The 72,089-nt window shown below is 40.7% G+C and overlaps 2 long non-coding RNA genes across 2 annotated transcripts; one reads left to right on the forward strand and one right to left on the reverse strand.

The window, feature by feature from the left end:
- Window positions 1-14,670: 14,670 nt before the first annotated feature.
- On the reverse strand, window positions 14,671-24,835 carry LOC130146884 (uncharacterized). Its single transcript, XR_008821041.1, has 3 exons — window positions 24,704-24,835; window positions 22,960-23,154; window positions 14,671-15,766 (listed from the first exon to the last, which is right to left on the reverse strand). It is a non-coding gene; the product is annotated as an uncharacterized LOC130146884 (long non-coding RNA).
- On the forward strand, window positions 24,609-28,109 carry LOC130146883 (uncharacterized). The gene is made up of 2 exons (XR_008821040.1): window positions 24,609-24,922; window positions 27,590-28,109. It is a non-coding gene; the product is annotated as an uncharacterized LOC130146883 (long non-coding RNA).
- The last annotated feature ends 43,980 nt before the right edge of the window (window positions 28,110-72,089 follow it).

The raw sequence follows: 72,089 nt of genomic DNA on the forward strand, positions 1-72,089 counted from the left end.
AAAAGTATGATTTCAAAATCTGCACCCTTATTCTCTGAAATAAATAAAATGCAGCAGAGAAACTCTAGTAGAAAAGAAAAAGTGAAAGCAAGATGAGCAACAGAATAAGTAATGGAGTGCAGAACTCCTTTCAGATGAATTTGGAAAAGAGGAGAGAACTGTAGTCATTCAGACATCCCAGAAGAGTCAAGCTCCACACCCAGGACTGGAAGTGTCTGTCACCTACAGATCATGCATGAGTGCACGTATCAGTAGAGATTAATAAGCATTAAGGAGGAGAATTTTGTTTGATTTTTAAAGTTAAAAAATCATATGGAGTTCATGATCAGATTAATGTCTTATGGGGAGAGATTTAGTTTATCAGTCACTATGGTTTACCCTTAATTTCTCCATCACAATGCTCCATTAAAAATCATGTGCTATGCTCACAGTAGGACTATAAATCACAATGCTCAGTTTCACCTTTCATATATAAATGCATATGTAGTTTCCTGGACAATTTGCTGAATTCAGGACACTGTTAGTCAAAATACATGGGGTGCCCAGGTAAATGCTCAGGGCAGTGGAGTTCAAAAAGTGGCAAGAATTTACTCTGCCAGGTCCTTGACCAGTCTCACCAAGAGGCTAACGGTGTTAACCAGCTTCAGCTGCCTCCACCATCTCACTGATCACAGTGCTCCTGCAGAGCAGACCTGCTGGGGGGGAACGCATGTCTGAGCTTTAGCTTCCCCAGTTTACACATCTGTGTACTTTTGCAATGACGATTAACATCCACATAGGTTTACTGAGATGGTATTTGAACATAGAAAAGAGTAGCTTGTGAGAAGGAGGTCCAGAATTGATCCCACCATGACCTAATTCTGAAATTACCCCAAGCAGAATAACAGTTTGACATCCAAGGTCCTGATGTAATAGCTAAGTTACCACTGCAGGTACAAACAATTGCCTCACAGTGTACTTCTAACAGTTTAGCATCCACGAATTTCACACACACAGTTAAGAGCGCTGAAAGGTGCTGGCCTCTCTCCACCTTTTGAAAAATGGTTACCGAGCACCTGACCCTTACTTAGAGTATTAAGGCATGAAGGAAGAAAGAGAAACATGGATAAAACTAGGTGAGGCTTTAGTTCTGCAGTTGGAAATTAATTCTTTTTCAGTGTTCAGGGACCCTTGACAGCACCCTGTGAGCACACACCTATTTAAGAGAAAGACATCCTTTAGAATGGAAAAATAGATGCATTAACAAGTTCTCATCACATCTGCCTGAGAGACCTGCCCAGGATCTCTGAAAATTGCCTGTGTCCAGTGACCATGGCTGACATTGGCAGTGGCCAGTAAGGGGGGAGGAGAAGGCAAGAGCCATTACTCCCAGCTTTTCACACAGCCAGAGTCCCAGCACACTGTGACTGCAGAACGGGGCCACTGGGGGACCCAGGAAGGACAAGTCACCCATGGAGACATGGCCAGCACCAACTAGCCAAGCCCAGCAGAGGCACCAGCTGCAGGCAGCCCGGAATGTCTCTGTGAGATGATGGCTCCAGAGCTAACAAAATACCTACCCTCTTGTCCCATTCAACGCCTGCCTTCGCTGCCTCTTCCTCACTCTCATCAGTCATGGTGAAACCCCAGACACAAGCTGTGATAGCTGCAGAGTCAGGGAGAGCTGAAACGAATGGGGCAAAGTTTCCCTGGGCAGCACAGAGAGTGCTGGCACCGAGCAGTGGGCTGCCAGGGCAAAAGAAAAAAAACAAATGTTTTGCTCATTTTATCTCCAGACCCATGGGAACTGCCCTGGGCTCCTGCCTCCTTCCTCCTTCCTCCCCCACCACCCTGGCAGCCCCCTCTGTGCTGTCAGGCACAAGCAAACCCTCCATTAGTCAGAGGAAAAACATTCAGAACTACTTGTTATGGATTTATTCAGTATAACTTGTAACCATATTTTGAAATGCGAGATCAATGCCACTGTATATCTACCATTATTTTTTATATGGAACAGATTCATTTTCACACTTGGCATGCAATTAAACACCAGAGTCATGAAGAAGCACAATTTCTAAAGGCCAGCACATTCCATGCTGGGACAGCACTATATAGCTACCCCTTAATTACATGCAATACAGACCACAGCAAGGCACATACAGCATGTGATAGTTTGATTAAAGTGAACACCGTGGCCAATAAACCAAATGCCTAAAACTGTAAATATTACCTAAGCTAAACATATTAAAAAAAAAAAAAAAAGGAATGCAGAAAACAGATCTGACAAGTCCTTGAACAATGTTTCAGCTTCTCATGGCTTGAAATCATTTTCTCATGTTGGGACTGTTATTTGCTCTAAAGTGATTCTTATGTGAGGGCAAATTCACTGTAACCTTTCCCACACGCCTGCTCTGCCGCATGTACATGGCTTAAAGAGAAACTTCCATGCTCTGGAAAGCTCACCAGCACACCAGCATTAACTGCAAATTTCCTTCACCACCATCATGCTTCTCTTCATTAGTCTGCTAGAGGTGCCAATTACCTGCACTAGCTGTGTCCAAAACCAAGCTGCTTTCTCTTGCAAGCCCATTTTCTCTCCTCAGTTGAGTCTTCACAGACAACTGCAGGAACAGGGGCTGCATTTCACCCATGAGGGTACATTTACATAGTGATGCAGACCCTTGCTTCTCTGCTTTTACTCCACTGAGCTAGGCATGAGCTGGTTGCATCCTAAAAGTCGTATGGCTCTGTAAGCCCAGGATTATGCCAGGATGAGTCTCCCATGTGGCCACTACCACACCTGACCAGCCCAGGGCACAGCAAATCAGGCTTACATCTCTTATGCCTAACACACAGCCGGAGCAGAAGCAGAAGGGATTTCTCAAGGTCCCTACCTACAAGGGGCGCTTCAGCTGCATGCTCTGCTGACATGAAGTCCATTCCTCCAGGAGTGCTGCCTGACCCCTGCACTGAAGCCCAGGAGGGATTGGTCATGTCCTATTCACCCCCCCATTCCTATAGGCTCTGGGACAACTTCCCACCACGGGGGTACACAGAAGATGTATTAACCTCTGTAAGCCCACAATGCTGTTTTCTTTCACTTTTGCATAAAGTGTGCAAGGTGATGGGGAAATGCTTTGTTTGCTCTCACCCTAAGGACCCACATATCGGGCTGTGACAATCTGGCAGCATGGCCTGGATGCTCCAGGGCTTATGAAAATTCTTCGAAATCTCTTTCCTTTATTCTGAATTTATTCTTCCCAACATAATCAGAGTCTTTCTATCCCCTCCTCATCCCCCTTCTCCTGCACCTAAAGTGGCTCCTTACTTCTGGCTTCCAAGAACTCCCCTCTCTAAGCTATATTTTATCAGGGAAGTCAGAGTTTTGGCACACTTTCTTCTGGGCTCAGCTGGCTGATGTCTTCCCATCCCATGCATTCCTTAGGTCAAAGGTATACCCCAAAATGTACTCACTCCCTCTAACCCAAGGGAAGCATTGGAAATTGTCAGATTTGAGGACAGCAGCTGGATGAGCAAAGACGGCCAAGACTGTAGAGTCCACATGATTAATTTCAGGGAGGTATTTACTGAAATCATGTTAGCTTTAAAACAAAAATAAAAGGGGGAGGGGGAGGGGGGAGAGTTGAAAATTTGGGCTGAGGTTCATGGCAGTTGCTATTTTTATTGAAGTAGTTTACCCATCCCTGGTGGATTTGTGTTATCACAATCATTTCTATGCTGGCAGCAGCCTGCAATGTCAGAAGCACAGAAGTATGATTTCACTGCAGCACTAAGCCAGGGAAGAATCTGGATCATAAAGGAGAAAGTTCTGACCAGAACACAAATAGTTTAAGAAGTCACAAATACAGTTTTGGTGAAGTAATTTCTTTTCCTGAAATGCTCCTTCTCCCCACTTCCAGTCCACTTTCACTACTACATCTCAGGGTCACCTCTTTTGTGCCTTTAGGCACCAGCCTTGGGAAGAGAGGTCTGAGGGTGAATTGCTCTGGGGACAGCAAAACAGGTAGCAGAAAGGAAATAACTTTTACTCTCGGTCTTCAGACAACTGCACTATAATCTTTCCATCTTAATGAGCAAAAGAATGTCATAAAATGCAACCCTCTATATATCTGAGATTCCCGCTGCAGAACCTCACCTACGATAGTCTTTTATCACTTGAGAAGTAGATAACAAACCTTCCATAAATGAATGTGCGTTTAAGGAGCATAGATGAAAGCAGTACAAGCAGCAGAAAACTTATGGAAAATGTATGTCTCCTGTAATCAGTTTTCCATGAAGGAGGATCTCTTGAGGCAGCAGAAGCAAAATGGAAAGGCTTGGGTATTGCTGGAAATAGGGATTTTATTTCGGCATTCAAGAAATTGGTTTGTGCTAAAAGAAACAAAACTCCTATGTAACCTGATGATGATGATGATGAATAAATTATCTGTGCCCTACAGACCATTTAAAAAACAAAACCTGACTTTTTTTGGTTGATTTCACTTTTTCTGGTGCTGCAAACACAAGTGTCAACTTACATGAAGCGGAAAAGGTGTTTAGTGGTCAGGAAACATGTTCTTTCTAGTGCACAGGGAATGCAACTCTCAGGCAGAAATAGCCCACAAAAAAAAAAAAAAAAACCAAAAAAAAAAAACCCAAACCACTTCATGATTTATTATTCAGATTTACAAGCATGACAACTGTTACCTCTTGTAAAAAGCATCACTTTTACATCACTGCCGAAACCTATAAACACCAAAGAACAAAAAGCAAGATTTTGCTACCTTGCAACAGCAAAGTAAATTAAAGTGTGGGTTGGAAAAAAAAATATATATACCCATTTCTGTTTCTGATAAGCTGTAGGAAGGTGCTGTGCTCACATTATTCCTGAGTGACCTTCTTAGCATGGCCAACCTAAGCTCAGTTCCTCTAGAACTGACACTGCTGTGTGTCATGACACAAACTAACAGGTCCTGCCACTAAAATACAAGCCACCTCAAAGAATTTTATTCAACACGGTGCTTAAAACAGCAATGGCAGACAGCGGCTTACTGCAGTTGCAGTATAGTTGAGCTGCAGCTCACGGGAGTGCACCAGCTTTTGCACAAGGGCCTTCATCAGCAGAGTGCAGCTTAATTTAAAAGGTAGCAGAGATGTCTCTAAACTAATGCAAAGTGCAAAATTCAGGAAATCCTACTGTGAGGAACCAAACAGCTCGAGGACTTCCACAGGCGTCTGTCAGAAATACTCAAGATGAGAAGCCTTGGGTGAGAGGGCAGATTAATTCCCTCCTGGGTCTGTTTTTCTACCATTCTTCTTCACTAGGACACAGGAAAATTCTTGACCAACACTAAACAGTCATGTTCATACTGCAGAGTGGCTATTTTTTTAATAAATATTGCAAGAAACCTTGTGTTAACATCTTTAGGATTATGAAATAGTAATATACAAGACAAATGTATACTTTAAAAGTCATATATGCTGTCAGTACCCTAGGGTACTGAACAATTTTATCATGAAATCATGAAAAATGAACATATATGACTATAAAAAAAAACAGCTTTGATTTCTTGACAGTTACCATCCACCATCTAAAAGTATGTAACACAATTGTGAACCAAACAGTAAAACAGAGACTATGCGCCACAAGTTTTTTCTTCATTGTTTTCCAAAAAGTTCACAGATTTCTTCTAAGCTAACAGCAAATATAACTTGAGAGAGTCATATGCTTCCAACATTCTGCAAAAAGCAAAGCACTTTTGTAGATGAAGTAGAAATAGAGAAGGTGAGGTAACCTGGCAGATATTTGGGGGTCATAATGTGAAACTTCAGGCCCAGAATGCAGTCACTTCACTTTATTGAGATATATTCCTTTTATTGCCTTAGTGTAAAAGCTATTGAAGCAGCTGCTGAGTACAAAACTGAGCTGATGTACCAGACAAGCCTTAGTGTCAGAGTCGGCTGGAAGAAACTTTCTTTTAATATGGGTCACGTTTGCATTACATCAACAGTAGTCACTCATGAAATCCCAGCTAATATGATTTGGGAACATGTCAGAGCTACTATAATACAAACATTTAGGCTGCATTGGGAATACACTAAACACACAATAAACTATACAGAGTACAAAAACAATGTGGGCAGTTTTCTGGCTGAATCAAAACTAACAAGAAAATAAGGAATTGAACCAAAAGAAAAAAAAAAAAAAAAGGGCAACAAGTCTGGTTTAACAGCTGCACAGCAAATACATTAATAATGTAAAATCCTTGGGTACATCAGCCCATTCACTCCTTTCTTAATGTCTTCCCGCCACATAATGGTTAATTCTCACAAAAGTACTAGTCATCTACAAAACTCTGTTACAAAGCCATTCCCACTGAAGAGAACAAATACAGCCAGACTTGCAAACAGCAAGGGAAGCTAATAATAGGGTACTAGAGAAAGTGCAAAAAGCTCTCATCTCTTATGAGTTGCTTTTTATTCAAATTATATTTCATATATATGTGGCAGGAAGAACGTAGGTGGTTTCTTTGACCCTGACTGATCTGAGGACCCAGGTGTTTCTGATAACAGCAGAATCCTTTTGTCCTCATAACATTTCATGTCTCTTGCTTCAATATCTGGTTTCTTGCTAAACATTTGCCTTGAAACCTGTCCCAGCGGTGCAGAGCAGTATGATCCTTCACCACATCAGCTATAAGGTAGCATGCTGGAGGTTAGCTCTATTACCACAGGGTACAACTTCCCCAAACTCGGCTATCCTCCATCCTCTTAAAGAAAAGTCAAAGCCTACTGGTTTCTCAAGTGGCTCTCCATTAGCCTTCCTTGCTGCATTATGCCACAGGGAGGTAAAAACAAGTTTCTCACTGCAGTGACAACAGGAATCAGAACAGCAGTGCTCTCTTTGGGGACACAGCTTGTTTATAACACAAAATTATCTCAAAGACTTTTAAAAGGTGAAGAGAGAGAACAAAGATTGGACTGCTTTACTACACTGGTTCCCAAGATGAAGCTACTAGTAGTTGTAATATTAGAACAGAAAGGAGAGAAGAAAAAGGTTGGTTATATTTTTAAAAAAGGAAATGTGATAAAAGGCACACCCACAAAAGGCTGAAAAACAAAAAACCTGCAAGTACTCAGTTCTTTCAGTGAACAAACACTTAGTCAAAGATAACCATGGTCCTTGGACTGACTCTTCCCTGCACACTGCCTTTGTTATCTCCTCTTGGTTTTGCAAAAGTTTTTCTCTTCCTTTTCTCAGCAGCTGTTGCTACAGGCAAAATCAGTGTCTTCTTCACCATTCGCAGGAAATTACGGTGCTAGACATCACTCCATTCACAAATCGTGGCTCCACAATGAGTACAATGATGTGAAGCCTGAGTAGCCCAACTGGTTTTAATTTACATCAGGTAACTGGATTTGCAGCTGTGCCAATGGGAACAGTACCTGGCCCAGAGAGCCAAGCCATAAACAGGTGGGAAGAAGTTTGGAGAGAGTTCATCACCAGGGATATGAGAAATGTGCGCGTGAAAACAGTTTAGTCAGCAATCAGTCACCTCTAATTTTATTATTTTTTTTAACCACAATGGGTTTATCCAAGAGCTCTGTAGACTTTAATCTGGGTACATTATGCAACCCTGTCTACTACAGCATTAAAAGGCAGGTGTATTCAGAGACATGCATGCAGAGATCATTCGCCATCTCTGAATCACAGAGATGTTTCTGCTGGCTTTTTGTTCTGCCACCTGTACACTCATCATTAAGTCAGAGAACAGACCCGCTGGCTGATCGTACAAGTTCAGAAAATCAAAGCCAGGCAGACGATGGCGTGGGAGGCTGAGCATGAATTGTTGCAGGGCTCTGACTAACACTCCAGCAGGGAAGCACGCAGGAAGCTGTGCAGAGCCAGGAAGGACACTGCCCCGGTGCTTCCTTTCTGCCACTTCAAAAATATCGACTAACAGACCTCTTTAAAAAAAAAAAAAGTGCTTTGGACAGATCCTGACGTTAGCTCTTGGCCTTTGCCTCATATTATCTTACCAAAAAATAGAAGGAAAGTACTGCAAGTAGTTAATAGCTTCTCTTAAACAGGATGCTGAGGATAGTGATTACAAGGCACTCTGTAGAAAAGACTTTGAAACATGCAAGCTGTGTATTCAGTCTGGGCATGAACGCAGTTTGTACAAGTCCTTGTTACTGTTTTGTGAATAAAGAACACCGTGCTTTCTTTTACTTGCACCCTTCCTAGTCCCTCTCCATGTACTCTTTCTCCACGTATTGTTTTAAAAAAGACCGTCAAACAACAAAAAATAGCCTTTATACTGGTTATACTGTACGCAGTCATTTGTGTTGTCTTTAGTTTTGGAGTTCACAGAGGCTGTGTTATCCCAAAGTCAGAGCCACATTGAAATCTCGGTTTGAGATAAAGCCACTGAACCAGTCTCTGACCTTGAGCAAGGTACTTGATCTCCCTGTGCTTGGATTAGTCATGTTATAAAACTGGGTAAAAAGCAGCACCCCAATGAAATGCAGATGCTTCATCAGAGATGAAGCTATCTTCCGTAAATAACACACAGAGGCACACACACAAGAGGGTCTCATTCTTTCTTGCCTCATTTTGGTAGCTGCTTTGCTAAAATTCTGCACAGCTCCACATCTGTCCTCGTAGTATCAGCATATTGAACTTATGTACAAAGGCATATCTGATTCACAGCTGAAAAGTAGCCCTGATAAAACTCAGCTTTATGCAACGTGCCATCATAAGCCTTACTGAGCACTTAGTGTAAGCCATTGCAAGCAGGACTTAAAGTAGCAGGAAGCTTGAACTTAAGAAATGGCAGCTCTGTAATTGTTCCTTGTTTTAAAATTGATAGGTTTGACCTTTTACATTTATCTTCTGTGGTCATTAATTAGTTCTGAGGTGAAAGCTGAAGTTGCAACATGGTAATCCCTTTCACTATACATTTTTAGTTAAAATTCTAATCTTGCACTTTGTTTAATATTCCTCACAGGGAGTGGGGTGAAATGGTCCCCAGGAGCTTGACAATCCATGCATAGCAAACCAAGGGCCAGGCATTCACTGTTAAATTAATTAACAGAAGTGCACACCAAATTATACTCTTTTAAGGCTGTAAAGGGATTTCACTCCTACCTACCAGCTACCTCCAGAAAAAGCTTTAGGATTTAAAAGCACTATTCCAGCTACTGTATTCCCTGCAAAATTTCAGACAGAAAACCTCCAAATCCTTCTTCATAAATTCGTGAATCACAGACTCTTCCATCAACATCAACTGTACCATTCAAGGATTTTTGTAAATCCTGAGTGCCTTGGGAAATGCAATGTACATGTAGCAAAAAGGCTACCTAATGGCCATATGGAATGTAGGTTATTCTTGCCCACTTGCAAGTAACATAGAAATGCCTGTATGAAATGTCTCTGGGGGCCTGGCGTGAGACAGATGAAAATTCAGGAAATGGGTAGAGAGGGGAACGGAGTAGTAGCTTTGAATGTTGAACTACCATTCACATCAGCAGGACTTTGAGTCAAAAATGAGGACAGAAATGGATTATCACCTTTTATAAAGAGCAAAGTCTACGACATGATTTAAAGCTTGCATCATAGGTATAATCAGACTTCAATGTATGCATGCTACACTATGCAGGGCTGCACACAGAGAAGATCTAAGCAGACTTTAGGAACCCGAGTAATCTACAAAGCTTCAATGCATGACCTTCATATATTTTTTTTCAACCAAAAGCTATCTAAAAGAATGAGCGTTAAAAAAGTTTGATGTTGATTAACCGGGTCTGACTGTAATTAAGTTTATGAATAGAGAGAAAAATGCAAAATTTTATTAACTGTGGAAGGAATGTTGGGTCCTTAACTGCCCAGCAAGTTTGTGAAGACAAAGAAGATCAGTTTACAAGGGTTAAGTAAACATAATATTTTATATTACAGTTCAAATGAATCCAATTTCAACAAGACTGTGTAAGAGTCTAAAAATTGGTTTACCAGATTGAACATTTTTATGAACATTAAACCCCATTACATTGCTCTGAAGTACAGCTACTGAACAGCCAGAGCCACATAAAGAAACCATTTGTTTCTTAGCCCTATGGCTGAATTGCTTCTAGCCTCCTTGCTATTCATGTCTGGTGGGTTCCCTGTATTTATTTTTACACGCCTACATGTTGTGCATTTTGTATTCCTTTCAGTTTCTGAGGCCATGTCAAAACAAAATGCATTCCTGAGTGGGTCAGCATAGGAATAGCCACACCAGACATTAACGTAATAACTTGATGCTTACTGCAAATCTGAGAAAAGTAACCAGCTGTTGTGAAACACAGATTTCTGGTAAGGGAAGGAGGTAGTACATGAACACAGTGCTCTGAAATTGCTGGTTAAGCAGTAATTGACCTTAAGGTCCTTTATTTACCTATAGAATAGATATACATTTGTAGCCTCCTCATTCTGTTTAGCTAATCACTGGCTCTGATGAGACTGAAAACAAAGCTGTTAATTAGCACTAATTATGATAGCAATATTTCATTCAGATTGATGAGTCTGAACCACTGAACTCCCTTGGAGAGGAAAACTCCTTTTAAGCACTTTTCAGAAGATTTCCAGCACCCCAAAGAACTGGACCACAGATACTGTAAGCGTGTATCCAACACTGATAGCTCACCATTTGAGGGAAAATAAGCATTAGATAATGGAGATACTGTTATACAGCATGACGCAAACAGCATGGATCCTGTGTGCCTCCTGTAGCATGCAGAACGGTTCCCCCATCAAACCACAACTACCTCTGCATAACACACAGCCCGTTAGGAGCCGTAAAATTCAAACAGTCTGCATCCTGCAGCTGATCATTCCTTTTCTGCACAGCTGCTGGTATTACAAGCATTATCAGTTGTCTTGCTTTACTGGGGCCATGCCTGTGTCATGGCCAGCACAAAATAGCTGAGGCGAGCCACTCCGCTGAGAGCCAATGGGCCAAAGGCTGCCCTGACACACGCACCAGAGGCAAGTCTGTTGAAGCCTATGTCAAGGAAAAAAACTGACCTTGAGCATTCTGAGCTATAGTTTTTCACAGTCAAATTACAGGGCAGATAAGCCTTTAATGTACCTCGTGAGCAAAGTGCACTAGTCCAGGACTAAGGTTGATGGATGAAGAAAATGAAAGAAATGAAAAGGTGTAGGTTGTACTGCAGGCTTAGCCACAGCGGTTCAGGTCCCAGTGCCCCAGCAGCAGCTCTCCATGTGGCCGTCCAGGGCTACACCTGGTCCAGCACAGGGATCTGTTTGGAAGCACTCTAAGAGAAAATCAATGTCACCCCCAGCAGCTGCTCACGTCAGGAAGCAGCCATGTTTTACTGCACCTGAAACACAACACTTGGCTTCTCAGGACGTGTAAGTAACAGATTTGTCAGGTGAGCCAAAAGGGATCCTCCCCTTAGGCAGGCCAGCAGAAATGAGTATCAGGCTTGTCTCGTCCAGGACTGACTCTTGCTGCCATTACACTGAAAGGACACATTGTGAGAAGTGAATTAATACACTGACATCTGTATTAGCAACGTTAAAACCACCCAGAGCATGGACAGGATTGCCCATACCATGTATACAGTAAGGGGAAATGCATGGTTTTGTTTCATGATGAGCTGTGGCTCTTCCTTACTCTCCTCAAGGCTCCACAGGAGCAGGTTGGTGATGGGCAGACTGCCTACCTGCATGGCAGGAGCAGGGCTGGGAAAGGGTCCAAAATCCAAAGTGGAGCTAGGGAGTAACCCAGTGACTGAAGGTCTGGTTTGACCAGGAAAAGTTCAGCCTTCCCAGTAAAGAAGATGATGAGTTGCAATACGAGTGGGTGGGTAGGGTGGGGCGAGAGAAAGCTTGAGAGAACTGAGCCCAGATGACTCCCACACTCCAGAGAGCTGGAGACTGGGAGACATCCTTTCTGGAAAGCAGTGTGCTGGGGTGTGCGAGTAGCAGAGAAAGACATTACTTCTAGTAGAGATGGGTGGGAGCTGCAATATTTGGACTCCAGTTTTCAATACCACCAAGTACAGAACGTGTATGGGTCTGAGCGTGTGGACCTAACAGACCCATCTTAATTTCCTAAGAGTTGTAAAGGCAAAGTTTTAGCAACACAAAACATAAAATATAAAACGCAGGAAAACCTGCATTGCTGGGGGAGGCAAAGAGGCATGCCTTAGCTTTCAGGGGAAAAAAGCTGTTTTGGCAAGGGCAATAATTAATGAGCCAGCGTCATTTAAAGGGGGCATAAATATTTGCATCCCAGAAACATTTGCCACCTTCTCCACGCTCCCCTTCCCTCTGTTTTTTCCCTTCTCTGCAGTCTCCTCTCTCACGCGCTCTTTTGCTCTCCCCTCCCCTCCCTGCCTGCCTATCATCTTGCTCTAATTGTTTCCAGATTTGTGTGGGAGGTCAGGGCCCGGGAGTGCTGCTTCATGCCAAGTTTATAAACAGAGCAGTGTTTCCAGATGGCCACTGGCTCCAGCCTGGCTAGCAGGTTGATTGGGACCAGAATAACAACAGGTGGAGAACAGACAATGAATTCCTTGACACTTATTTTACTCCCTCTGCTTTTTCCCCCATTCCCTCCTCCCTGCATCCACCACAGCTACCACCAGCAGACCTTCAAGCTCTTGAATCAGGGCAGGGAGTCAGGACACGAGGGAGGGAGAAAGGAGGAGAAATAATGAAAGAAAGTGCAAGTGACTTCCCTGACTGAAGAAATGGCAGGGCAGGAAAGGAGACACGCTGCTACTTCCCTGCCAGCCATTACCGCTGCTGTTAATGAAAGTGTCCTTCAAGCCCTCATGGAAGAGACCCTCAGAGATTAAATAATAATGGAGAATAAACAAGATAACTTGGACAAATAGAGAAAATTATAAGATTGATTTAACAATGCTCCTTAGGCAATTGTGTGCTCTCAGTTATTGGCAAGGCAGTCTGGGCCACCAAGCCCACTGGCAGCGATGACACATCTGCAGCCACAGGGAGCTCTGTACTCTATTTTTCCAGACAGAGCTAGTCCCCCCCCCGGCTCCGGTTTGCTACCCCCGCTCCCAGTCTCCTGCCTTTCCCAGTCTCCCTCGCCTCCGAGCTGATGTTTTCTTCCCACTCTCCACACCAAATTCCCACTTTCCTCATCAAAAGTTGTTTATAGAAATGATGGGGCCAAGGAAAAGAGGTTCTGCAAGGCAGTAGCAGAGGTGCTTTTCTTTCTGTTTCCTTGCTCATCCCAGTGAATTTGTGGGCGTTGTTTGGCACAACTGCATTGCTCCAGTGACTTGGATTAGAGCAGATCAAAAGATGGCCACAGATGACCCAAAACTGCAGTAGGTTCAGGTTCGGGAGAAGCCTCACTCCAGCTGAAGGAAAGAGAGGCATAAATTAAAGCAGACAATGGCCTTGATTTTGGGCCTACAGTAACATGAATGCACACTTTATGTGCATACACGGAGTATGGTCAACCCCTGCTACAATATCACTCCTGGAAATCCCAAAAGAAGGCAGATCCTGGGAGCAAATGGGAGAGAAAGAGACAAGGTAAAGAAACAGACAAGGTCAGAGGAGTAAAGCTAAACTTTCAGAGCCCAGGCTGCTTCAATCTGTGGCAAAACTTTTAGGAACCCATCAGGATGAATTTGCAACAACATGTTTTGGTTCTGGTGGCTGTGATTGCCACCTCCTCTGTCCCCCAAGAGACCACCAGGATGCATGAGCTGGATGCAGTTCCAGCTGTACACTGGAATGCTGGGACTCCAGCTCCTCCCCCTCACTGAATGTCCCAGGGATCCATATGACTGGGAGTTCAACTTCAGGAGATGGTGAAAAGGGAGTGAAAGAGGTACTAGTGAGGGGAAATAAGGAGAAACAGTCTTCCAGGTTAATTCATTTTATATTCCCAAACTGCAAATGTTCCTATTTCCCTGCTGGCCCAGTTCTGCAGTCCTTAGTGTAAGATAGCAGAACCATTAAGTAGCAAAATTGTGAATTATCAAAAAACATTATAATCTCAACTGAGTTAATTAGTAATGAGACTAAATTATCAAAACTGCTGGATAGGCTCAACAAATTTGTTATACACAAGAGAAAGAAAAAAGGGTAAAAATTTCTGTCCATTTCCCACTTGTGCTTGCATTCTCCAGATGATTAAATTTACACTAGAATGAATATCCTAGAAATAAACCCATAGAGAAGTTTTAGGATTGCAAAATTCAAAGTTGCTGACTTAAAAATATTATTCCTTAAAAATTCAATGGCTGCCTTAAACTGAATGTTATCCAAAGTTTGTAATTAAACCAAGACTCCAAAATGAATTGTTTATTTTCTATTTGCTGCACTCCTTACACGTAGAGAAATTGAAAAGGCAGTGAAATGGCATACACAGTCTCCTCTGTTCAAATAAAGTGATTAGTAAACTGACTGAATTACTCACATGGGTGAAGCAGACAGGACTTACCCTGTTCAATATTAATAGTCTATTTTCTTATTTGTAACCTTATATTCAGATCCTTAATGGTTGACGTACTCTTGGGTTGTCTGTAAAATACCCCCAAAAAACATTTTTGGCATAAGTGTCAGCGTGAAGGTGAACTGAAATTTAATAAGACTACAGTTTGCTGCTACTCGGAAAGCTTTTATACAAATGGTGTGTGAAAAGCAAGCGTGATTTAAAAAGCATTTGCTAATATTTGCAATGCAAAAGACTTCAAATTCTTGCATATGAATACCTGGAAGCAGATTTGGAAGCATTTAGGGGTTTTCATGAATGTCAGCAAATTGTTAACAGGTTTTTATTTTCCTGGAGAAATTTCATGACTAGTCTTAACTGTCAAATTTTATGCTGTGTAAGTTCTACATCTACAAATAAACACAAAAACATATTAAGCCAGTTAAAAAATCTTTGCAGTTTCAAAGCCTCTTATATCTCAGGATCTCAAAATACTTTAAACAAACACTGTGCCTAATCCTAAAGATTGGTTTAAATGAGGTCACTCAGCACCTCTTAAGTAGATGTTTAGGATATTTTGCCAGATGAGCTTTTAAGATAGATCATTTTATGGCAATAGGGTAAGCTACAACAGTGTGGAGATTCTCCCGGTTTCGGACTGTAAATTCTTTGGGGCAGAGAATGGCTTTGACCATGTGCTTAGGCATTAGAGTCTTGATTTTACTGACAATTCTGGACATAACAGATGCAAGTAGAATAACAAAGAAAAAGAATAGGAAGTACTGAAGACAAAATGCTCACCAAGGCAGGATTTGGTTCTGATAAAAAATTGTAATTCTTATGTTCATACGACTTCCAAAATTCTACTTGTGCACAAAGTTTCCAATTATTCGTGGAGTATTATTGGGACTGTAGACTGATCATTTTTCATGTGCCACTAACACCACTGTTTTTGGCACAGCATTATGTTTTGTATAACTCAGAAACCCCAGGCCATGCCTTTCCTGTCGTTGCTCCTGTGTTCTACAGAAATCTGTGTACTAAGTTTTTCAAAAAGCAGTGCAGTTCAATGTTTGGTTCATGGAGGTTTTGTAATATCTGCGTTTCTGCTGAATGGAATTATCCAACTCTGACATACCAAATCCAGGATAAGGAAACTTGAGATTTGACTGTGTACCAAACTCTACATTTCTATAGTGAAGGTATTGATCTGATGCTAAACTATGGATACTTATCTGCAATCCTGGTTTCTCTTTCAGCAGCTCAGCATTGACTGTGACGACCAGAGTCACTTGTGGACACCTCTGTGGAAACAAGGCAAATGACATTTGCATTTTAAACCAACAAAGAACAACTTTCAATAGGTGGAAAGCTGAAGATAGGCAGAATTACTAGCATAAAGTGATTCTTTTAAGGAGAAGAGTTTGTCTGCATAATGCTAATTTGCAGTGTTGATGTCCACATGAGCACAGTATGATAAGCAGGTGTTTTTGTTCTGGATGTGACTGCTTGCTCCTTTTCACACCCAGGCAGCACAGTGGGAAATGCCAGGGAGTCTAGCTTCAGTCACTGGCTCAGATATCAAGTTAAGATTGAAAGGTCAGGTTCTGGGAATCCACACTGCAGAAGCTTTATATGTAAATGTAAGCAGAACGATTCGTCTCACCTAACTGCTTAAGTCTAAAACATCTACTGAAAGATGCTTAGATTACAGATGCTGCTTCTATAACCAGCAGAGACAGACATCTCCACAGGCATCTTCAGTGGAAGGATCTCTCACTTGCACACAGTTGACTTGTTGTGGTTTAACCACAACAGATGTTAAGGACAGAAGGACTTCAGAAAACTGAGATAGCTAGATACATAAGTTCTTTTAGATGCTAAAATAAATTCCGCTCCAAGCATGGCAACAGCTTTTTGGACTTTGCCAATGATTAATCTTTTCACACAGACATAGCTATTGAGACATGCTGGTGCAACAGCATTTTCAAATGTTGAATGTCTCTGAAAATTCCTGCTATGGAAAGATTACATAAATGCTTCCTGAAATATAGCTTATTTAGAAATGAGGTGCATACCTGACCTAATGTTCCTGAAAAAAAACCAGCTAAGCTTCTCCTCACACAAGTTTTGAAACACCTCAAACCAGAATGAAGTTATTTTTCCCTTCAAGAAGCTGGCAGGGTAGTGAAAAGTCTTGTGTGGAGGAGGTGAGAAATACCGTTTCTAAATGCTGAGAAAACCAACTGTCCACAATGACAACCCATATACAGTGACTAGATTATTTATTATGCTAGTTTGAACTGCTACTCTAAACCAATGATATAGGAAAAACTGTGACTGAAGGCAGGAGAACATGCAGATATTGTTCATAAATTTTCCTCTAAATTTTTAAATTAAATTGGAACTCATGTTTGTGCATTCAGAGTCCACTCACAAATATTCAAGTAGTTGGGTGCACTCTCCAGAGCGTTCAGAGACTGCAAAGTATGGCCCTGTAAGAGGACCACTGTAAAGCCTCTGAACAGTTCAACATATACAGAGCTCTCATAAAAGCTTTTTTCAGGAAGCACCTTACAAATTCAAATAAACACACAGAGGATGAGATAACTGGGCCAAGTGAGTAAGTTAGCTTCATGTGACAGTGCCCATTCGCTGTTACTCTGAAGAGCAGGCTTCAACTTTGGGCCCTAAACTACTGGATTTCTGGACCTCTGTCAGCCAGAGTCCAGATTCTCTGGGCAGAGAGGCACAACATTGTCTCAGTGGGACACCACAGTCCATCCCAGGTGGTCTGAGAGTTACTCAGTATGTGCAGCAGGTCCTGGACATAACTATGGCACCTATCCCAGTTTGTGTGTTTTGAAAGGTGCATAAATGCTACCAGCAATTTCATTGCGAGGAGTCCTGCTAACAAATATAGGATTAATTAATAACAGACATTCTTCTGGTATGTTTTCTATGTAGGAGCTAATCAAGCCAACTCAGGCTGGTTTTGTGTTCTGTTGATTGTCACCCTAAAGACAGGAGAGCAAATACATCAAATATGCTTGACCAAAACAGAGAGCATCTTAAATGAAAAGCATGTAATGGTAGGGGCTGCTCCATCTCAGCAAAAAAGCAGATTAAAGAAATACAGGGAGAAAGATTATAACTATGATCACTGAACATCAGACGTAGCAAGTACACTTAGTAAAAAAGGTGACAGTGAACTGTGGATTGCAGGGAACCTAACTGGTGAAATTGCTCCAGCGAAATTTATTGATCATGAGGTCTAAGCAAAAGGAATTGCCTGGGAGATTTTTCCTGCATGTTTAATGAGATATTAACTGCAAAGCTTAGTTAAAAGTATGTGAAGAAAAGAAAAAATGGTGCTTTGTTCACTCTAGATTGTAATACCTATATAAATATTAACGTGATAGAATAATCTGCTCCAACATTTTCATCTGTATCAGCGTAATTGTTGCATCGGAATGCTCGTTTGCTTAAGAACGCCATAGTACATCTATTTGCATATCTCCTACTGCTATACCTTATAGTGACACAAGACTCCAGCTCAAGGAATAAGTTTGTGGCAACATTCTGCAGTATACAGTTTCATAAAGGTATATTGATATGAATGCAATTTTTAAAAAAAATATTACAATGAACCTCAAATGTTAGTCGTAATCCCCTACTTGTTTTCTGATTTAACTGCGAGTATAGTGGTCTGGAAACTACTGACAACTATTGACTGTATATTAACTAACACTATGCTGTTCTTGTACCTTTTGCATAGAACAAATTGACACTAGCGGACTTCTACCTAAGAGCTGCTGTGATATCAGGGACTGCACAGTGAAGCCCTAAGGTGAGCCACTAATGTCTGTAAACCATTATAATAATAATACTTTGCCTAATTGATAGAGACTAAAAGGTCTAATAGATCAACACATTCATCTGTCTGCCAGAGGGCTGCCCATGTTCTGAAACTTCACAACAATCCAAAGGAGAGCAAATAATTGTAATTAAGAAGAAAAGAACAATGTAGTTGTTGCACTGGAGTTGATCTCTGAAACAAAGCAGAATTTAGCAGCTAAATGAAGTGGAAGCTATTAACTGCATCTTTATTACTATGCAAAGGCAAGTAGCAACTGTGTAATTTAAATAGGTCCATTATGTAACTTTTTTTCTAATTCATTCCTGATCTGCTAAACTAATCTCTATTTTTTAGGGGGTTTGAAAATGAATTAAATGGAAGAAAAATGCAGCTGAAAGCCAGGATTATTTAAGGAATGAAGAACAATAGGAAAGCATGACAAGGAAAGATCAGCCATTTGACAATGAAGCAACATCCTGAGCCTGAAGCACATTATTATTGAGTAAGCATCTGAGAAAATGTTTTATTTCTTCACCCAGGATGCATTTTCTTTCCTCTTTCTCCTCCCCTCGTAGCAGTGGAGTTTGACTTGGTGTTAACCTAGAGAAGTTTAACTTGGGGTTTCCTAGATGGGACTAAGAACTCCATTTGTGATGTAGCTCTGTAATTCCATGTCCTATATTTATAGCGTATACTGCAAGTCACATTTTTGTCAAATATGGGCACTGAATGGAGGCAGCTACCTGTGGGCTGTAGGACCCCTAAATGCCCTTTACAAGTCAATGGAGAGAAAGAGAGACACTCCAACAGCTGACAATTCAAAGAACCAAAATATGGCTGACCTTCTGGAGATCTCTCTTCCTCGTTGATTGTAAAGGAAACCTGAAATAGGTACACTTCTAACACAGGTGGCAAAAGTTAGGCGGGATGATTCCCATCCAACTTTGCATGTTCTCATGCTTTTACAACTCCTCCTTCACACCAGAAGTAAAGGTTCAAAAGGTTTTTCTCTCCACAATGTTTTTTATGTGGGTTTCAAAAGCTATTCCTACCACAATTTTGCAGGCAGCATGAGCAAGGATATTTATCTGGTTACAATGCTAGGTTCCTCCAAATAATGTCTTGTCATGTAATTATTAGAAAAGAAATGTTTGTCTATTGAATAATCATGCTGCAATCATGCAGGCCCTAAGATAAAAAGACAACCCTAAGACACCATGGTGCTTATCAGGATATAAGGACTTTTCACAGTATTTTTTGATCATGTGCACTAAGCCTTTGCAAGAGTGGTGCAGCACTGTCAGTTAATTTAGTGCAGCATTTCAATAATGGAAGTCAGGGACTTTTGAAGATTTGGAAAATATATTGAAAGGCTATATATTTAAAACTAACACCTTTTCATTTAGGCATGTAAAACTAGTGTTACCCTTTTATCTAATTTCCTGCCCCTTTTACTAGCGATTCTGTTACAGCTCTTTTCTGTTAGGAACTGGTGGTTCAGTAGTTCAGTGCACCAGAAAGTAATGTAATATTTTGCAAGTTTTGTTGGAAAAGTAATATGGTAGTGCTATTACTAATGAGGAACATACTCATACTACAACTGGACTTTACTTAAAAAAAATAATGAAAAATAACAAGTACAGCTCTGCCCACTGTTAGACTTGTATATTCCTTTGCAATTAACCTAAAGATACAACTGAGTCCTGTGGCTGCACTGAACCTACTAAAAAGCACCAAGTTTGAACAAACTCACTTACAGAAATAATTTAGACTCACACATTTCATTCATGCCCTGCATAAGAAATCCATCATATTTTCTTAGTTGGTGGACAACAGTATTAGAGATTGGTCTAGCTTGCAGCCCCAGCCAAAATGCATTTTATAGAGGTCCAAAACACAAACCTGATCCCAAACTAATTAGATTCTCCCTCACAAAAACACAGTTTCCAATACTTATTTCTTCCTCCAGAAAATCTGAGCAGGGGATAATTCTTTAGAAAATTGCAATTCTTATTTGTATAACTCAATTTAAAATTCATAGAGAAAAAAGTCTGGCTTGACGCAATTATTAAATCATCGTTTGATGATCACTGAAATTTGTTGGAATCTTTCTTTAATCTTGGACATTTAAAAGCCCTTGAGTTTTATGTGTTGTGCTTCAGGACACCTGAATTGACTGCAATGACTGTGATTGGAATTTCATCTGCCTGATAATAATAAATTGTACTTTTGCAACAATTTTGTGGATAGGTTCCTTTCCCTCTCCCTTAACTTCATCTTTAAGCTCTTTTTTCACATTGACTATATTACTTAATGTCTGAATTTTTATTCTTGTTGCTTTATTTCTACTTTTTTCCTCTTTTTCCCTCTACTTCATTTTTTTTCTGTTCTTCGTTTTTGCTTAGTCTAACATTTATTGTGGTTTATTTTTTAGGATACATATATATGTGGTGTGGAATTATAATCTGGACATTTATATACTGAATATATGTTTTTGTTGGAGAAATACATAATTGATGATTGTTCTTATTCTTCTGAGAAATGCCAATTCAAACGGTAGGCCCCAGTTCAATGGATCCTCTACTGCTTTAACAGAACAAAACACCAAAAGCAGGCAAAGGAAGTACAACAGTTTATCTTGGGGTAAGAAATACTGCAAATGTTGGTGCTTGACTGTTTTGCATCTGTCATAATCTCATGCTGAAATACCATTCAAGTGTTAATAATATATTTTGTAAAAAACATGGAACAGATATACCGTAAATAATCACATTGAGAGGAAATAACACACTTGAAACTGGAAATTCCTTTTCTACTTCTAGGCAGATTTCTCAGTTTATTTAGATGTTAAAGAGATCTATTGCCCTTTAAAGTACAGTATTAATAGCTAGGTTAGTTTAACTGCCCTTTTCCCACACATGTTTTTGCAGACTAACACCTACTGATACAGTTTTCAAACAGTGAAATCTCCTCTGATTCTTTAAATGTTCTTCTGTCTTCATTTCTGGATGGCGGTCACAGAGAACAAAGCCTACTGGAATAAACAGTTTGTGAATGCAACTTCCACAGGTTTTGCTGCTGTTTGAGCACATATGTAGGTCCCAAAGTTGCATTTGCTTAAAAAACCCACACTGAGCTAAGGACTCTTTAAAAATTGGTTATTATTTGTCATGGCCAATTCTCTTTTAAATCTAATACATCTGGATAGGATTCAAAAGAAGCGTTACAGAGTGAGTAACTGAGTAAGGATAGACAGGGGCACATACTTAAAGTGAGGCACCCACATGAGCCAAAGGGACATACCAATACACAGTCAGGCACTGTAACCTTATTGGCACCACTCAGCTCTAGTAAATTTTTGACTTTTACTTTTGCTACATTAATCCACAATGCTTATTTTTTCACAACTGGTCTTTGTTGTTAGGTGCAGAAGATCTACTGTGAAGTAGTAGTTTCCAAAAGAGAGGACTGGGGAAGGGGGAGGTTGTTGAGTTTTTGAAGGGGGTTGTTTGTGTGTTTGTTTTCTGACAACTGGCAAAAAGCCCAGCAGCTATTCTCCAGAAATTTCACAAGAAGCATTCATATGGGCAGGAAATCTACTGGCAAGAAATGGCAGATGAAAGAGTTATGTACTGCTGAATTAGAGTTTTGCACCTGCACATTGCTTAAGTTGGAGAACATGTTATTAATATAATCAAAATAGTATAACTAGTAGGATGCGTAGTCATCTACCAAGGAGATTTCATTTTGAGAATTCGTGGACACTTCTTGCATTAGTGCAAAATAAGGAGTTGAATCAATTTCAAATGTGCGCTAAATTAAAAGGGGAACAAACAGTCAATTATTATCAGGATACCACATTTAAAATTAAGATGGGAACTGTGTAAGTGAGCCCAGACCAGTCTACTGGAGGTCCAGGGACACAAGTGGGATTACAGGCAGATATGCCCAGTAAGTAAGGTCAGAGAAATCCTGCTTCAGGCTCACTCATTGGATTCTGTCTTATTTCTATTTTATTTATGGAGAAACCTTTTTTTTTCCCCTCAGGGTCATTAAACTTAGACTGGAATAAGGCTGTTCAAAAAACTCCTATGGAACATTTTTGGGGGTCAGGATTTGGTAATTCATTGAAATCAAAATATTTCCAATGCATATCAAAACATATCAACAAAATTTCAAAATGTGTTGTCCCAGTTTTGAAACCTGGAAGCCCTGAGGTCTCTAGTTCAAAGGTAGACTACTTGGTGGGCCATTCTGCAATGACAGGCCACCAATCCTCTATCCTGGCAGTCAGAGGACTGAGCAATGTTCTGCCAGCTAGGCAAGACTCCTCCAGAGCCCTGCAGGCTTCCAGAAGAACTTAGCCAAAATCCAACTGTCCCTGCAAAAAGTTTAGATTTCAGTCAACTGCCAAGGTCTCTCTGAAGTTTGCCAAACAGCTTTACTTTTGAGACTGGTTCCATCAGCTTTCTGTGTACAAATGTTGGGGGTTTGCAAATAAATAATTTCACCCCAAACAAACCATTTTATCTACCTCAGTAATCACTTAGATCATGCAAAATTATGCACCATCCCTGGATTTGTACCTGGACGCATGATGCTGCTTTAGGCTTCAGGCACAGAAAGGTTATTACAGACCTTGGAGATGTGCAGTTCAGTCTTTCCAAGTTGACCAACACCTCTGCCACGCAGTCAGTACCCTCCTTATTGTATTTCACCTCAAGTGGTTTTTAAACAGCCATAGGGAGGCAATGCCCAGTGCTTCCCTGGGTTAGAAGGCTGAGACCTGGCCAAGGTGGTTCATGAGGAATTTTGACTCTTTCCTACTGGGATCTGAAATACCAGGAAACTAAGAGAAAACATTAAAATCAGCTAAATCAGTATCCATGAAAAACAGTAATACAGAAGTATGCTAGCTATATTGCCATCTCTTGTACAAGAATTATGGCATATCAACACAGAATATGCAACAGCAATTGTAAGAACCCCATGGGGGAGGCACTGCTGAAACTTTGCACTCTCACAGTGCAAGAGCTGCTGCCCAGCCACACTTGCAGCCCAGGCCAAATTTTCCTATGTGATAGGCCAGCCTCCATCAAGAGTCATGGAAGCAACCTACCCATCTGGAAAGTCACAATTGATCCACCAAAAGGCTAAAATACTGAGCATGGTTTGTGAACTGAAGGGAGACAATGAACGAACGCCCCTAGAAAACTGTATGGTGATCAAAGATTTTCTAATCCTATAAACAAAAATGTTTGGGGGGCTGACCCAAAGCAGTTTATTCGTAGATTTACTGAGCAAGATTGTTTAACAGTCTCCATACTGGGTAAACCACTGTTTTCATCAGAATGAGAATTTTACTACAGTCTTTAAAGCCAGCTAAATTAACACAGCCTGCATCAGTACGTTATCAGCAGCAATGTGTTCTGAGGTTTGTTTTCTCTCCTTTATTCACTGCAAAACCTATTGAGTTGCAAGGAATACTGAGTGGGAAAAGCCATTTTAAACTGCATGTTTATCATTTTAATGTCATTTGAATAACTAACCCATAAACTTTATCATTTTGCTATTAGAAAGAAGAAATAAAAATATATAAAACCTGTAAAGAATAACAGAGTACTCATCCAGATTGCTGACAGTCAGTAAATGCCTCAAAAATCTCTCCCACTTCTTTACAGAGGCTAAAATTCAGCAGTCCAGCAAACTGGACTATAAAATCAGCAGATCTGCCCCAAAATTAACACACTTTTTCTTTGCAGTAACAGAGCTAAAATGCATTTGTGGGACAGCAGGCTGGCACTGGGTCATGAAAGGTATTTGTCATTTTGTAAAACAAAGCAGCCATCCATAACCTTTTTCGTCTCCAGATAATAAAAGGGAAAGTCTCATTTTGCGACTATAAAAAAAGTTACAGCAGTACAGCTGTAAGCAGAAATCCAGTCCACTTGTGGTTTAGAGAGCTCCATGCCTACCGTACATAAAATAATATGCTGTTATCATTAACATAGACAACAGCTTGTTTTCAATTTGGCTGCAGATAATGAAATTATCCCCCAAATTGCCATAAAGTGGAACAAATAAACACAAAAGCAAACTCTTTCCCGCCCCCCCTCCCTTCAGCAGAGCTGGCTTTCAGCTATTTAGAATAAAAGCAAAGCTTCTGTTTTTCCAGAGCTCCAGTTTTGACCTCAAGCAGATAAAGAACATGAAATGACAAACACGCAGCAAAGAGTTACTGTGTCCTTCCCCCCGGCCTCTGTTTACATTAGGAAATGTACCCAGGGAGGAGGGAAGGGGAGGCAGGAGGGCTGCCTTTCAGCGCCGTGCTCAGCTCCGCTGGCTCCGGCTGGAGCTGGCCCCTGTTTCTGAGTAAGCTTACTCCACTCCAGATGTGCCTCGGCTCCAGCGTGGCTGCCATGTACAGTAAATCGGCATCTGAGGGCTCGTCAATCTGTGGGGTAGAGCAATTGCGGTCTCGCCAGGCCGCCCCACTGGCACAAATAGAAATTTGCGCTGCTGAACTGGAAAAGGAGGAGGAGGAGGGAAAGGGGCGACAGGGAAGGAAGGAGGCAAATAACGGGAGAGCACTGTGTGAAAGGTGAGGGGCTGGAAGGTGTCCGCTCCCGGGAGGAGAAGGGGAAGAAATAAACACTAACAGCCAGCAGGGGAAATGTTCTTAATGCATTTGTAAATTTACTTGTAAATGTTTTACACTTAGAGAGAAAGGGGAATGCTGCATATCATTTGGCAATGTTGGCTGTCTATAGGTCCCCGTGGATATACTGATTTAGTACGACTTGTAACCAGGGCAAGAGAAACATAAAATAGCCGGGGAAAGACAGCCAATTAGTCATTACATGTAGATTGTAAAAACAAGAGACAGAGACGGAGAAATAAATACCCTTAGCAAATTGAGTGCCTCTTGTTTATGTCCCTGCAACATGAGTATGAAAAAGCAGAGGCAAGGATGCCTTCTAATCAAAGTGTAACTTGCAAACCCGTCAGTGCTCCCATTCAAAATCCTCCAGGGTTTCCTGACGCTCACAAGATTTACCTATTTGCTGTCATTGTAAAATACAAATTGTTTCACTAATCAGGCAGTTTGCTTTGGATCTAACCCCAGTTGTACAAACTCCAATTTGGACGTTCATTTCTGATCTCCTCCCGCCTACACAGCCGTTGCTAACTGAGTTTTAATAGGATGAGAAAACGATCTTTTCTTTTATAGTGGGTTCAAATGAGCTACCCAGCTTCAAGCTGACTATAGCTCTGTTTTCCTAATCACCATTTTTTTATAGCAATTCTGAGGATGAAAATGCCTGCTCCCCCTCCCTTTGCTTCCAACAGTGCCAAGTCTAAGAATGTAAATAAGTGTTAAATGGAATCACAGAAGAAAAATGGGTCAGATTTAGTGTAATTGAGTCATAGTTAAATTTAGGCTGCTTTTATTTGCAAATGTGCACTTTAACAGCAGCTCTATACAGCATCTCTGGGTAGAATGAGATGCCTCATTTATTTATTATTTTTATTGTGGTTGTGCCTGAAATTCTCTGCAAAGGCTCCCAGTCCCATTGTGCTGTGCACTGTAAAAGATGAGCTGTGCATTTTTAAGACTCTCCTTTGCCAGAGAGGCTACCCTCTGAGTACCATCTGGGTTAAATGGCAGCACCTTAAATGGACAGAAGTATTGTCAGCTGTTCCAAATTTTCAAAAGTTGTGAATCAAAGCTGAAAAAAATCATGGGGCTGCAGGAAAAGTCATAAGACTTTCCAAAGGGTATACACAACATCCTTGCTTGTCTTCTACTCTGTGAGTTTCCAAAGCTTCCCAACACACTGTGTGGCTATGAAAGCTACTTTCTAAAAAGGAATACTTAGATTCTTGCAGTATCCATTCATTTAAGGAATAAAGGCTTAAAAACATCAAATATAATTAAATTTGAAATAAAACCATAAGACTTGGCAGTACAACAAACAGTTGTATATAGTACTCGATTTTCCTTAACACCCCATTGACAGAATGAGGTAGTAAGCTCTCTTCCCTCTAGGTTAAATCAATCCTGCAAGGTACGAGGTGCTCTGACTGACTACAAAGAACATATGTAATCATATACAATTAAACAATTAAATTAAATGTGATTATTCTTACGCATAAATTTCTTACTGGGTTTTCAAGCACTGGAGGCACTGAGATCATTACCTTAGATGCAGGGCAATACAGAAGCTCAACAGGCCCCCAGCAAGCAAGCAGGCATGCATCTGCCAAAGAGGACAAGTCCATGCACAAAGAGTATGTGTCACATTACCAGCTCTTCTGGTGGACCCAAAGGAGGCGTGCTGCCTCCCACTTCTTCCTCTCATCTCAGTGTCCAGCCCATACCCCAGCTAGCCCCTGAAGAGGGTTCTCACCATTGCTTCATGCTTTGTGCAGTCATTTACAGCAGGACAAAATGGACACAAAACAAATGTATCAAATCAGGATGGCAAGATTAGGATCAAAATTACCTCTAAACCTGACTGTTTAAAACTAGGCCAAAGCACTGACAAATGTACAGCAGGGACTTCCCTTACACTGACAGAAATATGAACTGGGTGATGGAACAGGTGTTTCCAGCGGCCAGCATTTCCATGCAGAAAGGCAACACAGGCGGGTCTCATTAGGCAGTAGCAGAGTTTAACAAGGAATGTGACTTTTCCCACCCCATGTTGAATGAGTGGCCCAGGGGAAATGTGATACTTCGAGGACACCAAGAGCAGCACAGTTCTTAGCTCATCCACCACAATGGCACTAATTTGAGAATAAGTGAGCGTAAAGCTGATAATAGTTGTCTGTAAAGAACCATGTAGGATGGTAAGATGATATCAGACAATACTAAGTGACCATGGAGGAATGTATCTAGAAGCCAGGACACAAAGTGAGTGAAGCATGAAGAGGGTGTTGAAAATGAATCAGTGAGAGAGGTAGGAACAGCAGAGCAAATAGTGCAGTCCCTCTTCAGAGAAGCCCCGTTCAGTGTTTTGCTCCTAACTCACAGCAACAATGCTCTTCCACTGTAGTTTTAGCCATGTTTTCACAATGTAAAATCAAGTCCTTGCTTACATCTGTATCATACGTGCAGCCACTTAACCTCAGGTTTATTGTGCATATGGTCAGAAAGGACAATTTCCCTGACAGAAGTTAAAGAAAAGGCAAAATCAACTGAAAATCTCACTAAAATATGATACCTTCTTTGATGTCTCAACTAACACAATGTGCCCTCTTGCAGGACAGCAGGTACTAAAGCCTCAAGAAAAATTGCCTGGAAAAAAAAAAAAAAAAAGATGGTTCATATTTCCAATGATAACTTCCTTTTAATTGCACATTAAAGTCTTGGATCTACTATTTTCTTCTATACACATTCCAATGCACCTGACAACTGAAGGAAGGACAGTACTGTCCAGCCATTGTGTGGGCAATGTTGTGAAAAATACCACAAAAGATTCTGCCAAGCCTCCCTCTCACACAGACCTCTGACACCTGCATTATTTGGAACGACTACTTTCTGTATCAGTGAATTCCCCCCAGGGACTGAAACAAGATGAGCAACCAAGAACCTGGCTGCAGAGCAATGCTGCGGAGAGGATAGGGATGCAATTATCCTTTCCTACTTAAGGAAGATGCAGCAGCCCCATGTTCTAAGGAAGACAAAGATCGCTTCACACATCTTCTAAAAAAGTGGACATTAAGAAAAGTTTGTTAACTATCCTGTCTACAGTAATCTAAAAATAAAATCTAAAAGGACTGCAGGAATAGGCTGTGTTGTAATTGAAATTGTTCATAACACAAACTGCAAACTTGGCATTTTTGTTCATAAAAGAACTATCAATAAGTTCACCAGGCTTATATATGTCAAATGTTCAACATCCTAGTAGCATGTTCTTTATGATGCCTTTGACACCTGCAGAGAAATTACATCAAATCTGTAACAGCAGTATTAGGTAATGCACCAGAGTTCAATGTTCAAAACATCCTGTTCTTTACATAGCCTCTTGTCTTACACAAAAGCAGTTAAAAATAATAGAGCTTGTTCAAGTGCCAGATTTACAAGCTTGTGTTCATTGACTTTGTAAGATTCATCTTGCAAAATTGTTTTGTTATACCTGTGGGCTGTGAAAGGGGTGGCAGGAGAAGGCACAAGAGGGAGGAAAGCTTTGTGAATCGGTGGTTTCAAGCTTTCAGGAAAAAATAAAATAACTTCAACCACTCTGCTTTTATGACAATTAATTTACTTTTCTGAAAAGTAAAATTAGTAAGAAGTGAATTTTTTAAGAAGTGAGTAACTGAATAAGTAACCTGTAGCTGGACTGGAGATAGATTAAAGTCATGGAATATTTATATTTGCAGTTTGAGATCTGGAGGCTTGTATCAGCTAATTAGTAAGACAGATGCCATTTGCAAAACGTGGATGTTGATCCTGATGCAGATTTTGAGCTCATCAATCTTTTAGAATGTTTAGAGGAGAGGAAGCTTGGCTCTGCTCTCAAATTTCACACTAGAAGGCTCTAGCTGGCTTCAGTGATGAAAGAAAAAATAAAAAAAAATAAAAAAAAAAAAAGAAAAAATGGCTCTGTGTAGGCTTCTACAGCCTTGCTATGTAACGTGCACATTGTAACAACCTCAGTGTTGCTGTTACAAAACTGTGTGAGCAATAGGCCCCCTCCTTATTGGGATCTGGGGTTCCTATTGTTGTTGAGAGAAATCTGAGCAGAACAACGCAATCCACCAGTGCCCTTCTGTTCTTGTCACATTCATGAGTCCTACGACTAATCTCTTTGCAATCAAGACCCAAAGCTGTAATTGATCACTTTATTCTTATTTTCATAAACTGTTGAGAGCTTTTCTGTTATTAATTCTGTTTATGAAATGCTCATTTTTACTGGGAAGCAGCATATTGATGGTGTGTTAGACTGGGAAAAAAGGGACCTGGCTCAGCACATCAGTGACGTCTGCTACCAGCTTCTAGCTGTTGAAGCATTTCTTAAGCATGGATTGTATTTACAGTTATCAAGTCTAAAAATTATAAAGTCCTTCATCATTGCTTAATAGGGTGCTTTGAGATTACAGATGAAAAGCACCAGGAAAAAATAATTTGTACAAAAAAATAACCAGTGCTGCAGAATGAAGCACCAGATCAGAAACAAGATGAATTTCACACTTCCATTGAAGAGTCTCCAGTTCATACCAGATCAGATTTGAGCCCAGCTATTTTTTCCGAATACCTACATACAGTCTATTTGTAACATATCCCTCATAAAGCTCTTCCTCTTACTTCCTGTGAATAGGAATATTGCAAAACTGCACAGAGGAAGTGGAAGTTTAAAAGCTTTGCTGAGACCAGATGGAAAATGTGATAGGAAACTGAAAAACAAACATTTTGTGTTTTCATATATATTAATTACACTTAACAAAGGTTAACTTCCACTCATATCTTTCCCTCAATTTTTTTACCCAGAACTCTTCATTCTTGCACTAACAGTTATAGACTGCAAGGGCTTCTACCAACAACAATAATAAGAGTCTGGTAAATGTTTTATTACCAAAGGCAGCAAAAAGTCTTATTTTATGTAGAAGAAATAAGCCAGAATCAATAAAGATATAACTTGTTGCCTTTATCAATAATCACTAGAACAAGACCTCTATTATTTTTTACCAAAATGCAGTTCCCTTTCCTAGGATTCTCTGGGTGACTTTTACCAAGGTTTTCACTGCAGGAAATAGTGGACAAACTCCAGATCTCTGAAAGAATGACAAAACAATATGAAATACAGGGGCTCCCAAAAGAATGCTAGGGACTTCATCTCTCATGGACCTGGGAAAGACCAAACAAAATTTACACACGGCCTGAACCCAGGCTGGGGTCTGGCATTTGAATAATCCTGGAGTATATTCAATACATCTCATTCTATCTTAGTAATTGCTTTATTGTTTAAAGTGCATTAAGCTCAAAAGATCTTACTTAGGCCACTGTTGTATCAGCTGATTTTTAAATTCTTAGCATCCACCAGCAGACCTGAAAATGAGAACACTCATTTTGTGTTGTAAAGTGTGAAACAGAAGTTTGAACATTGAAGTCTGTAAATTCAAATTAATCTGAATATTTAGTCTTTTGTAGTTATGGGCCACTAAAGATTCATGCTGCCCTGTAACTCCTTGCTGATGAGCACATTCCTCTGGGTGCCTAATTTGTGAGAGATTTACACTGTGTAAACATTATTTACAGAGGGCACTTGATTCTCTCTAAGTCAATTAGATATGCCTTTTCAGGCACATTTTCTGTTGGAAGCTGCCAGGAGAGGGTTTTCTTTTTTACCTGTAATGGGGATTCCAAAATGACATCACTTCTGAGAAGCCACAGGGTGTCTGGGAAATAAAACGGTCCTGCCAGTGCAGCCTCCTGTATAACTGAAATGCAGTTTAAGGGCTCTTCAGAGGAATTTCTTCAACTCTGGAGGAGGCCGATCAGCAATCTGACCTCCAATAAAGACAGGAGAAGGAAGCTCTCTTTGGAAGATGGAGGAAACTTTTCTTCTTTGAAAAGCATTCTTACATGCCATCTGCTGATACAGTACAGACTCACCTCCTGAGGTCCAGACAAGTCTGTGTTAGCGATTATGCCAATATGTCTCATGCAGTTCTCACTGCCCTTAGCTAAAAATGAGAAAAGTCAAGGAAAGCAAGTGAAAAACAAAACAGAATCCTACCTAACAGAGAGGTTTATCATTAGAAGTGTTCTAAATGCACAGAGAGATGTCTCCCTGCATATATATGAAGTTTAGGATTTTTACTGTTTTATTGCTCTCTGGAAACAATGAGGCTGTCAACAAAAAACTAGCAAAATGTGTCTATAAACATGGTGGATACATATACAAGCAGGTAATTGCATATGCAATTATGCATTGTGTGTGCAAAATGAGCATCTACACCTAAAGTTATGCATAAGTTCACGATGTTCAACACAGGCAAATACTAACTCCTGCATCTGGAACAGTCTAGAGGCCAACATATTAGAAAGCAGCTTTGCAAAAAGGACCTGGGGCTCCTGGAGGACAAACTGAGCATGAATCAGCAGTGCATCTTTGCAGTGTTAAAAGCCAACCTCATACTGGGCTGTTTTATTAAGAAAATAACCAAGTCAAGGAAGTGATTATTCCCCTCTGTTCAGCACTTGTGAGACCACATCTGGAGTAATGCATCCGATTCTGAGACACTGACAAACTGGAGCAAGTAAAGCTGAGGGCCACCAAGGCGGACAAAGGGCTGGAGTATGTGACTTGAAGAACAGCTGAGCAAGCTGGGTTGGTTTGGCCTGGAAAAGGGAGAGCTGAAGGAGAAGGCCTCACCACCATTGTCACAACCTAAATTATTCAATGAGTTTATATTAGTACACAGAAGTTCATGTGTTATCATAGCTAACCTTCCATCTCACACCAGAAACCAAGTGCATGATCTGTGAGTTAACAATTTGTGGGACAAAGTGACCCACTGCTGGGACAGAGTAAGACTAAAGAAGACCTGGAGTCAAGCCAACCAGCATTCCTCAAGGAAGCCAGAGCAGTGCAATAAACTAACCAAATCCATCCAACCTACAGCAAAAATTCTCATGACTCAACCGCCTCTGTAGCCTGTCAGCTCTACCTCCCACCTCTACAGCCCGATCTAACACTAGAGCTCAAGCTGCCAGATACTTCAATCCAGACACTGTGGTGATACAGCCCCCCTCCAAGACTAAGGCCCAGATCCATGAATCCTGCTTTAATCCACTCCTGAGAATGTGTGTATTTTTTGGGCTGAATTTCGGTAGCCTATATTTGGAAAGTCTCACCCACAGTCTTTAGCTAACTGAAGGAAGCCAAAGAAAATGCAAGATGTAGTGGTTACCAAAGCTGAAATCCTCCCTCAATATGACCATTCCTTATGTATTTGTGCACTGTATGTGTGCCTACCAAACCTCTAGGAACTCAGTCTGCTCCTTATTTTATTTATAAAGAACGGATGAGAAAGAGTCCATTTCTATAGAATTCCCTGGATAGAATCTACTGCAGAGTACATCATTAATAAAGGATTTTTCTATTTATTTGTTTGACCTAGAGCAGCTGGTTAGTCATATCTCTCTGGGGCATGTCAACCAATAGATATTATTTCATAAGCTGAAAATTTTTGAATAATACTGTCTTGTCCCTTCCGTTTGTATTACATTACATGGGAGTAAGGAAGTAAGTTTGCCTTATACTGTTGAAATGTAAGGGGAAAAATGTTTACGAAACACTAGAAAAGGATTGAGCAGAACTGACAATTATAAAAATGCTGATAAACCTTTCTATAACAGGTTATGCTTCATACCGTTAAAGGCGGATGCTAAGAATATATCTGAATCATGCGCATGTGAGGTAGAACTAGTGCATGACAACCAAGGAAAATGTATTAAAAGCAGCAACTGGCTTTTTTTTTCCCCACAGATCTCAAAGCACTGAAGTGCCACCAAACTCAATAGGAATCTATTATTGATTTCAGTGAGAAATGCTGGCCCACTAGTCTCATTTTCACAGTTGGAGAAACTGAGACACAAAGATGTTAAATGAGTTGCAGGATATTACCCAGCAAATGGCAGAGCTGGGAATAGTACTCAGCTCCCCTGGAGGCCAGTCTGTGCGTCATCCACCACACCACTTCCTCATACTAGAAGGCAGCAACAGAGCACAAATTTCAGGGATTTTCTTTAATGAGAATGGGAGGTTGAGAGGTCTGGAGGCTCATCTCTAAAGTACAGGAATGCTGGACTTGTTTGACTGTTATATCCAATGCACAGCTGCTGACACTAAGATATGAACATGTCTTTGCTCATATGCAGACTATTAAGGGAAGAGTCGGAGAATCAGGAAGCATCATATGGACAAAAAAAATTCATTTTAAAAACAAACACATAGCAGTGCAGATTCTGCACACATTGAGTCAGGAGGCTAGTTTGCAAATCATAATCAAATGTGATTTAAACACTTTCTGCTAAAGTGGCTGAATCAACTAGTTGGTTGGTGTAAAAGGAATACGAAGCAGGGGTCTTACATTACATCAGATGCCTACAAGTCCTGGTTTTTCCAGATTACTTCTCTTCTGTTTGAAACAGGTGATATCAGGCTCTTTAATAGAAGACACGACTTGTAGCGTTGTTACTTATGTCTTGCCACTATATGAGTGGCATATCTCTTTACTTCTGAGACAGATGCACTGGCTTTGCAGCTTATTCCTACAACGATATTTTAATCATTTAGAATTATGAATATGAATCCATTTTCACAGCAAATACTGTTTGACAGTTTCCTCTCCCTGTGGTCACTGCTGCACATGATTTGGTATTAGTCTCCCTTCCTAGGGAGGTTCTGCATCCTCAGAAGAATGCATGGGATGGGACAGGACTAAAAGACACCAACTTTTCATTGTCTGGCTGAATGGTTTCGGCCCACAGACCCAGCACATTTGCTCAAACACATGCCTATCCCAGGTAGGGGTCCCCTTCCTTTGGCCAGCAGATCATGCCCCCTGGTAGGAGTCCCCTGGTTCTGAGAGAAGAGCAGTGGCTACTGATGCCGCTGACACTGCTTTGGAGCAGACCCACCCGCCTCAGTGTGGCTGATGGTTGTGCTTACTTACTTGTGACTACCTGTGCGACACTTTTTTTCTAGGTTTCAAATCACTTTACCAAGCTGATTGCTACACATTATTATAGTGACAGTTTTGTGAAAAGGAAGGTTAGCAGTTACGGCTATCTGAGATGGTTGCTAATTTCAAGTGATTTAAATTGAACGACATTGTAAATACGTAACATGTTACCTTAAGTGAAGGCAGTGTGTGAATGGCAGAGCAGCAAAAAGATTATAGGATACATTTCTTAAAGTTCAGCAACCTTTCAGATGGACTATGCCAGGATTCGGGGCAAAAAATCCCTGCTCTTCAAGTCACTTCAAGCCCTCTGACTTTGTTGCTTTCATACAAACCAACCACATAATTGAGCTGCATGACTGCTAGTGGGAAGTAAATTTTAATGAAGCTTCAGACTTCGAACATTTCAAACTTTTCCTCTCATTTTAATCTTTGAAATCTTGTAAATAAATATGTAACTTTGACATTACAATCCTTCAGCAAACAGTTTCTTCTTAATGACATTTTATTCATTACACTGTTCCCACCTACCAGGAGCTTCACTTCTGGACTGGGTTTGGCTTTTATTGTTTTGGCTTTTTTAAAAAAAACCTTGCCATTATGCAGCTGTGCAATATATGACAATAGAGGGTGATAAACACTGCACAGCTGAAGCTGAAAACAAATTGAGTTAATGGAATGAAGGTGATGACACTTCTTTCTTTTTTTTTACACAGAAATTCATGAGATATTTTAAACAATATGCTTTACACAAACACAAAAAGAAATCCTTCATTTTTCCCTGAAGAGTCTTTGATGCAAAATTCATTCCCATTGGAGAACACACACAAAATAAATAAATCCTAACCTCTATCTAATGACTTCATGAATTCACAGAAAGTGGGATAACATTTGTGCTTCTAAAATCCAGGTGAAGTAGCAATCCTCCATTCTGCTGCTAAAATCGTCTCTTGCTGGTGGCTGCTAGAAATTAAAGTGTTAAAACGGAGACCACTGAAAAAAGAGTACAGCATATGTTATATGCAGCATGTTACTTCTTCACTGGGCTTCCCATGGGCCAGTGAAGGTTGGGAACTACTTCTGTAAAGGAAATGTATATGGTGTCATGTTATAGACAGTCCTGTGTGTTAGCTCCTTCTCTGCAACTGATTACCCCCAAAATGACTTTGGCCTCACATGGTTTCTTACAAACATTATTTAGTCAGGCTTCAACATTTAAATTGGCAACACTGTTATTCCCAGTTTACAGATGAGTTATAAGTGCAACAGGGTTAACAGCTACTGCAAGGGGACACATTAAATGAGCATCAGGAGCTGGAATAAAATTCAGTTTCCCAACCTTTGCCCACTTAATTGTAATGTCCACAGTCTAAACCACTTAGATTTAAAGAAAAAAGTATAAGCTCCTTCACTGAAACCATGTCCCCTGAAGCCATTTCTGATGCCTAAGTAAGGACTGTAAATTTAAAGCTACTGTGCACCTGTAGCTTCCAAATTGTTTCCATAGGTTGTCTACCTATACTATTTTTTCCCAGCCCCATCTTCTTAAATCTTTCAAAACATGGGAAGAATAACTATCTGCCTCTCAGTCCTCCTGCTCACTGAGGTCAATGAGAGGCTTTCCTTTGACTTCAGTGGCTGTAAGACTTCCATATTCTTTTCCTTCAGTTTTGGAGAGCAGTTGTCCCGGGGTGGGTAAGTGTCTGCTTCAAAAGAAACTGTTGTGTTGAGAATCACTATCTAATCACTACCACCCATGCACCACACAATACAAACAGTAAAAATGACAAGCAAATAAAAATAAAGAATAAGAAAACAGCACAATCGTCCTAACAGCAATGACTGGAAATTAATCTTGGAAGGCTTAACTGTTCCTGTGGCACAGAAGCTAGGAGTGATTGTTCTGTACCACGATGGCATTGCCCAATAACCCATTCTGTCTAAATTAACAGAGCTGGCTAAATTATCCTGCCTTGTGTTCTCTCTTAATTAATTGTTTGGTTTAAAGAGAGGATAAAAAAGTCTGGCTGGGATCCAAGCTCAATTGCCTGCTGCTATGACAGAAAAAAGTACAGATCAGAATATTTCTCTGCAGAATGAAATGTGTATCTCCTGGGCTTTTAGCAACAGCAAAACAGTTTACATTTCTGTCTCTAATACAATTCTGTCCTCTAAGTCATTAACAGTTCCTTGATCTCTTCTCTTATTCCTGCCCCCTTTATCTTATTTATTGAAACTTGTAATATAAACAGCATTTCTTCACCTACTGTCTTTTTGAATTGTTGATTGCCTGGAAAATGGCACTAGTGCAAGGTTTCAGGGCATTTCCTCTACATAGCAGTGGTGTTTCAGTCACATGTGGGTACTGTCAGACACCAGCTATCATTTAGAGCCATCAGGGGCAACCTGGAGAGCAAGATACTGGGCCAGTGTAAATCAGCACTGCACAATGTGACCTCAGGAACATCAGGCAGATTCACATAAGGCTGAGGATCTGGCCATGTGACTGTTTCCAGCTAAAACCGCATTCTTCTCCTACCACACACTGGAAAATTAGAGACTTCAGATCTTTCTGAACATGCTTATGGATGTAGAAAACCCTTTCATAACGGGGATGGGGGGCAGGGGGCAGGAGGCGAGGTTTCTTCTGAAAGGCAACATAGGACAGTATTGGAGTGCCAGCACTTTTGCCCCCTTGTTGTCACATTCCTTTCCCAGGCCCGGCTGATGAGGCGGTCTGTGAGCCATTCTGGCTGGGAAAGATCACATTGCTGAACGGGGATGGGAAAGGGAATGTGGTTTCCTGAAAGGTTTCCAGCAAGTACATGGGAATGGAGCCCTTGAAAGAGACATGGAGCTGGAAGCACTTCCCTTCTGAGAAACACTTCCAATGCACTCCCTAGGCCAAATGTAATAACAGCTCTGACATTATTATTACAAAGGGGGGAAAAGTCATTTTCCAGCTCGCTGCTGTGATTTCTCCATTTTGAAGCCACACCTTCTTTGAGACCTGGAAGTCATGTGGTTTAACATGCAAGCCTGCTCATAAGGGATGCTTCTTGGGCACTTCTCTACCAGCACTTATCATCAAGTCTTTCTGAAGGTGCCAGGAATGCTTCTGGCAACAAAAAAATGAACATAAAGATGATGTGTTTTTCTACTTGTGTGCCTCCTTATATTTCTTGATTTACATGGACTATATTGCCACAAGTTGTCTGTGATATGTGACAACTTTTTCCTACTGTCAGTCATGAGCCAGTATCTAGATACAAGGGAATATTTTGTGTGAAAGCCAGCTATTTTGCCATTTGATGTAGCAAATTTGGTAAGATCCTTCTACAGCTGCAAACTCCCTTTCCTCACTTCATACACTACACTGCACAACACAAGAAATTATTTGAAACACCTTTCTAAACAAGCCTACCGGAGAATATGCTAGCCGGTCCTTAGGAGTGAACACCAGCAGAGTTGTGCTAAATATTCGGACTATCACCAGAAGGGTTAGGAAATAACGTATGAAGGAAGAAATGAAGAAGTAAAAGCAGCAAGGGACCCAGTTTCTGGTTTACCATCCAGGAATATGCTGGAATATGCACAGAAGAGTTACAAAACAAGTGCTGTTGACGGTACAAAGGGGAAAATAAAGCCATTAGTAACAGTATAAATTGTACTGGCATGAATAATGTTTCTCCCCAGGCTTCATTCTAGAAAAAAAAAAAAAGGGGGTGGCATTAAATCAGCAACCTCCGTTTCTAAATAGGTTCAGTTAAATTGGTACAATTTTTGTTTAGATAAGGCCTCAGACTCACTGACTCTCTGGAACCCCCTCTTAGTCTTACCTCTAACCACTTTTTCCAGCCCATGGCAGGGAAAAATGTACCACAGGAGGCAGAGCCAGACACCAGTAGTATCGTAACAGCCTCAACCAAGAGTGTCTCAGCAAACACAGGGCCAGAATCCACCCTTGCTTACAGTGAGCAATTCATTTGATTGGGACTACTTAAAGAGGCAACTTTTAAGCTGCCAGCTTACTGACACCTGACAGCCATCAGCCTGCAGTGCCTAAGCTGCTGTAAAACATGAGTCAGTCAACGAATTACACGATTTTTTGGAAAATAAGAGTAATTTAGAACATTCTATTCACATTTCTGTGTATGGATCATTTAACCTCGTGGGTGTTTTGGTTTTTGCTTTTGTTATTTTATTTTACTTTATTTTAACGAAGCATATAAAAGGAATAAGAACACAAAAGTTCTTACCAGTATCAGGAAAAAGTAGACCATTTTGTACAGGGTTATGTCCATATTCTAAGTAAGGACAGGAAACCCTTTTGACTTTTGAGAAAATACAGCCTTGACTATAATACCCAAAACTTACAGCCTACTTTACTTAAAATTCAAAACAGGATTTTAAACAGCTGATGGCTAATTTTAGCTGATGTTAAAAGTGCAGGTAACAATTGAAAGTGCTGTTTCTGTAGTATTTCTGCGTTTGTAGCTAACTTAAACATCCATACACTTCACAGCCTCATTCACATGGAAATTTTTTTTAGAAAATAAATGCACTACACTTTGGATGAGTGTTTCTTCTTTCAGTTTGATTCTTTCAGTGAAAGAATCAAAGATTCATAATAGAATCTAGAAAATACCATTAAAAATATCAAGTAGCAATAAAACTCTCATAGGCCAAAGAACTCCTAAACTGCAATCAATTTATGCAAAAGGCTGTACAAATACGCCTAATGACACAGGTTCTTGCTGTCAGAGGTAGGTGGATATGAGGCACCTAAATCCGAAACAGTGACAAAAACCTCTGCCTAAACTTAAAGATAGCTGAAGTCACTGGAATCCTTCTTACATGACATGAAGTACACTAGGTTGCAGGAGATTACTTCTACAAAAGTGCAAGGTTATCAGAATCTGGTTTGATAAACACATTTACTCCTGAATACAGCTGTGATTTAGAAACAAAGTGTTTCTCAGTTTGCCTCCTTCAAGGAAACAAATTCAACAGATGCTTTCAGAACAAGCTCAGCATACACTGACAAACTGAGGTCTCCACAAAAAGCCGGTTTTGGACACTGTGTTTAAATGGAGCAGCAAGAGGAATTTGTGTCTTTGCACTTCTCATTCAACACCAGGTTAATAATATACAGACATGGGCCTGGAAGCAAGATTCCTCCCTCCCAACACGGTGCCCTAAGCACTAAGCAACAGTCACATTGCTTTTTGCTCACTCTCGTTCAATGGATCTCATGTTTCTTGCAAGCAGCTGACAGCAGCATAAACAAGAAACTATTCTGGGTCATCCTGTCTCACACCTGTAGCTGCACACCTTTTTAGGGTGAGAGCCTGAGGAGAGGATTTGATTCCTCCTTCCCCCTCCATACAGACTAAGGAGAAGACAGAACCCACAGCTCCCTCACCCAAACAAGCACTCTAACCTGCAAGCTTTCTCTCTGGTTACAATGTGGAAAAGCAGTTGCCTGCTTTCTTTCGCACATTTCAAAGAGGATACTGGTCTCTGGTTCACAGCTAGATAGAGGAATCTTCCTGCAAACCCTGCTGAGGTTTGGTGATGGCTATGACTTCAGACACATCCTAGCTAAAGTTCAGTGCTCCCTCCTGGCTTGCTCTAGACAGCTGGCTATTCGGTGTGGGGGTTTTCCAACCCATCCTTATGAGTCACTGCTTTTTTGGTGTACAGTCTAGTGTACTTAGACCGATGGTTTCCCATCTGGTGAGAAGATTGCTGAGCTCATCAGACATAGCATTAATTAACAGTGTGACAGTAACAGACAAACTGTTCTGGAGCAGCAAGTACCCCTTCATATTTGATTTGCTTTCTGAGTGACTTTTCCTGATGAAAAGGCACTGGAACGGCATGTTATTAGCATCCTCTGTTTTATTAGTATGACGGTCCTCATGTACGTCAACAAGAGATTTACATGGCAGACCAGCATGACACTGACATTCTGAATCACCAGCAACGCCATCTGTTTTTTGCAGGGTCTCATAAAACCAGCATGTGTGCCCGTAAACTCAGAAATGCCATCAGCACCATGGAGGAAGTTGCCACTCAGGCAGAGTTACCTTCATGTGATCTTCAGGGTTGCAGAACAACGTAATTTTCATCAGACCAGGCTCAAAAATTCTAACAGTGCAGACTGTGCATAAACCAGAGGAAGGAAACCTAGAGGCCAAACCATCAATAATCGTAAAATTAAACATTAAGTGACCAAGCAGCAGATAATTTAACCAAATTTAGGAAATCAGGGTCACCACTTTGATCTTATACTTGAATATTTCATAACGTCCTCTATAGTTCTACTTCCGCTCCCATTGCGCTTTTCAGCAAATACTCCATAGAGGCCTCACTGCTCTCCAACCCTGAGCTTGACACTGCTCCATGGTGAATTAATGTTGCAGCCTTGCTGGATGTGTTGGGCTTATCGCTCCAGTTAAGACAAAAGCAGATGAGAGAATGCAGCCACCAAATGGAGCAGAAATATGGCTGAAATTATTCTGAAATGGTCTTACCATCTACACTTGGCTCCCTGTCAAGCCTCCGCACCCTCCGCTGTCATTTTCTCCCCTCTTTTATGAGAGTAAATGGATGCTAAATCAGCAAGTTATGTTCTCTCCTTAACATAACAATTACTAACAATACACCTTTTCCCCTTTGTTATAAATTACTTTAGTGTGCAATTCAGCCAAATGAGAAGACAGGCACCACTTACACACACTGTCTCCATTCTTTTGTGTAAGGCAGGACTAGCTGCATTCACCAGCCTGGAGATCTGCAAAACAACAGCTTTTTCCTTCCACTCTGGCAGCATCCATAGCTCTTTCTGATGCTACCTCTCTTCATCCCCAGGAAACCAGGACCCCAGGAAATGAACTATTGCAAACGGAGGAAGAATGAGAATTCAGTCATTCACGATCCTGAAGGTTAGAGTTTAACCTCCAGTTATTCCACAGATATTTTTTCTGTGAGATTGGCCCCAAAAACGTATTTAACACTATTTCCTACTTGTACTCCAAACTCTATTTGAGTTAGAAGTATACCTTTGGGGATGGGCCTTAGTTTCTTCAGCTATATAAAACATACCCTGTTAGGTCACTCCAGCAACAGTGGAGTACACCATTGCACAATCACCCACAGCACCCGTAGGCATGACATCAGACACACAAAACCTAGTAACATCCAATAACCCCTTCCTACTGCTTTGCACTATACCCATCCCACCTGCACTGTGCTTACCCCACAACCTTAACATACAGCACTACCTGACTCATGCTGCTATTTGGTAGCCCTTTAGCGCAGGGGGACCCAGGAGCATGAAGGGAAAATGTGAGCCAAGGGAAAGTGTGAGTCAATCACGTTCCAGACCCCCGCTCTAGCTTAATGACATCCCTACCAGGCAGCTCCCATAGGAGAGAGGAGGCAATATCTGCCTCCATAGCCTTCATGTGCCTTAATGTCTGCACGGAAAAGGGCTGTCATTTCCCAAAGACTCTGTACTGGGTTATACAAGCTTTACCTTGTATATATATTTACCTTGCTTCCTTAACATATCTTCAAAGGCTTGAAAGTCCTCTCCCTGTAAGGAGCCTACAGAGCTAGACAAGATCAGGAGGACTCACCAACCCTCATGCACACAGCAAAGCCCACATGGGGAGGGAGAGCAATGGAGAGCTTCCTGACACTAGTATGTGTGCATATGCAGGGGGGATTGGAAGTGATTCCAATTCCAGTTCCAGAGCGGGCCACTGGAAGCCACATAAAGCAATGGACAAGGAAAACAACCTTCCAGCCCACCCTGACCTGCACTGCAGCCCAGCAGCCCAGAGTCTAGCTTAATCTACCAAAATCCTGATATGTCAGCTTTGCAAAAAATAGGAAACATCAAGAGGTCTCTTTGGACATGGCTCTGCACAGATATCTTGTCAAATCTCTGTGCCAACAGCATTTGGCTTTAAGTCTTGCACAACCCACTGAAGAAGGACACGCACTCTCTGTTCTTCCTGGGCAAACTCCAAATCAAAATCAGAGTGACCATCCAGGGCTCTCAGACAGATGACATGGAGGGAATAGTGCAGAGTTCCTCCTAAAGCCCACTCCCTGACAGAAAAGGAAGGGAAAAGGGATGCCCTGGTGTCCTGCCTCATGGGGACTTGTTTGCTCTGACACCTTCTGCAGAGGAGCCACTGTGGTGGCTGTGGTGCTGCCTGCAGGACACAGAGGAAACCACAGAAGGGCTGTCGGGAATTTGCCACAAGGCTCAACCCTGATGTTTAATTCCTGCCAGCCCTCCCAGCTGTTTCACTCCAAATCTGATTGTCTGAAACTTGTCAGCAGGCTGAAGAAATGAATTTCACACAGCCTAGGGATACCAAGTCATGTGGATATGCCAGTGCGTGCATAGTTTGGGCCCTAACTGACACCATGATGATTATCTGTAAAAGCCGAATATCTATACAAATTAGGAACATTTGGGGAAAAATTACATGCTTGGAATAGATCATGACAGCATTCTTTTCTGAGGACCAAACTCTCAGGTGAATACACATGCTGTGGACACTGGTGTGTCCCTGGTTTGTTCAGATTTCAGGTCCTACGCTTCCAATTCATTTCAGAATTTAGTCAAAGTCCATTGTTATTTCCCGTTCATTTGAGACAGCAAGCCTGACATTCACAGCTGACTACATTTTCTTTACATACGTACTGTGTAATTTTAACTCCCTCCTGACTTGCTCTTTTGTAGTCTATTATAAAAAAATATCATTATTAAGTGATTTAATCCAATATTAAACACTAAAGGCCAGTTCCATAATTGATGTGATCAGTCTCACTGCACTGAAGTCCTTGAATGATTGCTAATTTACACCAATGGGTAGTCTTGTACTTTTAGTATCAGGATTTTTAAAAAGCTTTATTTTATTTTTATTTCTTATGTGGGGAGGGAGCAGTGTCATTACTCTTTGGCAAGACTCTCTCAGTTTCATATCTATTCTCATGAAGCTTCCAGTCAAGATTTTGCAAACTCAGGCATTTAGTTACTGTGGTTTCAATATGTGCCTCAACCTATAGATGCTCAGCCGAAGAAACCACCAATTTCAATCCTCTGGTAGTTCACCTATCATCACTGGTGTAAACCAACCAGCCTTTCTTCCATCAGCAGCCTAAATTCCCCGAAGCACTGTTTCCAGATGGGGAAACTGCCTTCACAGGCACCTGTTACATCTTATAATATCAGATAGCACAATGTCTGTAATTCTACCTCAGACTCATCCTACAACTTTGTGAGTCATATTACATGTTTCATGCACCCAGCAAACTAAAGCAAACAAACAGGAACTATTTGTATTCTTCTTATTTATGCCAGGACTCATAATAAACCCCTTTGGAAACACTTCCGAACAGGTAGCAGCCGGCACACAAGTTTTGCCAGGGATTTAAACTAGTCTTTACCTGTTGCAGCTGTTGGGAAATTTCTAGCCGTTGCTAGAAGTGTACATGTACCTGCATGCTGAGATTGGGAGTGTGAGCAGGTGTTTGCAAACCACAGTTATATTGCTAACCATGCTTACTGTCTCAGACTCAATACTAATAACACTAGCAATGTCTGGTACCTGCAATATCTTGCTGCAAAGATTCTCATTCAATTTGTCTTACAACACTGATCAGAACTGCTCTAAACTATAAAAGCCTATCTGGCTAATTTCTGTGTGCAGGGCGATGCTCCTTACCCTGAAGGCCCTTTAAGATTTGACCCCTTTCACTGTTTTTCCTGCTGTCAGCCAGGACAGCAAAAGAAGAGGTGGTATGCAGACTGAAAAGCCTAGCAGTCCTCAATCAGCCCTTTGTCTTTCATGACCGGCTTTTTATCCAGGGGCAACAGTCTTTTTCCATTACCAGTAAAAATGAACCCCCCAGTAGGGGTGATGAAGAAACAATAAAACTAATCATTAAGCAGGCCTGCTGAGAAGTGAATTCCAGTCCCAGGTCAGATCTAATTGCATTCTGACACTGAAGCAATGGCCTGGTCATTTATATTAACAATGTCATGTTTCTCTTTATTTATTTGTCTCCATTCTGCTCTCTGTCCCCATAAAGAAAGAAATATAAACATGTCGATCAATGAAAAGATGTACGTAGAGATCAAAATACACAAAATACAGTCCTGTGGTGTACTTTGCAAATTTTTAAAATACTCTCTTTTTAGCCAAAATCAGTTGTGGAAAAGCTAAAACCAAATATAGCTTTTTGGAAAATGATGAGCAACTGTTAAAGGGAGATCTAGTAAAAATTGTGGTAGCGTCATGGCCTATTACCAAGGAAAACCATGCACACAGGGGAGGAAAGACAAATTTAATCATGCATATAAACACACAAGATACGTATGTGTAACTGTGATTTTTGAAACTGAGGAGATTTAGATACCTACCTTTGAGCAATTACAACAGAGATACGCTACTTTTGAGTTCAAGTACAGCATATGCATGCACGTGGCATACACACACAGCCATGAATATATAGCTGAAAATATAACTATCTTTAACTCCCTTACCTCCCTTGCCACCTTCCTTTTACTGCTTTCACCATTACTGATGTTTTGCCCTGCTTTGCATCCTCAGCCTCCTCCCCCACTGTTTTTTGCCCAGACACCCAGCCAGCCTCCCAGCCTGAGACTCTTCCTTCGAGAATCTAAACAAGATGCCTTTGCATCTGACAGAACACAATGGGCCTCTCTTCAAAGCCAAGCAACATTTTTCCTATCATTGTTTGCAGGGGAAGAGTCACTCTGCACTCTGCTCAGATATTACGGTCACACAAGCCTTATTAGCTTACGGGTAGATTTGCTGTCATAAGAGTGTTCGTACAAGTAACAAGATTGCTTAATCCCTTCCCAGGTCCCTCAGCATTTGTAACAAGTTTTGTAATTGCTTTTTAAATAAAATGCCCTGACCTTGGAAACTCGTTTGCAAGCCAGCTCAACCCTCTGGCTTTTTTCCCGTCATATAGCTTTTATGACCTCTCCTATCTGGATATCAAGCCCTTTCTCAAAAGTATCTTAGTCCAATCCTCTTGATGCTATCCAGAGCTAAAAGCCCTCAGCATGTGCTTTGGATCCAATCCCTACCTGGCTGCTATGCTCAGAGGGGCGTTGATCAAATCTGGTAACAACAAATGAGGGCCCAGAAAATGTATTTGTAGAATCTGGAGTTGTTCCATCTAATTGCAAGCAGGCTTTCACAATTCATTTACTGAAGAAAACTTCCTTATCAGGTGAGGATGTGACTAACTTCCACTCAGATTTCATGCTGTGGTTCTTATCAAAAGCACTTGAAAAGATTTTTCCTTTATCCATTAAATCAGCTTTCAAAACTTGCTTTATTGAAAGCCACAGCATGGCACGGTGCCAATTTTGCCTAATATTTGCCATGCACTTCATGTTCTAGGGTTAGATGAGCTACGCCTGCCCTGGTAGTACAGGACTGAAGCAGGCTAGCATAGGTATGCCACAGTTAGTTTTTTGTATTAAGCTCCACGTCACTATGAATACAGTGCTACCAATACCCACGGCAGCTAGTTTAACAACTCAAACTTTCTGAACGTTAATCATTGTCAGGGAGGGCACCCATTCCCTGTTGGGTTCTGTGCCCATACTGGCTTTTTTTAGTTACCTGGGGTGAAACTCCTAAAAGTCACCCATGGATGCCAGGCTGAAAACCTCTGTGATGTTCTGGGAGACTCCAGCATTTCCCGTGCAGACATGCCATAAGAGCCAGGCTGTAACACCTGGGTTCTCCTTCTACCTCTGCTGCTGAATTGCTGGAGAAATTTGAACAAATCCCATAACTTGTGCCTACATTTTAGCCTTTCATCTAATGTATACAGGGGAGTTCTCTACTTCCCTAGGGTATTCTGTGGCTTAATAAACACTTAGAGAATGGGCTGGATCAATGTGTAACAAGGTCTAAGGTATTGGGATTTGCATTTAGAGCTAATAACCTACCAAGGATCTAAATCACATTAAAAGCTACAGGGATTTCATTCCCAAGAAAGTGAGCATCTAAAACATACCCAAAATGTTACAGACATCACTGAAATGTAATTAAATAGTAAATATTATTATAGTAATAACTTAGCACTTTGCTTTCCAAGACTGAAAACACATTTTGGTAAACTCTAATTAAGACTCGGCTCATGAAACACAACCTCTTTGCAGTGGATAGCAATATGGTGTGCAGCAACATGACCCCAACAGATTACAGCAGGACAGTGAGGAAGATACCACATCCAACCTTCAAGTTCAGAGAGAATTAGGTAAACAGAAGGATGTCAGGTGGAACTGGGATTAGGGCAACTTGAAGTAAATTAACGCTACTGCCAGAGAAATTACTACAGAACACTTAAGACCAGTAATTGTGAAGAAGCTTTTTCACATCTTTCCTGAAAAATATTACTGGCATCGGCAACTGTCCCTATTGAGACATGAGTACGGACTCAGGTGAGGATGTGCCACCTACAGAGGAACTACTGTTGACTGCAGTACTTGGGGGCTGCAAGAACTAACCCAGCCCCACTGAGATGTCAGAACTGCAATATGCAGCAAGAATCTTGCACAAGACGCTTCACAGGATCCTCTCTCTTCTCATTATCAAGCTGCCCGGGACCTTTCTCTCCCGTAGTTCCACAAATCTCAAAACATGAGCAGAGGAATTTAATTGCAAATAGGCTCCGTTCCTCTTATATCCAGAACTATAAGCTGCTATTATGTTTTATACCTTGCATAAGTAAACTACATTCATTTTCACCAAATATTTTCCCTTAATCTCCATGTCCTTCCCTAATCTTGACAAAAATATTTGAAACTTTAAATCCATATTTTTTCCAGTATTTGTCATTACTGCAATGAGATTAGTCTTTTTCCTAAAACTCCAGACTATATCTAAAAAAAGAAATTACTTGTTTTTATACAAAACACACCAGTTAAAAGTACTGTATATCATTTACCTGAAATGAATGAAAAATTGCCATTTTATAGTTTTTATTAAGCATATAACACATCACATGAATATATATACTCAAATGTGCCCTGGTACTAAAATTTCAAACGCTCCCAAACTCAAGACTTCAAGCTAGGTCTGTCAGGTCTTGATTCAAAGCTCTCTGAACCCAGAGACAATCAGTTCACTGACTTTTATCGCTTTTGTTCCATGCTCTTAAAGGTAACATCAGAACATCTGGAGACAGAGCTGAATTTTCACACACAGCTAACCTCCAAAGTCCAAGAAAGCTTGAGCTTTGGAAAGACAGCCGCAAAATTATCCACAGAAATGGTCCCATGTAGCCAGAAAAAAAGTTGGAGATTTGTTATACTGTCTTTCTCCAGATCAACTTACCATCAAAAAAATACTATTGGGAAGAGTTTCTATTTTGTGGACATCTCACCAGCATCTCCTGCATAGAAACACAGGACAGGGTCACAGCACTACGTTTCAGATGGACACCAGGCACAGTGCAGTAACCCTGGCATAAAGTTCAAAGCACCCACCCCATTTCACTTGCAGGCTGCTCAGTGGTCAACTGAGCTCAGTGGAGTCATTTGAACTTCCAGATACGCCACGTAATGGATTATCATCACTTACACATATCACTGAAAACTTCTCCTGTGACACTTGCACTTTTAAATAAAATCACTAGGCAAATGGAAGTTGGTAGACCATACCTATGCCCCTCTTGTCCCTCTGCTGCTGAATTTAGAAATGTCACCTCTAAAATTAATGTCCTCACACGAGTTTCACTCTCATACATTGTCTCCTAAGCTCCCCTGAACCCCTTGAAAATCCATATGAACATTACTGAGGGAAAAAAGCAACAAACAGCATGTGAGAGGGTTGTCCAACACTTGTCAGCACTAAATTTAGGAAAACTGGAATTAAATGTAAGCAGACAATCAGGAACTTTCTAAAAGCTCTGAGAACAATTCTTTACTTACAAAAGCCTGATTACAGCCTTCGCAATACTCCAAAAACCTGTTTTGTAGGATAGTTATTCTCAGGTTTTCTTGTCATTTATGATTTTTATTAATATAAATGTATCAGCTTCAGCACCCCATCATGGACTGAATTTCCAGAAGCTCCATTTCATAAAGGCCTGTTGAAGCCTATTGTACATAAGAAATTACTTGGATGAAAATGCTGGAGTCAAGACAGAAGAAAAATCTTTTCTCTTCTTCCATCCTCCAAAAGATTTACAGAGACTCAGTGTAAAAGCATATTTTACCAGTAGTTTTCTTACTCAGGAGGGAAACTAATTTAGTAACCCCACTGAACAAATGACAAGTCTGATTGTATCTGGGAGAGAAGTGAAGGAACAAAGAAACCTTGTCACATCATGGTTTTTAGGATGTTATTCAGCCCCCACACCCTTGCCAGCAATTCCCCATGACTCATTCTCTGAAAACACTGTTATTGATCTTACATTGAGACAATGAAATTTGACTAATTTGGTGTCTGTTTCTGTTCAGTTGCCCTTTCACAGAAGCCAGAAAACAGTATCTACATGTATTTATAAAAACTGGAATGCAGTAAGAAGATTTTGGGAGAACTTATTATGGGTGTGATGAAGAAACAGAGGGCAAAAGTTACTGAGGATTCTTCCAATTCTACCTCTTCTGAGGAAGCCATAGAGAAAGAGTCTTTTCAGCCTCAGTCAGAGAAAACTCCAGTTTCAGTCTCAGTTACCTGCTAGAATCCACCAGCCCAGGTTCAGCAGGATAGAATACTGAATGCTCAACACCAGCAGCTATGTATTACTACACTGCGGATACCAACACAGAAAAGGCAAAGCCTTTTTTATTCTCCTTACACTGTCTAATCCTGACCACTTGCACCAGCTATTGCAGGTCTACAGTAATACCAGAATGGACAATTTTAGAACATGATCTTGCTTGTACTGAAGGCAACAGTAACCTGATTTTAGTGTGAAAGCCCTTTGGGAATCGCCCTCAATCAAAGAAAAGCCAGAGGGTAAATGTCACCAGAAGCATACTCCACAGGGATGATGAATAATGAAAAAATGAGGAGTTTAAGCCTAGGTGCTCTACCAAGATGTATCGTTAAGCAGGCAATCTGCTGAGCATCCCTTTACGCCTTGCCCAGCTCCAAGCCTTCAGCCCTGCTCCAAATGAGCCAGGTTCCCTCAGGCCCTTTCAGCTGCCAGAGAGCTCTTGAAACCTCACTGGGGCTTGCTCTCCCTCCTGCAGCACCAGGTTATTAAAGGGCCTGTATTCCTCTGCCTGCCCCCACAAACATAAATCCTCATTTTACATTGCTGTTTCTTTAACAGTGAACATAAAAGAATGTACTTTTTATTGGAGTTTTATCTTTGCCTGGGTTTCTAACAACCCACACGAAACACTCTGTTATTATGGCCCCTTCTGGATTTAGAGGCATATAAGCTGTTTGTGCTTGGCTGCATGCATTGGTATTTTTATGTTCTTACGTATCTTTATCTGTACAGTATCTCTGACTATGCTTAAAATTGTTTCAAAAAAAAAATCCTAAGACTTCGTTCAAATACAACTATAGAAAAGTGATCTGCTGCATACATATTTCCTCATCACTTGAACTTTCATGTTCAGCAAGGGCTGGAGCATTTAATTTTGGCCATTTGTTTTAATTTGACCATCATAGTTAAAAGGCCGCGCCCCAGATTTGGCCCTGTGAAGAGGTCGTTTACTCCAGTTTAAATGGGTATGAGAGAATTTTCACATCATAAGAAATGCCTCTCTCTTGCCTTTTTTTTTTTTCCCTAATGTAAATTTTGCAACGCTAATTCCTTTCATAAGAGACGTAGGGATAAGTGGTGGTTTACAGCTCAACCTTCCCTTGGTACCCATAAATATTTATTGTTTCTTGCCCTGTTTCAAGGCGCAGATGAAATTCATCTTCCGGGAGCAGGGAGGGGGCGGGTGGGGGGCTGGGGGGCAGCGGGTGTGGAGAGGGAAGGGATGTGGAGGGGCGAACATCATCTTTAACGTATAAATGTGAAGAAAATGAAAACAGATGCATGGAGAGGAAAAGAGAAGTTGGTGGGAACACGGCAGGGCTGAAGCACATTTTCCCTGGGAGACACCAGGCTGCACACTTCCCCGGGATGCCCAGTGGGCAGAGGGCTCCCCTGGGGACAGCTTCCCGGGAGGCCGCCGTGGGCTGGAGGGGCACAGGCAGGCTGGGAGCAGGCCCCGCTCCCCAGCCAGGAGCCTGGCAGTGCGAGTGCACTGTCCCGTCTCTAGTTAAACCTGAGTCCCTTCCAGCCAGGGAGGAAAATGTCTCCTGGTCAGAAAGCAGAAGGACAGCCTAGCGCTGTTCCCTCACCCAGGACCTCCGCGGGGCTCTGCAGTGGGGCGCTGGCAGCCCACCCCAGCGGGCACCACCTTGCTAGCACAGGGCTCTGCAGGCCAAGCAGCTGGCGGCAGTGGGGAGGAGGAGGCAGCGGGGAGGAAGGAGGCGCTGGGAGGGAGACCGGGAAACTGTAACTCATTGTGGATGGGCAGGACTGGCCGGGGTGGCGAGTGCTCACAGGCCAGCACATCCATCAACCTGCCGAGCGGCCCGACAGGCTGGAGCCGCGGCTGCTCCCTCTCTCCCCGTGTCAGGCGTGATCCAGCCCAACTGCGCCGAGGCGGCGCGGCCGGGCCAGGCCAGCCCCGGCCAGCACAAGCCATTGCAGCCCAGCTGGCTGCCCAGCAAGCTCAGCCGCGGCCGGCTGTGCACCTCAGGCTGCCGGCAGGGCTCAGCCCCTGGTGCCTCAGCCCTCCCATGGCCTAAGTGTTCCGGCGTTTAATCCCCTTTCAATCCCTTCGGTTGCACCCAAGATCAATTTAACCCAGTCATGTCCACTCGCATTAAAAGCCCTGTTTGGTCTCACATCACCTTTAAATCGGCCTAACACCACCTACTCCAGCAGCCCCCATGTGTGCGAAGGAAGAGCCAGGCCCTCAGGCTTCCCCCAGTACTTCAAACAGGGTAAACCAAGCGCTCTGTTTTCCTCCATTTTATGAGGTAATTTGGGTTAAGTTCTTGTATTTATTTTTGCAGTCCTGCTGTAATGATGTTGCTCTCTAGCACAGGCCTATTAAATGCTCTCAGCTTTCTATCGATGATGTGCTTGGCAGAAGTGCCGCAGCCTGCCCCAGGAGCTGCCACGGTGGCATGGCACAGCGGGTCTCTGCTCCTCCGCTCTGGGGCACTGCCTTTTCTGTTGGCTGGTAAGTCCATGGCCTTGAGCACCACAACAAGACAAAATGCCTGGGCACAAGGGCAAACCTTTGTTTGTAACTTGCCCCCCTACCCAGCTAATGAGACACTGGCGTGAGACATGAAGGCACTGGCTTTGCTGCAGTGCCTGATATGCATCAGCTGCAACACCTCCCCATGTCACAGGGCCTTAGCTCACAGCTCGTGCTCTAAACTTCCTGCACTTTGTCTACTTAAAGTAGAGCCAGAACACTACTTTATTGATGGGAGCGCTGAGAACGATTTGTCTAATTTCAAAGCTTTTGCTTGAAGGATTTCAGGATTTTTTTTTTTTTTTTTTTTTTGGTAGAGGCTGATTTAAATAAGCATTTTGAAAATACATATAATAGCACTTCCTAAATGTATGTAATTTTCCCAACACGGCAGACCAGCTATATATGATACAAACCCATCTCTGATATGTTTTTCATATCATCTCCAAATTTTCATTGATCTTTTTTGTTTTGCCAGAATTTGTATGTCCTAACATCCTAACATGCCCACATAAATTAATGGATTTCTCTATTACTATTGAATATTATTCAGTAGTGTGGTTTTTATCCTAAAGGAGAAGATACAATGAAACATGAATTGTTCTTTCATCTCTAAAAATCCCAGTGCAATTTATAAGCTTAGGTCCTGCATTAGGTACACGTCAATAGGAGAGCAGTTAACATATTTTAGCTTTAGATATTTGCCCACATCCTCCTGAAGTCAAAGGTACTGGAGCCCACAATCAAAATAGGGGAGGGGAGCTTTCATGAGAATAAGCCTCAAAATACCCAAAGAGCTTTCCTGCAACTGCCGCTTAAAGGGTACTTCTGTCTTAGAATTATTCCACCATCATCACAATGTCTTCTTTTTTTTTTCTGGATTGGAACAAAGAAGTATGTACTGTATCGGGGGGAAAGTTAAATGGGATCCCGTTTTCAGATGAAATGACAGGGGGGATTTTAGATGGGAAACACAACTATTCAAAGAGGATTCTGCCAAGAAAAAAAGGATTACTATCCCTATACCTCAAGAAATACACAGTCAAGAGCTCAGTACAATATTCATCCAGAATCTGCAAGTTCTAATGGTACCATTTTAAGCTCTGTTGTCCATGCAGTTCCAGCTCAGGAGGGCTAGTACAGATGTAATGATGATTTCATCATGATGTCTATATTTTGATATAGCCTGACAGTAATATATATCTTACCAGGATAAGAGAAAAGGAGGAGGTTCAGGAAATCTATAAATTCACCTCGCAAACCTAGAGATTTGAACTGAAAGAACATCTTGCAGTATTTTAAGTGTTTTCCAGGAACCTCAGCCTCTGATAACAAGCCAGTCCTGTCATGTTCAGAATGCTAGATCTGACAGGATAACATAACAGAACGGTTCCCCTTGCCTCCAATATAAAATACTATATGCACAATGCGCAAGGTGGCTCTCATGTTTATGAATGAGCACACCTCTGCAGAGTCAGGCTCACCTCCAGCACTCTGATCTTTCTGCACATGTAATTAGCACTATCAGCCTAACATTTTCCTAAATGATCCCTCTGCATTCTGAGGACTGCATTTTCTATTCTCAGCATTCATACAAGTGGAGAAGCTACAAGTATTAGCCAATTTAAAAAGTATCTTCATTGCAATCAGCAAGGGCAACTGTTTCTGCAGCAAAGCAGGTAGGAAACCAAAGGAAGAATTATATTTAGAGTGGCGGTGTTCCAGTTTGTAGTGTAGCTACTGCATTCTTAAGAAATAACACCAGGCTTTCACTGGTGTCTCCAGAATATCATCTGCTGTGCAAGGTATGTGCTCTCTCAGCTGTTGCAGGACAAAGAACAATAGGGAAAGATTATATATGATGTCTCACACTGAAAGACCACTGTTCCATCAAACTTTTCCACTTCTAGAACTACATAATGTCAGAAAACACAGTAGGAAAAAAAAGGGAGAAAAAAACCAAGAAAAAACACCTTGAAAATGTGAAAGCATAAAGCCATGCTCTCACCAATGCAGCATTCTCGCCAATGTAGCAAATCTTAATATTTATAGAAAGACTGAAGAAATACACATCGGAGAAATTAATCAGGAATTACCTTTCAGAGGTGACCATACATGAGACAACTTTGTTAAGCCATTCATTGTTCATTAGAAGGAAGTAAAAAACCTATTAAAAGAGAAACATGTTTTCCTCAGAAAACCTCTTCAAAAAGTTTGTTGAAGTTTAAAGTGAACCTATTAAAGGATGAGTACAGGCAAGTCTTGAAAAATATTTACGGATTAAAAAACTTTACCAAAATGCCAGCAGTCACACAGCAATATTTATGCTAGATGGATGCCCTGTATTAAATGATACAGATTAAAAAGGCTTCATCTAGTCAGATAACATCCAAATTATAATTGAATCCAAGCCAAAATCCTAGATCCAGATACTCACAAGCTTAGATATTTATGGAAACCAAATCCAAATGTAACATGATTTCATAGCTAACAAAAGAGTAACAAGTAGCTGTTGCTAGTTACTGGACCTGTCATACATAATTAATTGTGCAGCAGCCTTGCCAGCTCTCATAGTTGTCCTGTGCTCAGCTTTTACAATAATCAGTATTTTTCTTGAAGTCCTCATTGCTGGAGTCATATGAATACATACAAATCTCACCTTTCTCTATATATTATTTTAGCATGTCCTAACAATTTCTCACAATAAAGTACTACATCTTTGCTATACAGAGGGGGAAATTCAGAGCCTTGTCTTACTTCCTTTAAAGCCTATAGAGAAACTCCAGGTTTATTTTCATCAAACTTTTGGCACAATACCTGGGCCTGAAATGCAGTATGTGTTACATAAGGATACACAACCAAACTGACTGAGATACTGCATCTTAATAAGCTATTATCTGTCAAGTAAGTGGAAGTAGCTGGCTGGGGGAGTGCTCCTACCATGTCCAAACTGTGAGGTACTTGTGAATTAAAATGCCTGTTCTGCAGCTGACATCGAAAGTGCCACTGACCCAGGAGCTAGAGGATAAGTATGAGCAGAATTAACAGCAGAATCTGAATTCATTATGAATCAACACTTTTTAATTCATTAGATAGATGCTCTTTCATCTCAATGAAGAACACAATGAAGTACACCTGGCTTCTGGCCATGTAGAAAAAAACTACTAATATTGGCCCACTGCTTCTACATCCATTTAGTAAAGCAGAAATAAGCCTATTGTAACAGAAGTTTGCTATAGGATCCGTATCTCCAGCTTTGCAAATGAACATGCCTTGATGTTTAATTTTCTGTGAGTTCCTCTGCATTTAGGTACCAGCAGGAGACCATTATACTGTGACAGCACTCAGGTCTGATGACATTATCTCAAACTTTTCCCAGTTGTCCGTCCTCACCCCTGTTGTGCTGCCATCATCTATTAACATTCCACTGACAACAATCAAAGATGTTAGAGCAGAGCATGTTAACCGCAGTAGCCAAGCTGGGGTGCTTTCACCTGGACGTACACAAACATTTGGCAGTAGCTAGATAGTTAATTAGCTGGATCACATCATGCCAATTCCTCACAAGGCTTTGTATTTATAATTCATGTATTCATAGATTTTTACGGCCAGAATAAATCATTAGATCATCAGGCCTCCCCTTCTCTATTATAAAGGCCATACAATTGTATTCACTTACTCCTGTTGTTAGCCCAATTACTTGTGTTTCACTGTCTTCCAAAAAAGACATCCAAAGACTTCAAAAGATGGCAAACCTACTTCTCCCTTGGAATTTTATCCCAACAGCTAATCACCCTGAGTATTACACAACTAATACGGGCTTGGGACTAATAAAGCTTAGTCCCCTATGGATTTGTATTTCATGGTTGATTAACTTCAATGCCTAACAAGCTGTGAGCTGTGATTGCAGTTTCTTCCCATATACAGAATATTTTTGAGGCATTTTCCCCAAGTCCTTGTGGATCCTCTGCATCTTACTAATGTGACAACTCACAGTATAGCCCTGACAGTACCTCAAATCATTATAGATCTCTGTCAGGATTCTTCTAAGAGAGTTTTCAAATATTCTTGACCACATACTTTCATGAAACCTGTAGAAACATAATTGTTTTTCAGATGTCCCCTCCACCAAGACTGACTTCAGAGAAACAACTTCAAATGGTATCAGAGGCACCTGTACATGTACATGCATGCACACATACAGATGGCATGATTCCTTGCATCTTTTTTTCTGAATAATTGTGCCTTATTTCTTATTTATTTGCATTTGTTGTTCGCTTCCTCACTAAGTCTTTCTTTTCCTCCTCAGTATGACTTTTGTTTCCAAATCAGAGTGCCCCTTAGCACCTAGAATTTGCTCTTTACTGAAGACATTAATGGACCCAGTATTCTTTTTAATGTGATGAACACTTTGAGTTACTTCTCTTTCTTACTGTGTTGTATTTTTTCCCAGATTGGAATAATTTTTATTTCTCTTTTCTGTACTATTGCAAATTTTTCCCAATGCAGATGTCATGATGTGAAAAAGGGCTCATATGCCCAACCATTTTTCCATATTTTTGCAAATGCGTTAGCTGGTCCAGTTTAAAAACGTGCATCCCTTCCTACAAATCTACCTTGTATCCTTAGACCACCATAGTTACAACAACATTTCTAAGAGACAGGAACAGTATGCAGTATTTTCAGTGTTAATCTCCCCAGCACTAGATAGAGGTAAAAACACCTCCTTATGCTACTCACAACTCCCCTTCTTATATATCAAAGGGCCACATCAGTCTTTTCCCAGAACATCTCACTGGGAACTCATGTTGAGTGACTTGTCTTCTTTGACCTCTAAATCCTTTCCAGAGCTTTCTAAGACACAGTCTCCCTATTGTTCACAAAAACTGATAATGTTCCCAAAAATAATATACATATTACACTAGAAGAAAGGTTGGTTGCAAACAATTATTTTGAATGGACAACAGTCCATAACACGGTTTCCCAAGTTTTTACCCAACAGAAAAATTTAAAATTTAGAGAGGCTGAACATACTATACTAATCTTAATATGTTAAAATTCTGCTTTAATATTGTTGGAAAGATGGAAAGAGTAGAAATGGGGCTGCACATGCTAATTTTAATGATTTATTTTTTGGAGCAAGAAACAGAAAAAAAGTATGTTGGAAAGTTCTGTAATTTCCCCTTTTCTTCCCCATATTTTAGGCAAGCTTTGTTCAGTGATATTGATAATCAAGTTTTATATGTCTGAAGCTAGTGAACTGAAATCGTGTGAACCAAAATTAGAGGCCAGGAAGCTTGGCTTCCCTCGACCTACACTTCCATTTCAGTAATCACGATAGTAAAAATTAATTTGTATCTCAGAGACACTCATATTAACAGCTTTGACAGTCTCTTAGAAGAGAAAAGCAGATCTATAACCACTGAAAACATAGAATCATAGGATCATTTAGGTTGGAAAAAAACATTGAGATCATCAAGTCCAACCATTAACCTAGGACTGCCAAGTCCACCACTAAACCATGGTTCTACGTGCCACATCTACACATCTTTTAAATAACTCCAGGGATGGTGACTCAGCCACCTCCCTGGGCAGCCTGTTCCAATGCCTGACAACCCTTTCAGTGAATAAATTCTTCCTAAAATCCAATCTAAACCTCCCCTGGTGCAACTTGAGGCTGTTTCCTCTCACCCTATTGCTTGTTACCTGGGAGAAGAGACCGACCCCCACCTGCCTACAGCCTCCTTCCTGGTAGCTGTAGAGAGCAATAATGTCCCCCAAGCCTCCTTTTCTCCTGGCTAAATGACCCCAGTTCCCTCAGCTGCTCCTCATAAAACTTGTGCTTCAGCCCCTTCACCAGCTTTCTCCTCCTTCTCTGGACACGCTCCAGCACCTCTACGTCCCTCTTGAAGTGAGGGCCCAAAACTGAACACAGTATTCAAGGTGCGGCCTCACCAATGCCAAATTACAGAGCAATGATCCTTCCTTCATCCTGCTGGCCACATGGTTTCAGATACAAGTCAGGATGCTGTTGGCCTTCTTGGCCACCTGGGCACACTGCTGGCTCATGTTCAGCTGGCCATCAACCAGCACCCCCAGGTCCTTTTCCACCAGGCAGATTCCCAGCCGCTCTTCCCCAAACCTGTAGCTTTGCGTGGGGCTGGTGTGCCCCAAGTGCAGGACCCGGCACTGAGCCTTGTTGAACCTCAAACAACTGGCCTCAGCCCATTTGCCAGCCTGTCCAGATCCCTCTGCAGAGCCTCAAGCAGACCAACACTCCCATCCAACTTGGTGTCATCTGCAAACTTACTCAGGGTGCACTCAATCCCCTTGTCCAGATCATCAATAAAGATATTAAACAGGACTGGCCCAGTACTGAGTCCTGGGGAGCACCACTTTGTGATCGGCTGCCAGATGGATTTCCCTCCATCCACCACTAGTGTTCAGGCTTGGCCAGCCAGCCAGCTTTTAACCCAGCATAAAGTACACCCATCCAATCCATGAGCAGCCAGTTTCTCCAGAAGAATGCTGTGGGAGATGGTGTCAAAGGCTTTACTAAAGTCCAGGTAGACAACATCCACAGCCCTTCCCTCATTCACTAGGTGGGTCACCTTATCGTAGAAGAAGATCAGGTTAGTCAAGCAGGACCTGCTTTTCATAACCCCTTGCTGGCTGGGCCTAATACCCGGGGTGTCCTGCATGTGCCACATGATGACACTGAGGATGATCTGCTCCATAACTTTTCCCAGCACCGAGCTCAGGCTGACAGGTCAGTAGTTCCCCCGATCCTCCTTCCTGCCCTTCTTGTAGATAAGCATCACGTTGGCTAACCTCCAGTCTTCTGGGACATCTCCAGTTTGCCAGGACTGTTGATAAAAAAAATAATAATAACAGGACAGTTAAGAAATGTAGAAAGGGAGTTTTGATCAAGTTGCTTTTGACTGAAGCTTGCACACAAAAATAAATTTTAAATCTAATCTTTATCACAGTAGTAGCAATAAAGCAGTAGTACGATGCACTAATGATTTGATTTTCCTTCATAACTTGTCTAAGAATATGCAAATGCCCTGCAAGAAAAATGAGAATCAAGCCTTTTAATTGAGAGAAATTAACAGGTATTCTCTGTCCTGACTGTTTTCATTGACTTTAATGGTTGCAGAAATCCAATTCTGCAAACACTAATGCATAAAAATTACTTATCTGCATCAAGTTATTTTCATTATCAGAACCCAATAACGGCTCATTTGTACAGCTGTTAATATTAATCAACAAACCCAATAAAAAATGAAGTTAGAAAAAGTCTAAGCTGAACCTGAGGCAGTACATAAATTTGCTGAGACTGCAAACCAGCACTCACTGCATCCACGGAAGAATAAAGCCAAGGGAGGCAAACTAGGCTTCTAACTATGGAAGTTAATTAGCCCTATTTTTAGCTAGAAGGGGATTTCTGTTTAATATTCAGCCAGGTTTCAGGTTGCAATGATTTAAGACTACACACTGAAAATAATGTACCTGGAAAATTTGGTTTAAGGCCTTGAACTACAAAAAAAACCCCAAACAAACAAAAAAACAAAAAAAAAACAAACCAACAAACCAAACCACCCCAGATAAAATACTAAAGCAGTCTTCAGGATGCACCCATATGCTTCTTCCAGCCATGCTTGAAAAAATATTTGTCATGAGATTACAAACAAAGAGGGATTAGTTATTAAGAGATAATTCTCATGCATTGCACAATGCATTCATCTCCCTCAACTCAGCACATTTTACTAAATGATAATGTTAATAGCATAGATTCTTACTGGTCAAAATTACATATGCATGATGCCTCTCAATTTTAAGACTGCAAAATCTTAAGGGTTTTGAATCTGTATCAAGGCATAGGAGACATCAGTAATAAGATGCAATTTCTAACATGGGTTCATTCCTGATCTGAACACTTTTTAGTTCAAACTATTGACAATGAACATGGGGGGAATTTGCTTTTGATTTTGTCAGCTTTGGGAACAAGCCTATAGGAAATGTCATCAATGAAAGCTGCCAGTGCACATTCCCTCCGAAGATGATAACTTAGAAGAAAAACTATGATCCCTCTGAAGTCAAGATGATGTGAGAATTATAGGAAGGCTTCTAAACATCAAAGGAGGAAAGTTCTGGTACAGTCTTTCAATAGGAAAAGCAAAAATTTTAATGTAAACTTTAGATGGAGCTAGATTGGTTCATGAAAATGCTCTGTGGTGTGGTTGCCTGTGACAGTAGAGGACTGTTGCCCTAGAGGTGTCTTCCAGTCTTACATTGCTGTATTTGTTGGAAAACACACATTTAACATCATTGTACCTGAGAGTTCTCCATGTGTCCTGAATTTGACTGCAAGTCTACCTCTTCAGATACTGAGGTCACATTTGAAAACACAGCTTTTAACTATTCTGCTTCTTTAGTCATGAAATAGCTACACCTACAGTAGGTGACAGATTCATATGTACATTTGCAAAAAAATCATTGATAGGGACAGAAAAATCCCATGTCGTTTTGCTGTGCCTAGATACAGTGACATTTGAACACAAAACAAAATACATAGCAAAGAAGGTCTGAGAAAGAGGAGCCAGTCCTAGCAGCTATTGACTGAACAGAAATCTCTGGCAATTTTTAGCTGGGATTGTCAGGTAGCTCTAAGGAGATCAAGGATAGGTATCTTTATCATTAAGCAATAAAGCTTGAAGGCAGAAGAACATGCTTGTGAATATCATCTGTCTAACCATCCCTGATAAATTAACTGTCTTCACCCCTTTTCCCACTCCTGTTCTCCACCCGTCCTTTCTTTCTTGTGACTACACCCTTTCACCTGCTTCACCCTCACCCCTTGCCAGCTTCAGTGCTTAGAGCAATTGAGAGCCCTGCCAGCAAACCTCCAGCTCCACTCACTGCTGTGCTGCTCCACCTCCTATCTGCTGCTACAGCCTGTCTGAAGAGACAGAGATTGGCTAGGGGGCAGGTGAAACCCTCTGAGAAGGCAGACAGCGGGAAGCAGCAGGTTCCCAGCTGGTAGCAGACAGAATAGGACTTTACTTTTCTCCCACGAGACCTGAGTAACCCATAGCTGGATGGAGTTGCCCTCCAGTCACTATTCATTTTCCAGAGAACATCAAAGGTCTAGCATGCTACATTATGCACTGCTTCTTCAAAAAAGTGAGATGCTATTGAAAAATCTAGTAAATGCACAGCATTTTCATGATAAAAATTATAATTGCCAATGAAGTAGCATTTAATAATTTTTAAAAAAGCTCTGAGGCATTCTAAGAAAAGAAATATAGGACTAAGAACCTTTTGTAACATAATGCAAACCCCTCACTCAATAACATGTTAATGAAATGTATTTAATTAATTAATGGAAGTTAATGAACATTTAAGCATACTGTGCCTTTGGCTATCACAGGGAAATATTCTGGTCAATGAATGCAATCAAATTACTTAAGGGACTGCAAAGATTTTTTTTAAAGCAAGCATGAAAAGTTACCTGTAAAAAAAATATGCCTCAAATATAAAGAATAAGCACCTTGAATGTGTAGCATTTGTGTCTGAGGTCACTCACATTTAGAAGCTCACTAGTTCATTGCAGTTACAAATTAACACTTTTTCATTAACACTTGTATTTGTGGATATAAATAATTGCATTGCAAAGCCAGAGAAAGTGCTGGCTCCAAACCAAACCAGGGTACAGAGAGGTGGTCCCTGAGATCACAGGAACTAAGTACAATGCTATACACAACATATAAGATGATAGGAAGAACAATACACAACATTTCACAGAAAGTGACAATCACCTCAATTTGCTAGTGCACTAAAACACTGCAAGAATTTTCTCCATGATCTTGAATTAGGAGTTTATAGATACTTTTCCATATTTTTTTTCAAATCAAGTTATTGGAAAACAACAACAAAGAAGTAACAATATATGAAGGAAAACATACTGTCTATGGGTCTTATATGAAAAGTCTACCAACAGGATCAGTTTGGGTAGAAATTTCAAATAGGACAAGCCTTCTAGCCTTTTGCTTACAGCAAATAATCATCTTAGCCAAAATCGCAACACTTTCTGGAATGCCAAGTTACATGAAGAAAAACGAGATATGAATCATGTTTATTTAACTTTTATTTAAAGATAGCAAGAATTTCTTTGCACTCTTTGGCAGCCTAGGGCTGCTTACAAGTTACACCTGTAACTTCCATTAGGTTAATAATATTATACCTACTCATTAACCCTCAGTGAATTAATGGCTAATTATGTGTCTTATTATTTAAAAATGGATGCCCCCATGTGGGTTGGGGTATGGGAGGAGATGACCCAATTAGAGAGAAAAAGTTTATGTGTGTGAAATGAAAAGGTAAGGCTATATCTACAAAGGGTTCTTAGAGGTTAAATATTTCAGGTTAGGAGATTCATTATACTATATTTAGATTAAATGAATATGCTGGTGGAATAAAGACAAAGCACTGATATTGTAACTTGCAGCAGCCATTCACTTCAAAGATGCTCCTGATATCAGAGTGAATTTCTTTAGTGTCAGTTTAATCTTCTCTCTAGTGCACTCATACGTGCCCTATAGCATGGAAAAGCACAAAATGTACAAAAAATCTGTTCCCAACTTCCCCTCTGAGACAGTATTAAATTCAGGTCATTGTAACTGCAGCTAGACAAAAATTGCAGCTACAGTCCTTTTTCAGAATAGAGGTGTTGAAATATGCTGTGTAATGTGCAGCCATTTTACCAATTATTTTGTGTAGAGGGGAAAATAAGGATATTTTAAAGCATTTTCAGTATCAATACTATTTAACTCTTTAAAAAGCTTAATATTGTTTCAATGTGAAGCATTTTGATCCCTGGATTAGAGAAAACCTTATTTTTAAATCCTCCTGAAGTTATTTCTCAAATAGTAAAACTCTTCCTCAAAATCTTCTCTGACCCCTTTTTATTCAGTTTTTTAGAAACTGCTAGCAAGCCAAATAACCCATCGTTCACAAAGTCCTTTCTCTTAAACACAGAACTTCTCAGACAGGACTTAGTCTGCTGAACCTCATATAATCACTACCACTATAGCACATTTATGGTGTCATGCAAAAGATAATGCCACTGAGTCTCTAGGTATGAGAAAGATGATTTGTTTGACTTGATATTTTTTTCCTCATAGCACTGAGAAATCCCTCTAGGTGAGATTTTTTTTTTTTTTTTTTTTTTTTTTTTTGCGGGCAGGGGGGCATGTTTTAATTTCTCCTTAAGCAAAAAGGAGTGGGACTCATTTGTTAGGTGTGTGAGACTTCGCAGGTCTGGTTTTACAATACACCATTTAGTCTTTGGTGAGGCTTGTTAAATCCTAAAAGAAAAGTCATGCATTGACTGAGTGACGCCACCCTGAGGTTGATTCCCAAGGGAAAATAAAGACTCAGTCCTGCCTTAGAATTGTTAGTGTGACCGAGAACACCTTCTAGCAAGTGATAGCATACCAAACCTTGGCAAGCTGCATAATAACATTAAACCCAGTGATCTAATTATTCACCTCTAATATAAAGGGCAGGGTTCCATGGGAAATAAGGAGCAGGGCTGAGAAGTACATTTCACAATACAAACGGAGGCAGTTTGTCAAGAATCTAACCTGGGAAAATTAACTTACGAAGCTGTCCTATGCATCTACTATGCCCAGTTAAGAATAATTTCATATTTATGCAGGGAGGATCTTTAAAGCACTAAATCATCAGCCTTGAACACCTTGTTTAAAATATCACTTAAATTTGTTGTGGCTCAAAGATCTTTAACTTTTTATTAATCACGGAGATACATAATATAAATACATAGATAAATAAAGGATAGGAATTTAAACTAACCCCTATTGACCTGTGAACATAAGATAAAGTCATAGGTAGAAAAGTAATATCTTTTATATATGCCAGCACTCAAGTTGGCAACACTCAAGATGGCATACAAGACCTTTCTCCAATTTAATACTTCTTTTTCATGATCACTTCTTCATTTTTTATTCTGTATAATCAAGTGCATTGCCATGTAAAAAATCTTCCTGTGTAAAGGTACAAATTTCAAAATATATCCCTAAATACACACTGAAAATATTTGCATGTCCATTCATTTGTACACCTGAAAGCTTGGATTTGTTTACAAAGGAATTGCTAGCTACACATGCCAAAGAAGTGACTGTTCTATACCCTCTGTACACAGAAAAATAGATTTTTCTGCAAGTATATTTCAGACTGTGGAATATTTGAACCGCAGCCCAAGTAATTACCTGAGCAGTCTACTGGGAATGTACATATTAGAACAAGTTGTAAAATAATCTCTTCCAACTAGCTATTAAAAGCAAAATTACAAATCCTGGGCCAGATCCTCAGCTGTTACAAATTGGTGGCTGTTACAAGTGTCTTTGACTTCATGTGTGCAAAGTTTGAACTCTGAGAGAAATTTTACAGTAAAACTACAAATTAATGAAAAATTAGGTTCAGAGTAGAAACACAGGTGGTATTCACACCATCTCCTTCAAATTCATGTAGGCATTTAGCTTGGCTTCTCTGAATCATGCCTGCCTTTGCATCAGCAGTATGAGGAATCTGGGCTCCTCCAAGCTGCACCTTAACAGACAACTGAAGTATTATCAGCCAGACAACGTAAATGCCCTGAATATCACCAAAAAAAAAGATCATGTCTTCTGTCAATATAACTGAATTCCTAAAGAGACCCTGCCTTCAAGCAAGAAAAAAGTATCAAGCCATTTCTTTGTAGACATTGTGGTTATTTGCAAAAGCAAATCAATTGTTGCACCAACTTCTTCATCACTTTCGAATTTCTCTGGGATTCTCTTGATTAAAAAGTGTTCTGAATAATGTCTTGCTGTCTATAATAAAAAATATTTTTATTTTCTTCTGATGATGGTCTAAATCTTGTGCAGTAACCAACTGACTAACACAGGGAAATCCCAATCTTTCAGCTCCGTTGTATAATTTATACAATATGTTCAACACTTTCCCACATAATAAACGTGGGAATCCCTTACAACCAGTCCAAGGTCTGAGGTTTTTTTGTATGAATCATGTTCGCTGCATCCTAGCTTTACCACACCCCCAACTACTTCTGCTGGGAGCCAAAGAGTTACTGCAATCACCACTGGTAGGAGATAGCATGTGCAAAAGCATTATTTACAGTAGGATGCAGTGAAGATGAGAGCCAGAGTCTGATAACTTTATCTCAGGGGTTACCTGGGAAAGACTCCTCTAGGTCTATTTAAAAGAGTAACTTTAAATAATGAATAAATTAGGAGATATTATCATACAAATATTACTTCTTGCTATGACAAATCTTTCATGTAACCCTTAGCCAGGTTCTGTTTATTTAAGGTGATGCTCATTTGAATAGTTTGGGAAAGAAGTGCTTTCACTGTACCTGTTATTCCATTTGACAGTTCTTTGCAACACGGGAAAGAGTCAAGTTTGAACTTGTACAGAGAAATGTCATTGTCTTGTCTTTAGAAAAGATATTCAAGATAACTCAGATAATGTTCACATGCATTTAGCCTCCCTGACTGGCAATTTTACTGTCTGGCAGAAGTTTATATGTAAGAGGGAGGCAAACAACAACAGGTTGCACCATTATTAATGCAAAACTGACAATTTTAATCAGCTCTCAAAAACTAATGTATACTTTCTGAATTGTGCTCAGTGTAGGGAATTGAAGCAGAAGGTTGCCTGTAACATAGATGTCTCCACTGTACGTTTATTCCTACTGCTTAGAGCCCTCATAGATGTACAAGTGTGTCATAGGGATAATCACCTCTTGGTCTTTTCTCCGTCATATATATTTCACTTCTTTTATACTGTATTGTCAGATGAATACCAGCTCCACCTATTGTAATCAGGGAACAAGAGTTTGTCAAGGCTTTAGGCACTCAGCTCAAATCTGAGCACCTAACTTTTGCTCTGAATCATTCTCTGGAAGAACCACCTAGATACACACCTGTCTGTTGACTCCAGAGGGAACCAAATCTAAAGACTAGTCAGTTAACCTAGCCACCTAAGTCAGAATCTAGATTCTGAATGTGAAATAAAGCCACTCACTTTTTTTGGGAAAAAAATTTAAGAGCAGAGAAGGATCTGCTCCTTTATATATATTCACACACACACACACACACACACATATATATACACACACACATTCATAAAAGTGAATTTTTAGAGCATTTCACTCTCATTAAAGCTAGTTTTGGAAGAGGTAGAAGGAATTCATAAAAGGAATTGCTTTTGCACTATTATGCAAAGGTGCACTAGCCACGATCCAGCCACTGGTTCTGTTGAGTATTGGGAGTTTGCCTTGTCTGCATTTACTGCACAAAGCACTGGGGTCAGAAATAGGGATCCTGAGTTTGGTTCTTATCTGCATCACTGATTCAGTCTGTAATATTAAGCGAGTCAAATAAGTGGTGTCAGCTAGACACCACATCACAGAAATGCTGTTTGCTGAATTAATTTATGCTTATGAAGCACTTAAACTTTTTTGAGAAGTAGTGTAGTAGTATGAAAAGGACTTTCTCGTGGGTTCCAGACGAGCTGGGATCCATAACACTGTGGCAATCAATCAGCAGTATTACAGAGTGAAAGCACTGTGCCTCTGTGAAAGACAAGCATACACAAAAGTTAAGAAATTGTTTATTCCAGCCGTAATAGGAAACTTTTGTATATAATTTCCCTGCTTACTCAGAGGGCACTCTAACATCTGTCAGGCCAGGCCTAGCACTTAGCATACAGATCTGAGGAGAGAAACACATGCCCCATTTCCTGATAGCGGCTCACCCGCCACTGCTGCCAGACTCAGTGACCATGCATGAGACATGAAGCTCAGTTCCACCAATGTACAGTTAGACTTCACAGACCAAATCCAAATTTGCACACGTGTAAATGAGAGCCACCCAAACTGTTCAATGTCTTTAATGACATTTCGGCTCTGATTGCATGGCTCTTTCTTTTAACTGTTCGAGAAGGGATTAGGACTGAAGCCAAAAGCTGGTCACCTTCCATTCCTCGCTTCTTTGAGGCACACAGTATTTTAACCAGCATCCTGATCAGCAGCTCTGAACATCATTTCCCCCTCCACCCACTCAGGCAGTGCCAGCCAGGTCAAACAGCAGTCACCACAATGTTTGGAGTTTTTCAGGGGAAAGGTGTTTAAGGGGACCCACACTTTTCTTTTAGATTCCTGATTTCACTCAAAATCTATTCAAGGTCTAAAATAGAAATGCTGCAGCTTTAACCCCAACACCACCAAACCACTCTTCTTTCTTTCTTGTATTTATTCATAATTCTTATTCATTGCATTATTATTTTCTCCTGAATTTATACACCTGTGCTCCTCTCCACTTCTACCTATAAACTCATAACCTTTGGGGATCTGGTAATGTCCAATGCTGCCAAGTTTCCCCATGAGAGCAAGCAAGTTCAGAGTGTGACAGCGACAGTAATCACTGTAACAGAAAATTTCAAATATTATACCTCCCTCTTACACAAAAGGGACACTTTTTCCAGCCTAAAAAAAAAAAAATATATATAAAAACTGTAAAACTTTAGAATGTATTTGAAGCCAGTCAGGAAAGCTATGCAGTGGTTTTCATTTTTATTCTTTACACCTACAGAAACCTACATGTGTTCACATATCTATACTTCAGAGTATTTTATCAGTTCAGTCATAATTCAGAATTTTTAAAAGGCATGCAATGCAAGATATTGCAACTGATTGCAGTTTATTTCTATCCCCCAGAGACTTTGGAAACATAAGCAATGTTGTATTCCTTATCTGCTGTAATTCCTTCTCTTTCTCTATTACAATACATTTTGCACCCTGACAGAGGATTAATCACCTGATGGGAATACCACAGACTGCAGAGATCTGCTGGGAAATATATTTCTGAATGACTTCACACTAGTCAGAAGTTCATGATGTCTATGATTTGTTGTCTCTGGTGAATTTCTCATTGCTGTTGAGAATTTAAACTAGTTCAGCTGCTTCTAGTGATGAGGCACAGAATGCAAATACAAGGCCACAGTAACGTCTGTGAAGCTCAAATTTGGAAAGCAGCTTTTCCAAAATACACAGAGAAATGATGAATTTAGACCTAAGTAGGAAAAGAGCAGCTTGCTTTTCAGCTGTTTCCACATTCCTTTCTGGCTGTGCCATAAAGCCTTGTACATAGCAGAAAGACAGAAGAAACGTGGCCAAAACCTGAAGTCCTTCAATTTTCATCACATTTGTACATGGCAAACTACCTCTCAGCATACTTCCATGTAATAAGATACATACATGGAAAAGCAGGAAAAAAACAAGCCCAAGATGTCAGGACTGCTCTTTGGCATATTCAGGAGGTACCAACTGGAAGCTGAAAAAAGAGAGGAGCTCAAGTAACCGACACTGTTGGACAGATGGGGTTTATATACCCAGGAGGGTAGAAAGGCTCAGTTGGATCAGTCAAAAGCACAGGCAGATGGCAACATGATACAAGTTCTACCTTGAATAAGAATTTCAGGTACAGAGCCCTGATCAGGAGTGAATATGGCTTGGCTGGCATCATTCAGTGTTTCAACTCATCTTGAAAGCAATTTGTATTTCTTAATATCTTCCTTGTCGTTGCTTTGTTATTCAGTGCTATGCCTTCTCTTCAGCCTTGTATATGGTTAGGAATTCCTTTGGGATCATGAATCATTAAAAGCATTGTTTATTCATACAAAATAAGCACTTAACATTCTGCAATTTCTAAACATACTTCAGTGAAATATACAACATGGTTTTTGGCCCGAAAAGACTTTAAAGGCTGTTTTCACTCAGCGACGTTATAAAAGGACTAAGAATATTCAAGATACTTGCAGTGTTTTAGATGTTAAAAAGTAAAACACATTTGATCATGCAAATGAACAAGGGTGTGATGTCCTGACTGGTTTGCCCCTGTGTAAAAGGGGGGTAAATTTCTACCATTGTCATGTGAACAACTGAAAATGACAATGCTAAGCAAAAGTACTGGGAAAAAACTAAGGTTATCAATGAATCAACCAAGCTAGTGATCAGGCAGCTATTTCTCCGTAGTCAAATCTGTATAAATCTGAGAAACTTACAAATTTGAGGGCACAACAAAAGCAGAGAATTGGCCTAACATATGACCTAGGAAAAAAGAAACAGGAAAGGGAAGCACACTGGGAGATGAATAGGTTGAGCTTTCTTACCTCTGTCATTCCCCTACAGTCTCGATGTGCCTGACCTCCATTTTGAGAATTTATGTGTTCCCCTGTAATGAACGGAGGTTTTGTATCCTTTCAGCTATCACATTCGCTTCTTTCAGAAGGTTAGCTTTGCCCAAATTCTTTGACAAGGAGTGAGTGACTGAAGTCAGTGGGAAATTTGCCATTCACTATAACAGAGCCAGGATTTCACACAAAGTTTACATCCGTAGAAGACCAGACTGAATCTAATCCAGTGTTTTTGAAGTACTTTGAAGTAGAGAGTGTTGCAGCACTGAAAGTATTGCTATTATTATTATTGCTATTGAGTGCATGACAGAGAAGAAAGGTAGAAACCTCAGAGTGAACTGGAAGGAAATACTGATTCTGCAGATCTTTCTCAGAGGTCAGTACATGGCATTTTTCTAAACAGTTTCCTTTAAAAGTGTCTAGTAAAATTCTCTTTCAACCTAAGTACTTTCTTGGCATGTTAATCAGAAGCAGATCTTCCTACCAAGTACAGCCATCCTGACTGAACACATCACATCCTATCTTTTCTTTTGCATACTTTTCCTAGAGTTTTACTATTGCTCTCTAAGGATTAACTGAAGTACTCTACAGAGAGCTTGAAATGTTTTCAGAAACACTGCAAAAGCCCAAGCGGGAAGGGAGAAACAATGGTTTCCTTTCAGCCTGTCTATTCTTCCTCTGAACTACAGTGTGGCCTTTGCACTTCACTGGCCCATGGGAATGAGAGCCTGGGATTCAGTAAATGTTGGCAATGATAAGCTATTTCACTACTTGTGGCTGTTGTGTATGTATTACCACCAGACAAGACAACGGTTGATCATCAAGGGAAAAAAGCCCTCTCCCATGATCTCATTAACTAGTTTATTCTGCCACAGACTCATTCAAAATTCTTTTCAAGTTACATGGACAATATGGCAGTCAGGAAATGTGTTAGCTGCTACCAAATGAACTAGCATTTGGGTCCTGGCTGTCATTTCACCCCAGTATCCTCAGATCACACAGTCCCTACAGTTCCCCCAAACATCTTGCTCACTAGAAAAGAACGCTCCCTGTAGGGTTCAGACATTCAGGGACGAATCTTCAACTGGTGTAAACTGTCAGTGCTCCGTTAACCTCAGGCAACCCAAGGTTTTAGGCTGCAGAGGATTTATCAGCAACTCGGCAGCTGTGAGAAGAGCACAGCGTTAGGTCAGAGAGTGAGCAGGCCAGCAACCGTGATTCAGCCATTGGCACACTCAGCTCAGCTGAGAATTCCCAACCACAGCCTACAAAAGGGAGTTGTTACATCTTGATTAATTTCAAATTACACTGTCTTCTTCCAGTCTCTACCTTTTTTGGTTATCTCAGTGCACAGCAATGGTCCCAGTGGTTGAGCTCTGCACAGTTGAGTTCTTGACTCTGGTCTTAATCATGTGGCCTGTGATGGAAACAGTGACAAATTACTGCTACCAGTAGTCAGTTACAAAGAAAGGACAAGCTTGTATGGTCTCCTAAATTTAATCCACCCCACTATAATCCAAATAAAGGCAGTGATGTAAAATATGCTATCAAATACTTCACTAAATATTAAGCAGCTAGAAAGAAACATTAAATACCATAACCTAAGAATTTTATGAAAACAGTTTCTACATTTTCTGTTCTTGATCCAGGTGTCACTCACTAGCAAGCTATTGCTGCTGAGACTCAGCACATTAGGTTTTAGCTGTGCTTGAGAAACTTGCCTGAATGTTACTTCTTTGGACTTAATTCAGGCTTAAATTCATATTTTTAATAGGTGAGACAGCTAGATTCTCCAATGCAGATATGCAAATGTAGGTAGGCCTCAATGTTATATGAAGACACTTCTATAAATATATCTGTGTAGACCAAAAGTCCTGTCTTAATAGCTTAAACTCAGCACTGCATCAATGCACCTATACAGCTTCTGGAATGAGTCTGGAATGGATCTGGTTTCTATATGGACAATTCCTTCTGCAGCTCAGGAGAACCAACTATCTGCATGCAATCATGTCAGCACTTCACCTGATGCTCATACAATTATTTTTCAAGAAGTCTCTTAGTCTCCCAATACTTTGGAAAATGATACCACTTCTTTGTAAGTTGTCATATGGATTTAAATGCCTAACGTTATACAGACAGATCTTAAAACATTGGCAAGAATGATCAAGTATATCAACAAGAGCAAAAGCAAAAATAACCTATTTAAGCATTTGCTATAAATATATATCTATATTCCCTATTTAAGCTTACCAGTATAAAATGCTATGTTTGGATGTAGCATTTCAACCAATAAACACATACTTAAGGGAAGATATAACATGCTTTTCTACCACCCATCACAATCAAACTCAACAACTCCATGTGTTCAGGACAGTTCATATCATACTTAGCTCTTAGTGCTGCTTTTCATGGCAGGTGACATAAAAAAGAAGGTAACTGGGCCCACTTGCCTTTCTTAGGAGGATACACAACACTGCACAAATCAGTACTTCCTTCATGCAGCACTGCTCTTCAGCATCCATGTGTGACCTCAAGAACACAAACTGTTTTTTGACTCCAACAGAACAGGCAAGAGAATTTAGAGGAGAAAGACAGACAGAGAGGTATCCATCCCCTCCTATGCCCTCAAAAACTACACAAACAGCTTGGGCTAGAAAGACTTTGCAAAAAGGATAGATAGTTTGCAGGCAATAATCTAGTATTTTACAACTCTCTGAAATCAGCTGTAACATGCTTATGGATTTTAGCGGGGTCAGGATTTCACTTGCTCTGTTTTTTCTTGACAGAGAAAGTTTACTGTTTTGTTAAATTAACTTAATGGGGTCTCTTATCCCTTTTCTGACATTTGGGGCAGCAAAAGACCTAGTGCTGCTAACAACCCTTTGATGTGCCAGCCCTCTACAGTTTCCAGGTCCATGTTGCCTTTCGGGGTCACACCTGCTTGCAGCCCCATGACTGAACATTACCTCTCAACATGTCTTCCCTGCCTTCCCTACTGCTGGGAACACACAAGCATCCTCTAGAAATGCATCTTGTCTTCTCAGCAGCTCTGGAGGCCTGTGGTGGGTCGGCTCCACTGATCAGCTGGAGATTTTGTTTAGAAGGCTTCTTTATGCTGTTTATGTTGCTGTCAAGTCTAGCTCACCACAGACCTAACACTGCCACCTCTTTGTTTACATACCTCCACTCCAGGACATTATAACCTTCCTCTACTAACACTGCCCAGTGTGTGAGGGCGCAGCGTCTTTTTTATTTTTATAAGGTTTGTTAACCACATTGCTATAAGATATTCACATTCCACCCAAATAGACCTCTTGCTGTCAGCATTTAATTATGCTTGCATTCCTATGTAAATAGAGTGTTAGCCAAAATAGAGCCTATTATAGAAGATAAGGTCAGACACATCCTTACAAGAAAAGGAAGCTTTGGAACCTTCTGTACTTTTGACAAGAATAACTTTCTGAATGCAAGAATAAAACATAGA

Source organism: Falco biarmicus, chromosome 3 (assembly GCF_023638135.1).
Source record: "Falco biarmicus isolate bFalBia1 chromosome 3, bFalBia1.pri, whole genome shotgun sequence".
NCBI lineage: Eukaryota > Metazoa > Chordata > Aves > Falconiformes > Falconidae > Falco > Falco biarmicus.